The following is a 72,089-nucleotide window of genomic DNA, read 5'->3' as shown; positions in this document are numbered from 1 at the left end:
AATTCTTTGAAATCTAGCGTGCATGCTACACTTACAGCATACCACAGTTTGGATTAGTCATGTTTAGTACAGCTTAGCCACACGTGGCAGGGGCTCGTGTTGGATAGTGTAGGGCAGAGGATGAACAACCGGAAGGTAGCAATCTGTCTCTGCACACACACTGCTTTCTGCAGTGCCTGAAACATAAATGCTGTTCCATAAATGAATGTGGCAGGCAGAATTCTAAGATCACCTCCAAGGATCCTTGTCTTTGTATAATTCATTCCTTTTTAAGGGTGGTGATGGTGAGGAAGACATCTATCGCTTATGTTATATGGCAAAAGGGAAATGATCTTGAGTGGGCCTGCTCTATTCAGGTGAGTCTTTTAGGAACGGAGGGTTTTCTCCGACTGGTAGCAAAGGAAGACATCAGAGAACATCCCTGCTGGCCTGGAAGAAAGCATACAGCGATGTAGTGAACTGCCCCCGGAAGCTGAGACAGATTCCCCAGCCAGCAAGAAAACAGAGACCTCAGGCTTACAACCACACAGAGCTGAATGCTACCAAATACTAGTGAGCTTGTTAGAGAACTCTGAGCCCTGGATGAGCACTGCAGCTGATACCTGAATTTTTGCTTTGTGAGACATCAGCAGAGAGCCCTCTGCAGAGAACCCACCCATGCAGCACCCTGATTTCAACCCTATAGAACTGTGAGCTAAGACACGGGTGGTGTTTTAAGCCACTATGTTTCCTGTAACTTGTTACACAGAAATAGAAAATTAATACCACGAATAACTGTCACAATTCAGCAATCATCATTCAGTTGGGGACAATATGTTTAAACTTTAGGCATAGTCCCTAAGAGGAAATAGTAGCTTGTGAACATTAGATTTGAAAATCAAGCCAGTATCATGACAGCAACATATTTATCTTAATTATGCCAGGGCATCAGCAGTGTGAGGCATTTGAGTTACTATCTCTTTCCCAGTGCCACTTGCATCAGAGGGAGGAGCTAAGCGAGAGGCAAAAAAAAAAGAGGGGGGGCGGTGAGGGGAAGCCTCTGGAAATAAGTCTGATATACTCATCCTGTAAAGGAGTGATTATTGATTAAGCAGAGACTCATATAAAAAAAAAAAAATGAATGACAGTAATAAGCACAGCTCACACTTGCTGGGTTTGTACTCTGCGCCGGGCATGTCAGCCATTGCTTTACTATATCTGCACCAAAGCCCTGGAGGCAGAAACTGTTACTAACTTCATTTTGTGGGTGTGGAAACGGAGCAGTCGAGGTAGGAGGAGATTTAGCTGCATAAGCAGGTAATTAAGGTGATTCGGAAGGAAGCGGATAAAAAGGTAGTCTCGGAGGAAGCACTGTTCAGAGCAGATTAGCCTGACTCCTAGAGGCAGCCCATCTCCAGGATGGCAGCTTTATTTCTTCCCTGCTAACAAACTCTTTTTATGCCCCTTTCTTCTAGCAAGATGCGCTTCCCAAGTGGTCATTGATCTATCCATTCAGTCTTCCTCCTTTCTCCTTTGGAGACATCATTGCATCCTATGCCTCCCAGTAACATCTCTGGTCCTGACTCTGAAAGGCCCGTTTTGAACTCAGCTGTTCTTCTGAGAGCCAGCCCTCTAGTGACTGTACCTGGATGCCTCACTCTCCTCTTAAGTTCAGCTTGTTTAACAAAGTAGAGTTCATCATTATGGCCTGAAGACCAGCTGTCCTCTCCAATACTCTAACCTTACCAACAATTCTATAATTGTTGACAAGTCCACAGGGCTCCACACCCCAGAGACCATTCAACCCTCTCTCATCTCCATTCCCTTTAGTCAATCAGCTGCTAAAAGTATCTTTCCAGAATGTTAACTCAGCCATTTCTTCTTCATTTTTCAACTTCCTGAATGCTTTAGTCCACCGACCTCCCTTCAGTTCAGTTCAGTTCAGTCACTCAGTCGTGTCCAACTCTTTGCGACCCCATGAATTTCAGCACACCAGGCCTCCCTGTCCATCACCAACTCCTGGAGTTCACTCAAACTCACGTCCATCGAGTCAGTGATGCCATCCAGCCATCTCATCCTCTGTCGTCCCCTTCTCCTCCTGCCCCCAATCCCTCCCAGCATCAGAGTCTTTTCCAGTGAGTCAACTCTTCGCATGAGGTGGCCAAAGTACGGGAGTTTCAGCTTTAGCATCATTCCTTCCAAAGAAATCCCAGGGCTGATCTCCTTCAGAATGGACTGGTTGGATCTCCTTGTAGTCCAAGGGACTCTCAAGAGTCTTCTCCAACACCACAGTTCAAAAGCATCAATTCTTCGGCGCTCAGCTTTCTTCACAGTCCAGCTCTCAAATCCATACATGACCACTGGAAACACCATAGCCTTGACTAGACGGACCTTTTACTTCCTTCCTATCCAGCTTTGATTTCGTGCTGCATCAATTCAGTCACTCTTGAAAAGTGAAAAGAAAAAGTAAAAGTGTTAGTCACTCGGTCATGTTCGGCTCTTTGTGAACCCATGACCCCATGGAGCCCTCCAGGCTTCTCTATTCATGGCATTCTCTAGGCAAAAATACTGGAGTGGGTAGCCATTCCCTTCTCCAGGGGATTTTCCCCATCCAGGGATCAAACGCAGGCTTCCTGCATTGCAGCCAGATTCTTTACCATCTGAGCCACCAGGTCAATCACTCTTACCAGAGCCCACAACCCCTTGTCACTCTATTTTTCATCATTTCTATTTGACATAATGTGAACCCAACTATCTTGTTTCTCTTCAACTGGGAGGCCAAGCAGTGCTGAAAAAAATGCACAGAGGGAAGATAAAAGTAAAACAGAACCCTCTGTTCTGGTTTTCACTGAAGCCCCAAGGTTGCCAAATACTATCACATTCCAAAGCAAATTATTTGGTCCGCCTACCCGTGACTTGTGAAGAAGGTGGGTGAAAAACAGATTTTATGAGTTTTATCTTTGACTTACCTTGAGCTGTGAATTCTTCCTGACACTCCCTCCCCACACCCTAGCCATGTGGGAGCTTCACAGGCATCTTTGATAGGTATCTTTTGAAGCTGGAGGAACACAGACAGGCATTAGATTCATGCCTAAGGAAAAAAAGTCTTTAATGAGGGGCTGGCTGAAGTGAACAGTGTCAATATAGCTGAGGGCTGCGTTTAAGAAATTAACCACATTCTGGCAGATTCCAGGCCAAAGCTACATTTTTCCAGGGACCAAATGTGAAACCCACAGAAGGAATGCCAGTCTGGCTTGTTTAAAAAGGAATTCTGACCTAAAGGACTTCCTGTCGTCAAGGAGGTGTCCTCGGCAAAAAGTGGTTGGAGATTCTACTGGGTAGAGAAGCAGAGAGAGATTGTAGGTGGCTGGTTAGAAAAGAGGCACTGCCTGAGACGAAGGAATTCCAAGTGGAAGGGTCCAGCAGGAGGGGGTCTGAGGAGGCCACAGATGCTCAAATGAGAGAATAAATGGCAGCTTAGAACATCAGCCAGGGGGCTTCCCTGGTGGTCCATGGGAAGGTTAAGAATCCACCTTCTAATGCAGGGGGACGTGAGGTCAGTCCCTGGTTGGGGAACTAAGATCCCACATGCCGTGAGGCAACTCAGCCCCTGCACCAGAACCAGAGAGCCCACAGGCTCTGGAGCCCCTGTCCACAGCTAAAAACCCACACGCCACTGTGAAAATCCCCGCTGAAAACACCTTTGGCTGATGCATGCTGATGTTTGACAGAAACAATAAAATTCTGTAAAGCAATTATCCTTTAATTAAAAAATAAATTAATTTTTTTTTTTAAAAAAAAGAGAAGAAGAAAAAAAAGACCATAGTACAGATTGGTTTCAAAAAACCAAAAAAAAAATAAAAAATAAAAACAAACAAACTAACTAAAAACAACATCTACTAGAACCAGAGGGAACTACACCAACTTACATTTGTGTCAGTTGAATAAAGCCTTCCTTCCCCTTACCTTCCTGCTGTCTCTGCTCCCATCCCAGGAGACTCATTGGTAGCCAAGTGGTGGGAGATGAGAGAGGGGTCAGGGGTAGTAGTACTAGTTGCAAAGTAGAGGTGAAATCTGATTCTCCACTTCAGGCTCTTTGTTCTAAAGCATGAAGTTTGGAGTTTTGTTTACAATAGTTCTGGGCATGTTGTTGCTGTTTAGTTACTATTGCTGTTGCTATTGCTCAGTCACTTCAGTCGTGTCTGACTCTGTGCGACCCCATAGACGGCAGCCCACCAGTCTCCCCTGTCCCTGGGATTCTCCAGGCAAGAACATTGCAGTGGGTTGCCATTTCCTTCTCCAATGCATGAAAGCGAAAGGTGAAAGCGAAGTCGCTCAGTCATGTTCGACTTAGCGACCCCACGGACTGCAGCCTACCAGGCTCCTCCGTCCGTGGGATTTTCCAGGCAAGAGTACTGGAGTGGGGTGCCATTGAAGTCATGTCCAACTCTTCTGTGACCTGTGGTCTGTAGCCTGCCAGGCTCCTCTGTCCATGGGATTTCCCAGGCAAGAATACTGGAGTGGATTTCCATGTCCTTCTCCAGGGGATCTTCCCAACCCAGGGATCAAACCCTCATCTCCTGCATTGACTGGCGGATTCTTTATCACTGAGCCACCAGGGAAGCCCCAGTTCTGGGCATATTAATTTATAAACTGAGGCTGTGATTTGGAGATGAAATGACCAGAAGACATTTTATCATCTAACATGATCAGAGAGTTAGAAGACCTTCCTGATATTTCATCTGAAGGGTGAGAAAGAGCTGGCCCAAAAGGGAGGAAAATGGGCAGGTGGCGGAGATGGGGGGTGAAGAAAAAGTTGTTTTCTCTTCGAGCCCAAGGAGTCAGTCTTGTTCAGTGAGATAATTCAGTTACATTACTGAAATAATCTCACTACACAGCTAGGTTGAGACCTTTGAACCACAGCAATATAACACTTTTTTTTTTTTTTTCTGTTGGGACAAAAACACTCCTATTCTCTGCAGTTACCTTAAGCCTCTCTGTGCTTAGTTGCTCAGTTATGTTGGACTCCTTACAACCCATGGACTGCAGTCTGCCAGGCTCCTTTGTCCATGGGGATCTCTAGGCGAGAATACTGGAGTGGCTTGCCATGCCCTCCTCCTAAGCCTCTCTACCTTCCCTGATCCCTGAGCTGCACACTGCCCCCTTCTGTTCAGATGATCTTGCCTCAGTCTTTGCAGAAAGAGCAGGATTCATCAGAAGGGAGGAAACTCTTTTCTTCTGCATCCCCAAATGAAGCTGAGAACCATACTTAGAGTATTGTTAATTAACACATATATCGTAAGTATATAAAGGCGGTTCCACTACTTGACAATCATATATTCTCTCAGGCAGGTAGACTCTTTTCACCATAATTTTATTTTCAGTATTGGTTTGCTTATCATCTCATTTTCATATGTTGCAAAAATAAACTTTTAGCTTAATTTGAAATTTGGAAACTTTTCCTGCTCATACTACAATTTATGAGAATCTAAAGTTAAGTTTTAATTTATATAGATTGCATTCTACAAAATATGTCCACAAGATTACCATTTGTATGACACGTTACAATATTTGAAACAGGGCATTTCAGGCTTTTGCCATTACCCTCAGAGAGCTTTTCTAGTCTCAGTTCTCTTATTCCATATAATTACAATTTCATTTTAAAACTAGTCAGGAGCGTATATACCCTGAGTGTTTAAATATGTTACATTTAATGAATCTAAGGAGTTTCTAATTCCAATATAACTAACAAAATAATTGAAAAACTGAGTTGCTAATGGAAGCATGCTCCTCTATACAAGTCATTTACATTATCTAAAGGAATTTTAAGTTCATTACAGAAAATTTGAAAATCACAATAAAATATAAAGAAGAAAATAAAAATTAGCCATAATCACACCATTATCTCCCCACCCATTCTTGAGATCTTTCAGCCTTTTCTATTTTTCAAACTGGGTATAATAACGCACATGCATTGGCAAGCCCTGCAGCTTTCACAGTGAACGTTCTAGTGAGGGCACCTTTGTTTCTGTGCTATTTAATACTATCCAACAGTCTAATGTTGGTGACCAAATTGTATTCCATCATATTATAATCTGTTTTCATGTCTTATATTATAATGTCTATTACGTACAATTTTGTATTTGTAATATATGAAAGTGAAAGTAAACTCGCTCAGTCGTGTCCACTGATGAACCAGAATGTCAGTTTTTAAATTTACTCAAATGAGCAGTGGAACTGTCATGTGGTCCCAGATGCTCTAATGTAACTAACACACACTCTTACTGATGATAGACCTTCAAGGAAAGCCGAATCATAGACAGAAGTTTGCTTAATAAGAATGAAATCAGAGCAAGGAGTTTGGGATTAGATATGTAGAATGTTTGGTGGCCACAGGCTAAGGCAGTCTTGAAGTGAAGTGAAGTGAAGTGAAGTGAAGTGAAGTGAAGTGAAGTGAAGTGAAGTAGCGCAGGCGTGTCCAACTCTTTGTGACCCTGCGGACTGTAGCCCACCAGGCTCCTCCGTCCATGGGATTCTCCAGGCCAGAATACTAGAGTGGGTAGCCTTTCCCTTCTCCAGGGGTTCTTCCCAACCCAGAGATCGAACCCAGTTCTCTCGCATTGCAGGTGAATTCTTTACCAACTGAACCACAAGGGAAGCCCAAGAATACTGAAGTGGGTAGCCTATCCCTTCTCCAGCATATCTTCCCGACCCAGGAATTGAACCAGGGTCTCCTGCATTGCAGGCAGATTCTTTACCAACTGAGCTATCAGGGAAGCCCTGGGGCAGCCAAATAAATAAATATTTTTGAAAAACATGAAAAGAATGAATGAGAAATAAACCTTTGAGGTATTAAGTCACTGAGATCTTGGGATTGTTTGTTCAGCAGCATAATCTGGCTCTACCCTGACTGAAACAGTGTTCTTTTTTTTAAAACTCATCTCATCCCCTGATGAGCTCGTCCAAGATTATGGCTTTATCTTTATCCTCTAGTTAAATGAGTTCCAAATCCACTGAACTGAACATAGTTGATCAGCTGAGCTCAGGTCCTGGTTTTCTGGTTGCCTGGTTGTACTCATCAGTGTTCACAGGAACTGCAGTCTGAATGTGCCCCAGATACCTCACACTCAGCACCCCCCAAGCAAACCTATCATCTTTCCTTCAGTGGCTGCTTCTCCTCTATTGTGCATTATCTTCCTTGATTTACCCAGATTCTGAATCTTGGAAATGTGCAGATTTCCTCTCCATGAGTGAAGTGGGACTGGTCTTACCTGTGGAAGTTTCAAAAGTCAGTGAGACCAAGTTCAAACACAAAATTTGGGAAGCAGAGGCACAGTGGAGTTGTACCCATTCAAGTTCCTAGAAATCATCTTTATTAAATTCTTCTTAGTAGAAAAGAGAGGGGTTCTCATTTCTCTGTTCAGGCCACGTGGGTTGACTTTCTCCCCCACTGGTTTTACTGAAAGCAGAAGTAATCATCTTTTCCATCAGCTGCCTAAAAGCAATGAGGCTAATTTTTTCTCTTTCTTTTTCCTTTCTTTTTGGTTTTAATTAAAAGAATCTTTGTAACAGGATGATAGTCAGCATCAAGCATATTGGCTGCTGCAGGCTTCAGAAACTACAGTGGACTTTCCGAGCATCACTTTCCTGTCTCCACTGCCTAGTTGATGAGCAGCTGGCATTTAGCCCCTGAACACAGCCAAGAAAGGGAAATCAAGGCTGATGATCGGATGGTGAGGTAATATCAAATCTATGGCCCCTAAATCCGATGTCTCCACCCCAGTTTCATTATGTGTGTCTGCAGCTTTATAGCAATTGCGGATTTGGAAGGCTGCCACTCCAGATGTCACCAGGCCATTTATTTATGCGTCAAACCAAGCCCATGATCCAGTTGTTCCTCCAATCACCAGCAAAACAGGGAAGAGTGATGAAATCAGTCTTTGGCAATGCTGCAGGAATCAGCAATATATTTGGGATTGGCTGCTATTATACCACTTTAGGTTATAATCACCCAAGGAGAACAGGGAGCTGAGAATCAAGTACTGTGCAAAGAATAGAGAGTCCAGGGGAGCACTCCATGCTGGTTCTTCCCTTTGCTGAAGCAGTTCTTCATTATCTCTGTAGGTGGAGAACTGAGGCCATTTCTTTCCAAGAGGGGGCGGGTTGGATATGCTTCACCCAGCACTTACAGAGGCAAACGCTAATATTTTGTGGGAGCCTCTGTATGAAGTCATAGTTGCAGAAACAAGCATGTGGAGTGAGGTGGGGTGGAACTGAAGGTGAGTTAACTGGGATCAGCTGCTGGTGTTGCTGTTAAGAAGACGATCCCATGCTCATCCTTGCACGCATGTTCAGTCACTTCAGTCATGTCTGACTCTCTGTGACTCCATGGACTGTAGCCCACCATGCTCTTGTGTCCATGGGATCCTCCAGGCAAGAATACTGCAGTGGGTTGCCATGCCTTCCTCCAGGGGATCTTCCCCACCCAGGGATTAAACCCATGTCTCTTGCAACTCCAGCACTGCAGGTGGACTCTTTACTGCTGAGCCATGGGGGAAGCCCCATGCTTATCTTTACCTCCTTGTGACTAGTTTTCTCTCCTCTGTCTGCAATTTTTTTTTCTAAGATATTGAGTATAGGACTTCCCTGGTGGTCCCTGGTTAAGAATCCAGCTGCCAATGCAGGGGTCACAGGTTCGATCCCTGGCTCAGAAGATTCCACATGCCACGGGGGACCTAAGTCCATGCCCACAACTAGTGAGCCTGTGCTGTAGAGCCTGCGAGCCACAACTACTTGGCCTGCATGCTGCAACAACTGAAACCCTTGCGCCTAGACCCCATGCTCCACAAGATAAGCCACCACAGTGAGAAACCTGAGCACCGCAGCGAGAGAGCAGCCCCCATTCGCTGCAACTAGAGAAAGTCCGTGTGCAGCAACAAAGTCCCAGTAGTCAAAGAAACAAATACAATAAAAAGATATTGAGTATATCGATAACCTCTGATATGCAGATGACACCACCCTTATGGCAGAAAGTGAAGAGGAAATAAAGAACCTCTTAATGAAAGTGAAAGAGGAGAGTGAAAAAGTTGGCTTAAAGCTCAACATTCAGAAAACAAAGATCATGGCATCCGGTCCCATCACTTCATGGGAAATAGATGGGGAAACAGTGGAAACAGTGTCAGACTTTATTTCTGGGGGCTCCAAAATCACTGCAGATGGTGACTGCAGCTGTGAAATTAAAAGACGCTTACTCCTTGGAAGGAAAGTTATGACCACCTAGACAGCATATTGAAAAGCAGAGACATTACTTTTCCAACAAAGGTCCGTCTAGTCAAGGCTATGGTTTTTCCACTGGTCATGTATGGATGTGAGAGTTGGACCATAAAGAAAGCTGAGCACCGAAGAATTGATGCTTTTGAACTGTGGTGTTGGAGAAGGCTCTTGAGAGTCCCTTGGACTGCAAGGAGATCCAACCAGTCCATCCTAAAGAAGATCAGTCCTGGGTGTTCTTTGGAAGAACTGGCGTTGAAGCTGAAAGTCCAATACTTTGGCCACCTGATGCAAAGAGCTGACTCATTTGAAAAGACCCTGATGCTGGGAAAGATTGAGAACAGGGGGAGAAGGAGACGACAGAGGGTGAGATGGTTGGATGGCATCACCAACTCGATGAACATGGGTTTGGGTGGACTCTGGGAGTTGGTGATGGGAGCCCTGGCATGCTGCGGTTCATGGGGTCGCAAAGAGTCAGACATGACCGAGCAACTGAACTGAACTGAACTGATAGTTCCCTGTGCTGTATAGTAGGTCATTGTTTGGTTTTTGCTGCTGTGGCTGCTAAGTTGCTTCAGTCGTGTCTGACTCTGTGCGACCCCATAGACAGCAGCCCACCAGGCTCCCCCATCCCTGGGATTCTCCAGGCAGGAACACTGGAGTGGGTTGCCATTTCCTTCTCCAGGGCATGAAAGTGAAAAGTGAAAGTGAAGTCGCTCAGTCACGTCCAACTCTTAGTGACCACATGGCCTGCAGCCTACCAGGCTCCTCCGCCCATGGGATTTTCCAGGCAAGAGTACTGGAATGGGCTGCCATTGCCTTCTCCTAGTTCCATTATTTTATTTGACTTGACTTTATTCTGTTCTAGTTTATGCCTTGCCACGTGACTAGCAGGGTCTGAGTTCCCTGACCAGGGATTAAACCTGGGGCACATCAGTGAAAGCCTGAAATCCTAACCCCTAGACCACCAGGGAACTCCCCTCTGGTCTGCAGTTTTAAACTTGAAAGGCAATGTTTCTGAGAACTACCTTGAAGAAGGGAGTGCACTGGAGCATCTGTGTCTCATGGGATTGATCACCCAGTCTCCTCGTTCAACTGTGGCGCCTGCTCTGTGCTCAGCTGTGTCTGGCATCCCAAGTCTGGACACCATTGCACATCATATCTGGAGGGACAGGGCAATGATTGTGGCCACCTGGACACAAAGAGCTGGTGAGCGGACCTGGGGGATCACTCACTCCTTACAAAACTTGCCGTCAGTTGTCCTGTTTTCAGACCCATTCAGCATTTCTTCCTTGGGAGGCACCTGGGTACATCCTCAGTTCCTGAGACTTGCTGGTGGTTCTGAGGCATGCACTGGTTTGTTTCCAGTTGAATCCTCCTCCCACACCTCCTTTCCTTTCTCTCTTCGGTTTCCATTTCCAAATAACTGTGGCTGTCTGTCATCCGCTGTCCTTTTCTCTTTTGTTTTTGTGGGTTCATGTTTTCTTTTTCTTTTAATTTTTACTGTCATCTTCAGTTCAGTTCAGTCGCTCAGTCGTGTCTGACTCTTTGCGACCCCATGAATTGCAGCACGCCAGGCCTCCCTGTCCATCACCAACTCCTGGAGTTCACTCAGACTCACAGCCATCGAGTCTGTGATGCCATCCAGCCATCTCATCCTCTGTCGTCCCCTTCTCTTCCTCCCCCCAATCCCTCCCACCATCAGAGTCTTTTCCAATGAGTCAACTCTTCGCATGAGGTGGCCAAAGTACTGGAGTTTCAGCCTTAGCATCATTCCCTCCAAAGAAATCCCAGGGCTGATCTCCTTCAGGATGGACTGGTTGGATCTCCTTACAGTCCAAGGGACTCTCAAGAGTCTTCTCCAACACCACAGTTCAAAATCATCAATTCTTCGGTGCTCAGCGCTCTTCACAGTCCAACTCTCATATCCATACATGACCACTGGAAAAACCATAGCCTTGACTAGACGGACCTTTGTTGGAAAAGTAATGTCTCTGCTGTTCAATATGCTGTCTAGGTTGGTCATAACTTTTCTTCCAAGGAGTAAGCGTCTTTTAATTTTATGGCTGCAGTGATTTTGGAGCCCCCCAAAATAAAGTCTGACACTATTTCCACTGTTTCCCCATCTATTTCCCATGAAGTGATGGGACCAGATGCCACAATGTTCGTTTTCTGAATGTTGAGCTTTAAGCCAACTTTTTCACTCTCCACTTTTACTTTCATCAAGAGGCTTTTTAGTTCCTCTTCACTTTCTGCCATCAGGGTGGTGTCATCTGTGTATCTGAGGTTATTGATATTTCTCCCGGCAATCTTGATTCCAGCTTGTGCTTCTTCTAGCCAAGCATTTCTCATGATGTACTCTGCATATAAGTTAAATATGCAGGGTGACAATATACAGCCTTGACATACTCCTTTTCCTATCTGGAGCCAGTCTGTTGTTCCATGTCCAGTTCTGACTGTTGCTTCCTGATCTGCATACAAGTTTCTCAAGAGGCAGGTCAGGTGGTCTGGTATTCCCATCTCTTTCAGAATTTTCCACAGTTTATTGTGATCCACACAGTCAAAGTCTTTGGCATAGTCAATAAAGCAGAAATAGATGTTTTTCTGGAACTTTCTTGCTTTTTGGATGATCCAGCAGATGTTGGCAATTTGATCTCTGGTTCCTCTGCCTTTTCTGAAACCAGCTTGAACATCTGGAAGTTCACGGTTCACGTATTGCTGAAGTCTGACTTGGAGAATTTTAAGCATTACTTTACTAGCGTGTGAGATGAGTGCAATTGTGCGGTAGTTTGAGCATTCTTTGGCACTGCCTTTCTTTGGGCAATGTCATCTTAGAGGGGTTTAACTGACTCATTGGAAAAGACACTGATGCTGGGAAAGATTGAAGGCAGGAGGAGAAAGGGATGACAGAGGATGAGATGGTTGGATGGCATCACCAACTCAGTGGACATGAGTTTGAGCAAGCACTGGGAATTAGTGATGGACAGGAAAGCCTGGTGTGCTGCGGTCCATGGGGTCGCAAAGAGTTGGACATGACTGAGTGACTGAACTAGAGGGGTTTGGCAAGGGAAAGGCAAATTTGTATGTATAGTTTCATGTTTAGTCACTATTCTATTCACTTATTCTGTTAGTCACTTCGTCTATTTACTTATTCTTTCTTCTAGTTTTTCTTCTGTCTCTTAGAGCATCACTGAATGTGTCTTGAACCCAATAGGTACTTGATACAAATCAAAGCAGTTATAATATGACAAAGTGGCTTCCAGGGGGCAAAAGGCAGGAATGAAAACTACCCTGTATGAAGATTTCTGAAAATAGCAGGTATGCAATATTTATCCAAATTTCTTGTTTTCCATTCATTCAAAAACTCATGAACATCATGCTCAGCTTTAGGTGTTGGGACATGGATAAAAGGATTAGAAATCTTAGAGCATCTCCTCATGCAGCTTTTGCGTTTCTTCATATGACACATGGTGGTTCAATCACTAGTGTAAGTTGAACTTTTGCTATAGGCTGGAGTGAGAGAGAAGAAACTGTCCTTTTATAGTGAGAAAACAGCTGTGCCATCATTCATTTGCCAGGAAAGAGAGGAAAATTTGTCAGGGGTTCCTGTTTGTTCCTGGCAAAGAACAGTGGGATGCCGGGGCAACACAAATTATTCCAGAGGTGCAGATTCTTCTGTCAGTTTCCCAGAACTGACTTTCCTTTATCCACAAGGATTCTGAAATTTCTCTTCTGATCAGCCAAAGCCTGGCCTTTTACACAGAACATTTCACGATGCCAACAGATAGTTTCCAGAGAGGAATAGGGAATTAAGCGGAGCTCTGGTTGCAGATGATTCTTTTTCATGCCTAGCTACCCAAACAAAGGGAATGAGCCAGAAGCCAGATCTGCAAGTGAACACACACAATGGAATTGGTGCATGGGAATGTCCAGGGCGCTGCCTGATTAAACTGCTGCCAGAGCGCCAGGGGGCAATTTCTGTAAGCCTCCCTGTCTTGTATTTTGGCAGCTCTGTCTTCTCTCCCCCAACCACCCTCCCCAGGTCCTCAGATCCCATTTGCACCATTGTTTGGAAAGCACCCAACACAGATTGGCAGCATTTGATTCACCTGGCCTCTTTTCTCTCTGAATTTGATCTTTCTGTTAATGACAGCTTATTTTCTCCCCCTGTACCATCGGAAAACCAAAAGCAACTCTTGAGAGAGTTGTGGAGTTATATTTGAGTTTTCTGATTGTACATTGTTACGGGAAATAAATTTCACATTTTAAAATATTTTCTCACTTCTGTCCCCTCTTCCTTCCCCCTCATCCAAACAGTCAACATAGATGGGAAACTTTAATGTTGAGAACTGATATTTTTTCCCCCTCAGAAGGTGTTGTGATGACAGTGGCAACATCCTTGAGCGCTGACTTGTCAAAATGTTGACAGTCTCATTTAAGACCTTCAACATTGTCATCCTAATTGGTGCCTCCATTTGCTAGACTTTGCTTATTTATGTGCATTTTCTTTCAAGTGATATTTCTTAGGGTAATATTCACAAGGGTTTGGGGCTCCTGGAGTGAAATGTGTTATATAAACTGAAATGTTTACCCCCTGGCAAAAGGTAATCTCCATTGCACACACCACCTGGTTATAACAGGCCACATTTGCACAGTGCTTTGTAGTTAAGAAAGGATGTTCATGTATATTGTTTCATGTAATCCCCCTGAGAAGAACACAGAAGGGATGGTGTGGTGCCAGGAATCATCCCACCTTGCCCTGCCACCAGGCACGTGTGATTCCAAACCTAGTGGTGTACTGCTTGACTTTTCACAGGTGTTGTCATGAAGCTCTGTAGAAGCTGTGTCCCAGGTGGTTCAGTTTTGGAGAAGGTTGAATTTATAGAGGCACGAATAAGCACAAAATAATTAGAGGATTTTTTTTCCCCATTTTCTGATGTCTCCTAAGGAGAAAACAGGGCAGGTGATTAATTACAGGATCTCTTTGGCAGATTGCATGAGAGGGGAAATCTGTGTGTACTGCAAAATTAATAAAGCTGATTCCATCACAACTGTATAAACATCTCAGTTAAGGATATGTATAGGGACTTCTCCGGTGGTTTGGTTGTTAAGAATCCACCTTCCAATGCAGGGGATGCGGCTTGGATCCCTAGTTGGGGAAGCTAAAATCCCACATGATGAGGGACTGCTAAGACTCTGTGCTACAACTACTGAGCCCATGCGCCACAATGAAGATCCCGCATGCTGCAACTACGACCCAGCACAGCCAAAATAAGTATTTTTAAAAATATAATAATAAAATAAAAAGTACTTTATTGGCTGATCATATAACAGCTGGCCCTTGGTCCAGAATCTGGTTTGTGCAAATGATTGTAGATAGGAATCGGCTTTTCATTTCCCATGCAAGCAAGGAAAATGGATTACAGCTAACATTGTTGTAAATCATTTAAATGTCTTTCACCTACGGATTCTGGAATCATTTTTAAGGAATGTGGGGGCAGTGAGTGCCCTTTCTGGAATCTGAAGTGAGACTCACACTTGTCCTGCATTCTTTTTTCTTTTTTAAATATAAATTTATTTGTATTTATATAATTTATATTTATAAAGTTAATTACTTTATAATATATATATACAATATATATATAATTTATATTTATAAAGTTAATTACTTCACAATATTGTATTGGTTTTGCCATACATCAACATGAATCCACCACAGGTATACACGTGTTCCCCATCCTGAACCCCCCTCTCTCCTCCCTCCTAGGACCATCCCTCTGGGTATCTTTTTTCTTTCCACCGTCTGCACCATGGAACCTGGGAAAGGGACCCGTCTCTGTAGATGTTGACTGGCCATCCTCCTTCTGCACATAAACAGACTCAGAAGGAGGAGCTATCACACATATGAGAGTGAGCTCGTATATTGGTTGAACGCTTCTTGGAAAGCAGAAATCTGAACAAGTCAACTCAGGCAACATAAATTTATTGGCTCAAACGATTTGGAAACTCAGGGATAATGCTGATTTTAGATGCCAGGTTATCAACCCCAGTGAAAAAGAGGTATTCTGATTACTCTGGCAGAGAAGTCTTTGGGAGGCGTACTTAGATTTGCCTTGCTGGACTAGCAAAGAGAATTGCACTATTGCATGTCATATTCTATTATATATTGTAAAAATCATGTGGAAGCTGATGTTACTTCTATTTTATTGTCTCCTTTCATAGTCCTTCCCCTCCTTTTTTGTGGTTTGGGTATTGATTCTTCAGGGGTTCCCTGATGGCTCAGACGGTGGGGAGCCCACCTGCAATGCAGGAGACCTGGGTTTGATCCCTGGGTTGGGAAGATCCCCTGGAGGAGGGCATGGCAGCCCTCTCCAGTACTCTTGCCTGGAGAATCCTATGGACAGAGGAGCCTGGTGGGCTACAGCCCGTGGGGTCACAGAGAGTTGGACATGACTGAGCGACTAAGGACAGCACTAGATCCTTAAATATCCTCAAATATGTTACAGGCTTTCTATTTCACTAATCATGGCGCTGCGTACATCACATGCCCATCTTTGAGCGATTCACCATGCCCAGAGGGATGAGCATATTCATTGGTGAGCCTGGGCCACATGACCACTCTTGAGCTGAGAGCAGAGCGGCATCACCATTCACAGTTGTATCAGGACCACATGACCAGGGGAGGATGCAGGGAGCAAACAATGTGTATCTATTGTACCCATCCTTGTATTGTACCTTTTCTGTTGGGAAATGTAGTTGTTATGACTAAACTGATTCCTTCTGGCTAATTCCTTTCCTCTGGCCAGCTGGTCAGAATCTTCTCAGGTTTATCCTCCAATAAAAGGGAATAGTCAAACCCTTAAATGTTCTTGAGAAGTTACATCATTTCATAGCCTTTACAAATTTAGCAATGAGAAAAACAATCTCCATTTCCATTAAACTCTTTCCAGGCAGAATTTCTAAATCTTTCTGTTATCTTCCTACATCTGATTGACAGTGTTTCATTTCTTTCCTGCCTTTTTCTAAGTTCAGAATTCCAAGTGGAGCTGATGCGAAAGATATAGTGTACGGTACTGGGGAAAAAAATATGAGTTTCTGAGTCAGCTGACTTGTATTCAAATCCCACTTCAACCACTAGACCAGCAGTTGTTATTGTTCAGTCGCTAAGTCATGTCTGACTCTTTGTGACCCCGTGCGCTGTAGCCTGGCAGGCTGCTCTGTCCATGGGCTTCTCCAGGCAAGGATACTGGACTGGGTTGCCATTTCCTTCTCCAGGGGATCTTCCTGGGCCAGGGATTGAATCTGTGTCTCCTTCACTGGCAGGTGGAATCTTTACTACCAGGGGAGCCTGGAACAGGCATGTTTTTATAAAAGCCCGCTACTCTGTGTCTCTCTAGCAGTGGTTAGAAAAATGCAAATATAAATGCTATTCTTTTCATTTGTGTTGGCAAAATTTTAAAATATTGATGTAATATACATCTTTTTTTTCCCCTGCCTTGCATCAGTTTCTTCTGTTTTATAGCAAAAATATCACATACGTTTTGTATCTATTCCTATCTTAATTCAGATATACCCCTGGACTGCTCAGTTAGATGAGCCAAGAAATTCCCTTTTTAATTTAAACCACTTTGGGTCAGTTATCTATTACTTGAAGTGAAGTGAAATTCACAGAATTGATCATTTCTATTTCTCATGAAGATATGGGGAAGGTATCAGTCGGGCAGCTGGTAGCATATTGACTCTAGGGGACCCCTTTCTGCAATGCTCATTGTATCAGTCAGGTTTATAACTTTTTCCAGGAAGCCTCCTGTATTAAGTCTGTAGAGACTGTAGAAAGTCATCACACTGAAGGCTGTCTGATGAATGGGACTTAATGTTGGGCAAGAGTGGATCTGATCGGTGCAAGAGATGTTCTGGATCAGACACTCTGTGTGTGCCACTTCAAATCCTTGTGTTTTCTCAGCCTACTTTTTACTCCAGCCAGTTTTGCAGCAACTAGCTTTGTGCAAACATACTCTAACAGCGTCTCACTTCATCTGCATCATGTCTTCCTGCCCTGGGACTTCTGTAATGCTGCGCCAAGAGATGGCCATGGAAATCCAGTCAGGCACATGGAACCTGAAAGGGCAAGGAAGTTAAAGTCAACGGGCATCTCTTCTAATGGGGGATGCGAGCTGGTGGATAAATAAGGCATATTCCATGTGGCTCCTCGGAGGGGCTAAGTGGGTGAAGCCCTACTAACACAGCAGTGACCAACTTGATAATATACCCTGGAATAGGCGTTCACTCTTGGCCTCACTTTTCTGAATCACTTCCCAAATAAACTGCTTGCATACCAGCCCTTGTCTCAGGTTCTGTTTCTGAAGGAGAATCCAGAATCACCACAATTTGAATGAGAGTCCCAAATTTAATCCAAATTTCCTCCAGTGTTACCTGCATAAATAGGTACAATGGAGCACAACATGGGTAATGACCAAAAATTTTTGGCTCTTGTCCAAAACTACATGAGTCTACAAACGTTGATCTCAAATTCTTTTTCTCCAGCTTACACAATCAATGTCCACCGAAGGAAAATTCCCTCAGTGGTCACATTCTAGTCCTGTCAGTGACGGCAGTGCTTGAAGGACAACAGCTGTGTGCTCTCCAAGCAATACCCAAGGTGCAGAGCCCAGCTCTCTAGCTCCCAGGTAGCTCCGAAGTCCGTTGGCTCTTCTCTCTGTTGGATCCAAACAGCAATGAAGAGAAGATCCTACTTCCTGACTGGATTACACTTAATTCCCAGGTCCAATACCCTGCAAGCAATATTCTCACTTCTCCTTTTGTTTCTGCCTGTGGCCCAGAGACATCAAACCAGACCCATAGTTCATGGTCTGGGCCAGGGAGCCATGCACAAGGCATGTCCCAAATCCTTCATTTCATCTGCATCACTCTCAGACACTTTTCCAAACTTCTCCACTCGCTCCTTCCAAGTAACCTCATAATTCAGGAAGCCCCTTCCTCAGTAGCTCTTCGGTTATGGCCTGTCCCCTTCTTTGATTCATCAGGATGGTCTAAAGCTCAGCAGTGGAAATATCTTAGGTACGAATGGAGTCCTTCCTCTTTCCTGCCACAATATTATCCTCAGAAAATGAACTTCACAGCGAAAACACCAACATTAAAATAGAGTAAAACATGAACGAAATCCTTCTAGCTGTAGACTGTGATTCCACGTGCGACCAAGGATTTCCAAAGCCTACTAGCCTCTGATGACCAACTAAGGTCATATTTCCTTTTATAATTTAAAGGAAAATGACCCTGGACTAACCTGGTGGTACAGTGGATGAGAATCCGCCCGCCATTGCAGGGAACGTGGGTTTGATCCCTAGTTTGGGAAGATTCTACCTACTGTGGAGAAACTAAGCCTGTGCTCCACAACTGCTGAGCCCAAGAGCTGCACTACAGAAGCCCTGATGCTCTCACCTGATGCCCTAGAGCCCATGTTCTGCAAGCAAAGCCCCCGCAATGAGAAACCTGAGCTCCAGGAAAAGGAGCGGCCCCTACTCCCCACAGCTAGAGAAAAGCCTGCACAGCCATGAAAACCCAGGATAATCCATAATAAATAAATAAAAACCTTGTGGAAATAAAGTAAAATGTTCCCAAGTCCTCACTCTTTGAAGACCCTTCTTCTGCAGAGTCTTCCACACCAACTCAATTCTGGGAGTCAAGGGGTCACTCGCATGCTCAACATATTTGTTCTCTGCTTGTGTTCTTCAGCCATTCACCTCTGAGCTGACCTCCAGGATGCCTTGTTCTCCACTTAGGATTGCAAGAGGTGAAGGGGCCTATCAACTGGATTTAATCAATTTGGTAACACAGCTCTTTGTTGTTGCTTTTAATGTATATAAGAGAATAGGTGGTGAGGACAGTTTGCTTCTGCCGTGTACCTCACTGCCATATTACAATGAAAGCAAGTCTCAGATCAGGTTCTGCCACACAGCAGACGGTCACTAACAAGCGGGTGTAAAACAGCTCACACTGTCTGTTCTGGAAGCATGATGAAGCCACAGCCTCTGTCTGGCCTTTTGGATGGTCCGATGAGCACCTTGCCTAAACTTCTGTTCACTGGAGACAAAAGCCGAGACTGCAGAGGCAGGGTTCTGCCAGCCTTTCAGTCAATATCCGACATGGGCAGCCCACATCAGTGGAAGCCCGCTGGAGGTGCGTGTGGAACCTTTAGCGTCCGGTCTGCTGAGGGTGGTGGGCTACTTGGCTCTCTGGATCCTGACACCCTGATTGTGAAAACAGGGTAAAGTTTCTTTTAGCTAGTTCACATATTAAGAACACTTTTTTTTTTCAGCATTCTTAGAAACAACTTTACTCTAAATTTTCTCTTCTTTTACATGTTTAAATTGAACTATATTTGACAAAGTGTCCTTTTAATTTCACTAAAAGGAGCCCATTTCTGAAATTTGTTACACCGATCAACAAGACATCATTTTCCACAGTAAAAAAAAAAACAAACAACTTTCTACATTCCGTGTGCAAATGAGCAAAGCTGTGTATGACTATGGATTGAGATACAGACAACAGAGGCACTGGTAGATGGACTTTATGTAAGAATGCTAGGTAACCACCCCAGCTGCTCATAAAGTTAAAGTTGAAACTAGCTGGCACATATATAAGACCTCACTGTCTATGTGGAAGTGTTTTCAAGTAAAATACTGTCTTCATTATAGATCCCCAAACCTCAAGGTCTAAGACTCCCAATCTTTTGGATTTCACAGATTGACCACTGGCCCCAAGAGTTGCATGATTTTCCAAACTGTAAATTGAGACCCGTTAACAGGTCATAACATGAATTCAGTGGGATATGACCAAGATTAAAAACAATGGCACAAAACCAATACAGTATTGTAAATTAAAATAAAGGAAAAAAATTATTACAAAAAAAATAAATAAATAAAAACAATGGCAAAGACCTTCCCTGGTGGTCCAGTGGTTAAGACTTTGCCTTCCAAAGCAGGGGGTGTGGGCTTGATCCCTGGTTGGGGAGCTAAAATCCCACATGCTTTGTGGCCAAAAAAATCAAAACATAACACAGAAGCAACATTGTAACATGTTCAATAAAGACTTTAAAAATGGTCTGCATCAAAAAGATCTTTAAAAAAAATAACAAACAACAAAGATCTAGCTGATTCATGTCCTTGTACAGCAGAAATTAAGACAACATTGCCAAGCAATTATACTCCAATAAAAAATGAAAACAATGACATTATATAGAAACATCAGCATCATAAGGAAAGGTGTGGCTCTGTGAAACTTGTTTGCTAGATATTTGTGGCACGTGTTCACTGGAATACTATGTAAAATTTAAAATATCTTTTTAAGTGTCTTTTTTTAAAAAAAGGTGAAATTTTATTTCATAAGGTTTGTGTTATTTACTCTTTGAATTCCAGTGGTCTGCTCTAGCTACACATTTAGGCAAAACATTTCTCACCTCTTCAAGGGCAGGGTTCTGGCCGAAGATACCCACTTACATCACTGGGCGGAATACTTGGCACCTTGATCTGCAGCATCAGCTTTCAGACTTATGGTGACTTCACTGCCATGGCCAAGGACAATGAGTGGGTACTTGCTTTATATTTATGTAACTGTAGAGCCAGTCCTGGCAATTTTCCAAAAACAAAAAGGAATCAGTTCCAGAAATTCTGAGAGCTTTCTCAGCCCCACTCCCCCACCCAAACTAAAAGCTGTCAGCAACCTTCCAGTGGCAGTTCCAGCAAAGAAAAAAGAGATTCTGTCTTTACTAGGTACCAGCATCATGAGTCTATTCTGAACACATACCCTTAACCAAATGTTTTCCTTTATATCAAATAAATTGAAAAGAATGATTGAAGTTTTTCTGATGATTGCATTGCCTCCTTCTCTGTTTGCAAACGGTGACCAGTGTTGAGGGGGAAATCTGTCTTCGGCAACCAAGTTCTGTCAAGTGTTTTTAAGAACTTCCTGGTGGAAAGGCAGCCCTACCCCAAGGAGAGAGTTTCGATTTTCGATAGCATTTCTATTAACTAAGTTATCAATGCTCCAAGATCCTGCAGAATTGAAAAATGGGGTTTGCAGGGATGAGTATGTCTACATGAATCTTTGAATGTAAGTTTCTGTGAACTTAGTAATATGACAAAAATTTACAGTATTGACTGCTAACGTGGTTGTTGTTCAGTCGCTAGGTAGTGTTTGACTCTGCAATCGCATGGACTGCAGCAGGTCCGGCTTCCCTGTCCATCACTATCTCCTGGAGTTTGCTTAAACTCGTGTCCGTTGAGTAGATGATGCCATCCAACCATCTCATCCTCTGTCTCCTCCTTCTCCTCCTGCCCTCGATCTTTCCCAGCATCAGGGTCTTTTCCAGTGAGTTGGCTTTTCACATCAGCTGGCCAAAGTATCGGAGCTTCAGCTTCAGCATCAGTCCTTCCAAAGAATAGTCAGGGTTGATTTCCTTTGGGATTGACTGGCTTGATCTCTTTGCAGTCCAGGGGACTCTCAAGAGTCTTCTTTAGCACCACAATTTGAAAGCATCTATTCTTCAGCTCTCAGTCTTCTTTATGGTCCAACTCTTATATCCATACGTGACTACTGGAAAAAGCATAGCTTTGACTAGATGGACCTTTGTCAGCAAAGTGATGTCTCTGCTGTTTTGCATGCTGTCTATGCTTGTCATGGCTTTCCTTCTAAGAGCAAGCATATTTTAATTCAATGGCTGCAGTCACCATCTGCACTGATTTTGGAGCCCAAGAAAATAAAATCTCTCATTGCTTCCACTTTTCCCCCTTCTACTTGCCATGAAGTATTGGCTTCTAATATTAAACTATAAATATATGTATGTATGTGTATTAAAGGTAGTTGGAGAATATGATGTGTTAAAAGGGATGAATGAAAAGCCAGTTTGTTCTACAGTTCAATGGAAGGATATATGGTTTACTGGGAGGAAAACATGCCTAATAATGAGTGGAAAGTGCTCAGAGAAGGAGCTCCCCAAGGAGGGGAAATAGAGATACTAGAGGGGGAAGGAATCTGTGATGCCTGGGGCAGAAGTCTGGGAGCCAAATGATCTATGGGCTATAGACCATTTGACTCTGGGTTGGGGTAGCTTCCCTAGTGGCTCAGAGGGTAGTCTGCCTACAATGCGGGGGACCCGGGTTCGATCCCTGGGTCAGGAAGATCCTCTGGAGAAGGAAATGGCAACCCACTCCAATACTCTTGCCTGGAAAATCCCATGGACAGAGAAGCCTGGTAGGCTACAGTCCATGGGGTCGCAAAGAGTTGGACATGACTGAGCAACTTCACTTTCTGGGGTGTACGCAAAGGCCTTTGTCTGAAAGAACCAGAAATTATAATGTAATTTATGATGAGGGAGCCCTGTGAACCAGCGATACAGGAAGGGACTCAGAAGGTGGCAGGGATGAGTCATGCCAACTTGTGGTTTCAGAAATGAGGAGAGGGCTTCTTTAGAAGCACTTCACGCTTAGAGCAGCCAGCAGATAACTGGAGTCCTCGGTGAGTGCATCGCTGCAGCGTAAGAAATAGCCTATTTTTCAAAAGCCCAGTCTCCTGTTCCAGCAAACAAAATAGTCCAACTCTTCCAAAGTTCTCACTACTAACACCTTTTCCCCACTGCAAAGTCAGAAAAATGTGAGAAATGATTGTCTTGTATAGTTTGGATTTTTTGATATGTGCCCTGGTGGCTCAGACGGTAAAGAATCTGCCTGCAATGAGGGAGACCCCAGTTCGATCCCTGGGTTGAGAAGATCCCCTGGAGAAGGGAATGGCTACCCACTCCAGTATTCTTGCCTGGAGAATCCCATGGGCAGAGGAGCCTGGTGGGCTACAGTCCATAGGGTTTCAAAGAATCGGATGCGACTGAAAAACTAGCACTTTCACACTTTCACAAGAAATGAAAGTGAAGTTCCAAAATTAAGTACATTTTAGTTTCTTCAACATACAGTGTGCAGCAAATAATACAACGTATTGCCAGCCTGTTTAGTTTACCCTTAGACCAATGTGGTCCCCTGCTGTTGTGTTGGCTGCTGAGTGGGTGGGGCAGAGGGCATGGAAATAGTGTCAGAGAACTGTGGGTCTGCAAGAGGCGTGATGATAGAGGTCAGGGGCAGCCCTAGGCACTGGACCATCTGCCTTCACATCCCAGCTCTGCACTTTTATCTGCTGGAAATCTAGGGCAGGCCACCTGGAGTTTAATTATTTAAATCGGCTGGCCTGCACAGCCCCCCAACCCCCATAGGATTTCTCAGATCTCTGCTAGTTTTATCTAAGAGGCATAGAGATGAAGCATATAGGCTCTGGGCCTGGGCATAAATTCTGACTCTACCCCTCACCAGCATGAGATCTTGGGGGCAGTTAAGCAACCTTTCTATGCCTCAATATCTCCAGTTGTGAAACTGGAATAATAACAGTTGCAATAATAAGTTGCTTCAGTTATGTCTTCACTCTTTGCAACCCCATGGACTATAGCCCACCAGGTTCCTCTGTCCGTGGGATTCTCCAGGCAAGAATACTGAAGTGGATGGCCATGCCCTCCTCTAGGGGATCTTCCTGACCCAGGGATTGAACCTGCATCTCCTGTGTCTCCTGTATCAGCAGGTGGATTCTTTACCACTGCCATCTGGGAAACCATTTGGCCCACCCTAGGTATTCATTATGGAGAAGGAAATGACAACCCACTCCAGTACTCTTGCCTGGAAAACCCCATGGACGGAGGAGCCTGGTAGGCTACGGTACATGGGGTTGCAAAGAGTTGGACACGACTGAGCAACTTCACTTTCACTTTTCACTTTCATGCATTGGAGAAGGCAATGACAACCCACTCCAGTGTTCTTGCCTGGAGAATCCCAGGGATGGGGGAGCCTGGTAGGCTGCCGTCTGTGGAGTCACACAGAGTTGGACACGACTGAACTGACTTAGCAGCAGCAGCAGGTATTCATTAAGAGGCTGTGGAGGGACTTCGCTGATGGTCCAATGGTTAAGAATCAGCCTTCTAACGCAGCAGACTTGGGTTAGATCCCACATACTTGGGAGCGACTAAGCCCAAGCACTGCAGCTATTAATAGAAGCCAGCTGTTAACAATGAAGAGCCCAGCTGCTGCAACTAAGACCCGACACATAAATATTAATCAACTAAATATAATTTTTAAAAAGAGGCTATTGAGCACATGCATGAATGAATACCTGTAGTCTAATTCAATGGCTTGCCATAGAGATATTGGATGTCTGTAGCTTTCCAAATTTGCCAAAAGCACTTGTGCTTTTCTGCATCTCACACACCTTAAGATGGGATATAGACATTGTCTCCTACTTCCTCACCTATTCTACCCTGTGGTGCTCACAAACTAAAAGGGCAAGCTTATACAACATGGGACCCTGAGAGCCTCAGGGAGCACCTCTTCACTCCTCCTTCGGTACACTAGGGAGTCATAATATCCCCAAAGTCTGGAAATCCAAGGACACTAATTAATTATAGACACAAGTCAAATCACCCTTCCTCCTTTTCTCCGTGAATATTTCTGGTGGAGAGCAGTCCTCACTGTCATTTGCTGTGGAAGTGGGCAGGCCCCAAAAGCAGGCAGGTTCCCTGTTAACCCAGAGCCCGTCTATCTGCTGCCTGGGTGGCAGTGGCAGTTCCGCCCCGTCATAAACATTAAGACACGAAATAATGGAATGTTTAGTCTGAGTAATACATTAAGGAAATCAATTAGGCCCACATGCAACTTTCTAAGATTTTAATTACAGTACTTAGGGTACCACACTAGAGCAGTTTGTCAGGAACATAATTTGTTAATGAATAACAACTGACACAGTGAATTAGCTGGGATTGTAATTAGCTCTTGCTAGCCATCCATTGGAACCCTGATCAAAAGCCAGCCAGTGAAAGAGGGAGAAATCAGCTGTAAATGATAACCCCGACAGCTCTATCGGGGCTGTCTCCCTGACGCTGGTGCACCCAGAGGGGCCTGGCTAAGTCCACGTGCAGAGTTTAACTCAAGTGAGGTCAAGGAGCAGCCTCTGCCCAACCTGGGAGCCTGTTAGAAATGCAGATTCTCGGGCCCCCACCCCAGACCTGTCCAATTTTAAGAATCTGCATTTTAAGATGCCCAGGTGATTTCTGAACATATTGAAATTTAAGAAGCACTGTCAGAATAAAAAGAGCAGAGGTTCAAAGTCAAACAATCTTACTGTAACTCTTGACACGTTCACCTGCTCACTAGAGATATATCTTTGGGCAATTGCTAAGTCACTTTGAGCCTCTGCGTCCTTATCAGAAAGTTGCACCTACTAATACCTATCCTGGGGGGTCCTTGTACTGACTAGCAATCGCATATGCATGTGCCTAGCACATAGCAGGTGGACAGTTAATGAGGGCGTAGGAGAAACTCAGGGAGGCTTCCTGAGACCTGGGCCTGACTCCACATGGTGCCACGTGGTCCTCCGTCCCGGGGTCACTTATGTGGGTCACGCCTTCATCCCTCCAGTCTTCCATTCCACAATGGGGGAGGACTAGGAGAGAAGAGATGAAATATTACAAGTAAGTTAAATGAGTAGCGACAATATTTTTAAGGATAAAATAATGAAAATAGAGAAATTAGTCAAAGAATATGGTAAAGTTAGATTACATTGATTTTGTTTTTTTAAGTGGCCAAATGACCAAATAGGAAAACACTGGTTGGTAATGTGAAACACTTGGGAGGGTGCAGGGCCCAGAGTGTTCTCTGTCTTCCTATGGGAGGGAGAATCCTGAGGAACAAAGCAGTGGTGAGCATTCCTCCCAAGGTGGGGTTCATGCTGTACTCTGGAGATGTGCAATCCATAGTTAAGGAGCAGTGTTTTAGGAAACACCTCTGACTCACCGTGCACAATGGATATGTTCTTGATAGAGCATGCAAGCTTAAAAATATGTACATCATCTGTCAATGGACATCTTGCTTGCTTCCATGTCCTGGTTATTGTAAATAGTGCTGCAATGAGCATTGGGGTACATGTGTCTTTTAGAATTATGGTTTTCTTAGGGTATGTGCTGTGAGTGGATAAAGAAGATGTGGTATATATATGCTGTGGAATATTACTCAGTCATGAAAAAAATGAATTTGAGTTAGTTCTAGTGAGGTGGATGAACCTAGAGCCTTGTGATATGGAGAGAAGAAGTCAGAAAGAAAAACAAACATACTCTCTCTACATACGAAATCTAGAAAAATGGTATTGATGAACCTATTTGCAGGGAAGGAATGGAGACGTAGATGTAGAGATGGGACTTGTGGACGCAGTGGAGGAAAGAGTGAGAGGGATAAATGGAGAAAGTAGCATCAACATATATACACTATCAGGTGTAAAATGGACAGTGGGTGGGAAGTTGCTGTATAACACAGGGAGCCCAGCCTGGCCCTCTGTGATGACCTAGAGGGGTGGGAGAGGGGAGGGAAGGGAGGCTCAAGAGGGGGGATGTATGTATAATTACCGCTGATTCATGTTATTGTATGGCAGAAAGCAACACAATATTGTAAAAATTAAAAAACAAAAAATAGGTACATCAAAGCAATTTCCTCATTAGAGAATTTCCCTCTAAGTTTCCTCAGGAAACTCAAGAGTGTTAGAAGGAACTCTTATGTCAGCTGATTATTAGACCATGTGCTCAAACACAAGGATTACCACTGTGTCAAGGCTTATGCAGAAAATGGAAATATCCTTACAGCACATTGTGGGTAGACTAAAGGGGTTCTGAGGTCACCTGTGTGGGATAAGGTGGAAGAATAATTTTTTTACATCATGTAATTACAAGAAAAATTAAAAATTGAGAAAGATTTTTGACATACAGTTTGTGATGGCACCCCACTCCGGTACTCTTGCCTGGAAAATCCCATGGACGGAGGAGCCTAGTAGGCTGCAGTGCACGGGGTCGTGAAGAGTTGGACACGAGTGACTTCTCTTTCCCCTTCCCTTTGCATGAAACATCCAAACAGAGTATGGTCAATTTTCAAAATGAGAAAATAAATGAGTTTTCTTCCGGAAATGTTAACTTTTTAGCATCAAATTTGATGCTTGTCTATACTCAATTCCTGATCAAAACTTTTAATAACGATCTTTTCAAATTTTGGATATTCACCATCAATGAGAAATTTTGTTTGCGTGAGGAGGTCATACAAATTTATTTAAATCATTGTTTCACAGCTATTTCAAAATTTGTAGTAACTGAAATTTTACTTAGGGACTATAGCTGCTGCTGCTAAGTCACTTCAGTTGTGTCCGACTCTGTACGACCCCCTAGACGGCAGCCCACTAGGCTCCCCTGTCCCTGGAATTCTCCAGGCAAGAACACTGGAGTGGGTTGCCATTTCCTTCTCCAATGCACGAAAGTGAAAAGTCAAAGTGAAGTCGCTCAGTCGTGTCCGACCCTCAGCGACCCCATGGACTGCAGCCTACCAGGCTTCTCCATCCATGGGATTTTCCAGGCAAGAGTACTGGAGTGGGGAGGGACTATAGCAGTCCATCCTTTTCTTGAAAAACCTCATGTTGAAATTTCTTGTGATAATGCAAATGATTTTTGAATCTAATTGAACTTTTTCATGTCTAGAACTTCAGAATATTAATGTAGCTCTAATTTGCTTCCACACATCATTTGAGTAGTCATCACTGACAGGACACATCAGTTGCAAATGGGCAGAAATCTCAAATATATGGGAAGGCCACCACCAGAAGCTCAACCTTCCTGCTTCCCCTTCTCTCATCTCAGACATGTGGCACCCTGGGCTCTGCACTGTGCTCCTTGAGCACCAGGAACACGAACACTCCCAGAAGCTCCATGGGCCTCTTGTCCATGAGGGGCAACCTGGGCTCCATGCTTAGCTGCTGGCATGGCTGTGGGCATGGAAGGGCTCCTGGTTAGTCCTGCTCAGAATGCTGGGGCTGACCTATTTGTGCTCAGTGGTGCTGAGTACACTTCTGCTTGTAGGGACTGTGGGAGGTACAGACAGGTTTGGCTTATCTGGGACCACCCTCTGTAGAGCCCCAAATAAGGCTGCTCATGGCCAGAGGTTACCAGTCTGGGGTTTGGGGCAGCCCCAAAGGCTTGAGGTTGAAGTTTCTGTTGTGGTACATGTGGAACCTACTCATGGCATGCAACTGGGCCCATCGGGAATCTCCAGATTACTCATATGCAGGAACCAAGTCATCCTCTTTCTCTTCTACTTCTTGAATCTGTACATGGTAGGCTCTCTTGCCCCCTTCCTCTTTTACTTCCCACTCCAAGGATTGGTTGAATGATTGGGGTCTTTCTCCACTGTGTTGGAGGAGACTTGGCCAACTCCAGCTGGACTTCATTTCTTCCCAGGGACACTCTGACTTTGTCTATCCTTCTCATCCTACAGGAAGATGCCTGGAATACGCAGCACTAGGGTTGGATCAAATGTGGTCCTTTTAGTGCTTTGACTGGCTCCACTGCCACTGGTAGTTGTGGTTCTCTGTGCTCTTTTTTTTTTTTTTTGGCTGCTCTGGGTCTTAGTTGCAGCATGTGGGATCTAGCTCCCTGACCAGGGATTGAACCTGGGCCCCCTGCACTGGGAGCTCAGAGTCTTAGCCGCTGGACCACCAGTGCTAAGTCTTTACATGACAACAATAACGTCCCGTTCTTAGGTTTGAGGAATAGAAGAGGAGGCAGAGTAGGAAGCCTCATCTGCCTTCTTTATTCTCTTACAAAGGCTTTCCTTTGGAGCATCAGGCACTTATGTAGCTTTTAATAAATTCTGTAATTTCTTACCCATTTGGTCACTAAAAATTAAGTAGGATGAGAGATTTCAATTGATGTAATACCATACGTTCTAAAAGTATGACTAGATCATGTGCAGAAATTACAGAAAAGTTAAGTTGAAAACCACAGCTCACCAAGCCCACAGTCATATCAAGGATATAATGAGAGGAAGAGAATGGAAAGTTAGGGAAAATGGATGAAAGTTTCTTTGGAGAGAGTTGTGGCTTGGAAGAAAAGTTATGACCAACCTATATAGCATATTCAAAAGCAGAGATATTACTTTGCTGACTAAGGTCCGTCTAGTCAAGGCTATGGTTTTTCCAGTGGTCATGTATGGATGTGAGAGTTGGACTGTGAAAAAGGCTGAGCGCCAAAGAATTGATGCTTTTGAACTGTGGTGTTGGAGAAGACTCTTGCGAGTCCCTTGGACTGCAAGGAGATCCAACCAGTCCATCCCGAAGGAGATCAGCCCTGGGATTTCTTTGGAAGGAATGATGCTAAAGCTGAAACTCCAGTACTTTGGCCACCTCATGCGAAGAGTTGACTCATTGGAAAAGACTCTGATGCTGGGAGGGATTGGGGGCAGGAGGAGAAGGGGATGACAGAGGATGAGATGGTTGGATGGCATCACGGACTCCATGGCCGTGAGTCTGAGTGAACTCCAGGAGATGGTGATGGACAGGGAGGCCTGGCGTGCTGCGGTTCATGGGGTCGCAAAGAGTCGGACACGACTGAGCGACTGCACCGAGCTGTGGCTGTGCTGTGAGTCCTCCTTCCCCACCCAAGGAGGCAGGTTAAAGGAGCTTCCTTCCTCATCGTGTCAAGCTAGAGGAGTTTCAATGGGACAAGAGAGCATTTAGGGAAACACACAGGCCTGTTGTCTGATCCCACACCCTTGTTCTCACCCAAAATGGCAGAGGGTGAAGCCTGGGCTATTAGCTGATGTAGCAGAGGAGAACCGCTCCTTCTTGGGGATTGGTCCTCATTCCTAGAGTGAGTGCAAAGACAGGGTCGTTTTTCTGGCAACTCTGGGTAAGGTCATCTTATATCCTGTCCAATGGAGCCATCCAGGTGGGAAAAGTACCCTTAATAGAGGCTGAGCTGAAGTTGCGCTTCTAGATTTCTACGGGCAGAGGAGAGAGGGAGCAGTGCTAGATCAGCAGATTTGCTTGGGTCAAGGGCATGGCCTGTGAGAACACATCAGTGAACTCCCCCATAAAACAACTATAATATCATCCCATCTGCAGGGCTCAACCTGTTAATGATAGTCAGATACAAGCGTTCCTGCCACTCTTCCCTCACGTTCCTTTCCCCGATCCCCACCTGAGCTGTGCTTAATCGCTCAGGCATGTCTGACTCTTTGGGACCCCATGGACTGTAGCCTGCCAGGCTCCTGTGTCCGTGTGGTTCTTCAGGCAAGAATACCCATTCAGTTCAGTTCAGTCACTCAGTCGTGTCCAACTCTTTGTGACCCCATGAACCGCAGCACGCCAGGCCTCCCTGTCCATCACCATCTCCTGGAGTTCACTCAGACTCGCGTCCATTGAGTCAGTGATGCCATCCAACCATCTCATCCTCTGTCATCCCCTTCTCCTCCTGCCCCCCAATCCCTCCCAGTATCAGAGTCTTTTCCAATGAGTCAACTCTTCGCATGAGGTGGCCAAAGTACTGGAGTTTCAGCTTTAGCATCATTCCCTCCAAAGAAATCCCAGGGCTGATCTCCTTCAGAATGGACTGGTTGGATCTCCTTGCAGTCCAAGGGACTCTCAAGAGTCTTCTCCAACACCACAGTTCAAAAGCATCAATTCTTTGGCGCTCAGCCTTTTTCACAGTCCAACTCTCACATCCATACCTGACCACTAGAAAAACCATAGCCTTGACTAGACGGACCTTCGTCGGCAAAGTAATATCTCTGCTTTTGAATATGCTATCTAGGTTGGTTATAACTTTTCTTCCAAGGAGTAAGTGTCTTTTAATTTCATGGCTGCAGTCACCATCTGCAGTGATTTTGGAACCCCCCAAAATAAAGTCTGACACTGTTTCCACTGTTTCCCCATCTATTTCCCATGGAGTGATGGGACCGGATGCCATGATCTTCGTTTTCTGAATGTTGAGCTTTAAGTCAACTTTTTCACTCTCTTCTTTCACTTTCATCAAGAGGCTTTTTAGTTCTTCTTCACTTTCTGCCATAAGGGTGGTGTCATCTGCGTATCTGAGGTTATTGATATTTCTCCCAGCAATCTTGATTCCAGCTTGTGTTTCTTCCAGTCCAGCGTTTCACATGATGTACTCTGCATATAAGTTAAATAAGCAGGGTGACAATATACAGCCTTGATGTACTCCTTTTCCTATTTGGAACCAGTCTGTTGTTCCATGTCCAGTTCTAACTGTTGCTTCCTGACCTGCATACAGATTTCTCAAGAGGCAGGTCAGGTGGTCTGGTATTCCCATCTCTTTCAGAATTTTCCACAGTTTATTGTGATCCACACAGTCAAAGGCTTTGGCATAGTCAACAAAGCAGAAATAGATGTTTTTCTGGAACTCTCTTGCTTTTTCCATGATCCAGCGGATGTTGGCAATTTGATCTCTGGTTCCTCTGCTTTTTCTAAAACCAGCTTGAATATCAGGAAGTTCACGGTTCACGTATTGCTGAAGCCTGGCTTGGAGAATTTTGAGCATTACTTTACTAGCATGTGAGATGAATGCAATTGTGAGGTTGTTTGAGCATTCTTTGGCATTGCCTTTCTTTGGGATTAGAATGAAAACTGGCCTTTTCCAGTCCTGTGGCCACTGCTGAGTTTTCCAAATTTGCTGGCATATTGAGTGCAGCACTTTCATAGCATCATCTTTCAGGATTTGAAATAGCTCAACTGGAATTCCATCACCTCCACAAGCTTTGTTCGTAGTGATGCTTTCTAAGGCCCACTTGACTTCACATTCCAGGATGAATGATCACACCAGTGTGATTATCTGGGTTGTGAAGATCCTTTTTGTACAGTTCTTCTGTGCATTCTTGGCACCTCTTCTTAATATCTTCTGCTTCTGTTAGGTCCATACAATTTTTGTCCTTTATCGAGCCCATCTTTGCATGAAATGTTCCCTTGGTATCTATAATTTTCTTGAAGAAATCTCTAGTCTTTCCCGTTCTGTTGTTTTCCTCTATTTCTTTGCATTGATCACTGAGGAAGGCTTTCTTATCTCTTCTTGCTATTCTTTGGAACTCTGCATTCAGATGCTTATATCTTTCTTTTTCTCCTTTGCTTTTCGCTTCTCTTCTTTTCACAGCTATTTGTAAGGCCTCCCCAGACAACCATTTTGCTTTTTTGCATTTCTTTTCCATGGGGATGGTCTTGATCCCTGTCTCCTGTACAATGTCACGAACCTCATTCCATAGTTCATCAGGTACTCTATCTATCAGATCTAGGCCCTTAAATCTATTTCTCATTTCTACTGTATAATCATAAGGGATTTGATTTAAGTCATACCTGAATGGTCTAGTGGTTTTCCCCACTTTCTTCAATTTCAGTCTGAATTTGGTAATAAGGAGTTCATGATCTGAGCCACAGTTAGCTCCTGGTCTTGTTTTTGTTGACTGGATAGAGCTTCTCCATCTTTGGCTGCAAAGAATAGAATCAATCTGATTTTGCTGTTGACCATCTGGTGATGTCCATGTGTAGAGTCTTCTCTTGTGTTGTTGGAAGAAGGTGTTTGCTATGACTAGTGCATTTTCTTGGCAAAACTCTATTAGTCTTTGCCCTGCTTCATTCCGCATTCCAAGGCCAAATTTGCCTGTTACCCCAGGTGTTTCTTGACTTCCTACTTTTGCATTCCAGTCCCCTAGAATGAAAAGGACATCTTTTTTGGGTGTTAGTTCTGAAAGGTCGTGTAGGTCTTCATAGAACTGTTCAACTTCAGCTTCTTCAGCGTTACTGGTTGGGGCATAGACTTGGATTACCGTGATATTGAATGGTTTGCCTTGGAAATGAACAGAGATCATTATGTCGTTTTTGAGATTGCATCCAAGTACTGCATTTTGGACTCTTTTGTTGACCATGATGGCTACTCCATTTCTTCTGAGGGATTCCTGCCCGCAGTTGTAGATATAATGATCATCTGAGTTAAATTCACCCATTCTGGTCCATTTTAGTTCGCTGATTCCTAGAATGTCGACATTCACTCTTGCCATCTCTTGTTTGACCACTTTCAATTTGCCTTGATTCATGGAGTTGACATTCCAGGTTCCTATGCAATATTGCTCTTTACAGCATCGGATCTTGCTTGTATTACCAGTCCCATCCACAGCTGGGTACTGTTTTTGCTTTGGCTCCATCCCTTCATTGTTTCTGGAGTTATTTCTCCACTGATCTCCAGTAGCATATTGGGCACCTCCTGACCTGGGGAGTTCCTCTTTCAGTATCCTATCATTTTGCCTTTTCATACTGTTCATGGGGTTCTCAAGGCAAGAATACTGAAGTGGCTTGCCATTCCCTTCTCCAGTGGACCACATTCTGTCAGACCTCTCCACCATGACCCACCTGTCTTGGGTTGCCCCACAGGCATGGCTTAGTTTCATTGAGTTAGACAAGGCTGTGGTCCTAGTGTGATTAGACTGACTAGTTTTCAGTGTGTCTGCCCTCTGATGCCCTCTTGTAACACCTACCATCTTACTTGGGTTTCTCTTACCTTGGGCGTGGTATTAATTTATATATAAATGGTATGTTTACTCAGGTCGCAGAAATTTTCTGGGTCCCCAAACCTCTGTGGCCTCACATGGAACAGGGACTTTTCTACATATACTCTAAGGGCAGGGTTCATCTTATTCACTGTTAAATCCACACACTAAGATCAGTATTTGAAATGAAATGGGTACCACTAGGTTAGTTCCCTTCCCCATCACTGCCTAATCTGTAGCTGCCCCTGGCCTCACTTCTAGGTGTTCCCATTCGTCTTACCAGAACTCTCGCCCATCAAACAGACCGGTTATGCTTTCTTTGCTTCAAGCTTGATTCCCAGGTTTGTCTGTCCAATTCTAAAAACACTTTGATTTTTTTAAATTATACTGAAAAGAGGAAGAAAATTATTTTCTAAGGTCAGGTAGTTGGGCCCTGGGACAACTGGGAAAGAAACAGATGAGTTCTGAGAGATCATCTGAAACTCTGTCCATAAAAAAAAGCAAACCACTCTATTTCTGATATTTCTGCCTCATTCAATGGCATTTTCTTTGGAAAAATTGAATATTTATTATTCATTTTATGGGCAGAGGAGTGAAATGGCCTGGGTCTAGAGATGAGGGGCAATTAACCGCTGGTCAGTGACTGCCCTCGCCATCTAATAAAAACAGGTTTATGTGAAAGCATTGTAGGCCCACTGCTGCCTCTGTTTCAAAAGAGAATTACTTATTTTGAGTCACATTGTTTCCTCTCTCCAATACCGGTTTTGAAAAATGATTTGTACTTTTATCTCACTGTGTGCTTCTCCTGTTTCTCTGGCCCAGCCTCTGCCTTAGGAGATAAACTGCATATTAGGTTATTTAATAGCCTCCCACCTGTTCTCTTGACCCTGGGTTTTCCCTCCATCCTTGCAATTCAGGCCTCAGCCCACATAGTTCCCAAGTTTGGCCCTGGCCTGCAGGTCAAGAGCACCCTCGGCTCACTGAGCAAGGACCAAAGGCTCGAGCACGCCCTTGAAGGCCCTCTGCCTTCTGCTCCTTCCTGCCGTGTTCTTTCTGCGCCAGTTTCACCAGCAGCTGCTTTGGGGGTGTGCCCCCTTTTCTAGAGCACCCTGTGTCCTCCCTTTGAACGTGTTGTCTCTCCAGTTCTACCTGCTCTGGACTGCTCATCCTCCAAAGCTCAGAACCGACCTTACCTTTTCCTTGAAGATATCCCTCATCCCTCCTGCTGGACAAGTGGATGTCCCTCTTCACCAGGTTGTTGAAAGGACTGAACAAGAGTATGTGTAGAAGTAGAATGGTGGTTGCCACGGGCTGAGGGAAGTTGTTGTTCAGTGGGTAAAAAGTTTCAGTTATGCAGAATGAGTAAGTCGTAGACATCTGCTGTACACCGTTGTGCCCATAGCAATACCGTATGGTGGGACCTCCCTGGTGGTCCAGTGACTAATACTCTGCACTCCCAAGGCAGGGGTTTGATGCCTGGTCAGCGAACTAGACCCCACATGCCACAACTAAGGTTTCACATGCTGCGACTGAAATATCCCACATGCTGCAATTAAGACCTAGTGCCGCCAAATAAATAAATATAATAATAAAAACCAAAACAATACTGTACTGTACATCCAAAAGTTTGTTAAGAGGGTAGATCTCATTCTGAGTTGTTACCACAATAAAATGAACAGATTATCCACATGGATATGTAAAGTGAGATGCCTAGCAAACACTAAAAACACAAGTTTTGTTTTTTACTTTCTACATGGTTTACTTCTTTGAACTCCAAGAGTATTTATTTCTCCTAGGGCAGCAAAGTCATTCTTCTTAACCTTGTGTCATAGTTACTTCGGTGCGTATCTCAATTGTTATGTATCACAGTAAGAAAGAAAAAGGGACCAATTTTGATGTCTGACAGTTGGTTTGGGGAGCTGTCTCCAAAACTCAGTAATTGTGTGGTCTTGAGTAAGTTGTTCAATTTCTTTATGACTCATGGACGTGAGTCTGAGCAAACTTCAGAAGATGGTGAAGAAGAGGGAAGCCTGGTATGCTGCAGTCCATGGGGGTCACAAAGAGTCGGACATGACTTAGCAAATGAACAACAACAACAATTTTATTATCTGTTTGAAAAAGGGAGAAAAAAAAAAAAAGAAAAATAACGATTATCTCTCTGGTCCTAGTTCAGTTCAGTCACTCAGTCCTGTCCGCCTCTTTGCAACCCTATGAATCGCAGCATGCCAGGCCTCCCTGTCCATCACCAACTCCCAGAGTTCACTCAGACTCACGGCCATCAGCCATCAGTGATACCATCCAGCCAGTTCATCCTCTGTCGTCCCCTTCTCCTCCTGCCCCCAATCCCTCCCAGCATCAGAGTCTTTTCCAATGAGTCAACTCTTTGCATGAGATGGCCAAAGTACTGGAGCTTCAGCTTTAGCATCATTCCCTCCAAAGAAATCCCAGGGCTGATCTCCTTTAGAATGGACTGGTTGGATCTCCTTACAGTCCAAGGGACTCTCAAGAGTCTTCTCCAACACCCCAGTTCAAAAGCATCAATTCTTCGGTGCTCAGCTTTCTTCACAGTCCAACTCTCATATCCATATATGACCACTGGAAAAACCATAGCCTTGACTAGATGGACCTTTGTTGGCAAAGTAATGTCTCTGCTTTTCAACATGCTATCTAGGGTGGTCATAACTTTTCTTCCAAGGAGTAAGGGTCTTTTAATTTCACGGCTGCAGTCACCATCTGCAGTGATTTTGGAGCCCAAACAAATAAAGTCTGACACTGTTTCCACTGTTTCCCCATCTATTTCCCATGAAGTGATGGGACCAGATGCCATGATCTTTGTTTTCTGAATGTTGAGCTTTAAGCCAGCTTTTTCACTCTCCTCTTTCACTTTCAAGGATGGCTTAAACATGCCAGTACACGTAACAATGGTGGCAGATACATGGCAGCCACTTGGGGTCCTGCTGTGGTTTTTTTTCTTCTTTGAAGGCAGTGACTACAATGTCTGCATGTTTATAACCCTAAAGCACACAGCATGAAGCCTTGTGCATAGTCACAGCTCAGCAAATGCTTGCTGAATGAATGAATGAAAAAGTGAGTGAAAGGAAGATTGGAAAGAAGGGAGGTGGGAAAGGAAAAGACAAAGAAGGTCAGCTTACTTATGTCTTCTTTGTAATGCAAAGTTGTGATGGTTTCGACTCAAAGACAAGTCTCTCCAATGAGAATAGGGATATTTCCTTGTCATCCTAACCCTGTGCAACACTTTTAGTCAAAGCAGCATCCTTTATACTTGGAAAGAGAGGTGTTTAAAGTTCGCCAACTTTTGGAAGCCAAAAGTTGATATACCAGCAATGTCACCTCTGTTAAACAAAAAAAATTATTCTGACACTTGTTAAAACGGTAAGGAAGACTTTATTCAAGGCTAGTACAATAAGGGTGAACTCTGCTGCAGTACTGGAGAAAGATAAATCTCAGCTTTGAATACAACAAAGACAAATGGGGATTTGTAGCCAAGGAGCAGAATTAAGTGGTGAGTGAATAAAAAATTACTAAGAAGAGACATCATGGGTAGGGAAATTCTTGCTAAATTGACCTAATAGGATTCTTGCTGAAGGCAGGTCAAGCACTTAGACATCCAAGGTGGGGAATGGGGAACTTAATCAGATACCAAGAGTGATCAAATATCAAGGGTGCTGGGATTCTTGGTAAACTGACTTAGCAAGATTCTTGCTAAGAGTGGGTAGGCAGACTGAAGGCAGGATGGGGGCTGGGACTGAGGTCTAGTTGAGAACAGGGCTCTGAGGAACCCGGATAAGGTTTAGTTAAGGAGGCCTGGGGAAAGCTGTCTGCCCCACTCCCACTGGGGAGAGCTGGAGTGGACAGGGTTGCTGCCCCAGAGGTCATGAGATTTTGGCAAGCATTATAAGTATTCTTATCTCTGGGTTTTCATTTATGAGAGAGACATGATGTCACTTTTGATCCCAGCTATCTCAGTGGGTGTATTAGTTTCCTGTAACTGCTGTCACAAATGGCCACAAACGTGGTGATTAGCTGAGAGTAACACAAGTAAGTACTCTCGCACAGGTCTGCGGGTTTCCCTGGTGGCTCGAATGGTAAGGAATCTGCCTCCAGTGCAGCAGAGGTGGGTTCCATCCCTGGGTCAGGAAGATCCTCTGGAGGAGGGAATGGCTACCCACTCCAGTGTTCTTTCCTGGAGAATCCCATGAACAGAGGAGCCTGGTGGGCTACAGTCCGTGGGGTTGCAAAGAGTTGAACACGGCTGAGTAACTAAGTACTCACACACACTCTTTCACAGGTCTCTGGTCTGAAGCCTGAAATCTGTGTCACTGGGTCAAAATCAAAGCCAGAAGGGCTGATCTCCTTCTGAAGGCCCCAGGGGAGAATCTGTTCCCTGCCTCTTCCACCATCTGCTGCCTGCTGGCTTTCCTGGGCTTGTGGCCACATCATTCCAGACTCTGCCTCCGTCTTCACATGGCCTTCTCTTCTTCAGGCTGTTTCTAACCTTTCTCTGCTTTCCATTTATATGAATACATACTGTGATAGTCTGCTCGGGTTGCCATACAAAATATCATAGACGGGTGGCTTAAACAACAGAAATGTATGTCTCATAGTTCTGGATGCTGGAAAATGCAAAATTCAGGTGCTGGTCTATTTTGTGCCTGGTTAGAGTTCTCTTCCCGGCTTGCAGACAGCCGCCTTCTCTCTGTGTCATCACACTGTGTGTGGGGGTGGGAGGAGAGAGTGAGAAAGCTCCGCATCTTTTATAAGGCCACCAGTCTTCTCAGATTAGGACCCCACCCTTGTGACCTCATTTAACCTTAATTACCTCTTAAAAGTCCTGTCTCCAAATCTAGTCACTTTGGAGGTTATGGCATCAACATATGGATTTGGGGGGTATACAATTCAGTCCATAGTGCATGAAACTGCATTTAGGATTCACCTGGATAATCCAAGATCATTTACCCATCTAAAGATAGTTAACCTAATCACACCTGTAGAAACCCTTTTTCCTAAGGGTTAAGGTAATAAGGGAAGGTAATAGGTAATATTTTTCCTAATAAGGTAATATTCACAGGTGCCAGGATTAGGACCTCATATCTTTGTTCTTCTTTATTTTTATTTGGTGGCTGCACTGTAAGGCATGCAGGGTCTTAACTCCTCTACCAGGGATTGAACCTGCAATGGAAGCACAGAGTCTTAACCACTGGACCACCTGGGAAGTCCCAGGAGCTCATATCTTTGAAGCCACTGTTGAGCCTACTACCAGCCTGCCAAATGAATCATAAGAGCCTGGGTTTATAAAAGGCTTGGAGGTCCTTCATGGTCTTAATTGAATCCAGAGCATTATAGATTGATTCACAAAAAAATAATCCTCAAGATGATTTCAAAGTTTGATTATTCTAGAGTTTTGTTGCGTTGAACTGTGTGGTGTGCATGGTGACTGGAAACCTTCCCTTGACCTTTAGTCCTTTCCATGTGGACGTTTAATAAGTAATAAAATTTAACAGAATATTGTTTTCCTCCTGCCAGACTTATTCATTGCCTATTCCTCCACACGTCAGCCAACAGCCATGCATCCATCCAACAGCTCAAGCCAGAAGCCTAGAAGTGCTTCATTCCTCTCTTTAGCCTGTATTTTAAATCCAGTTGTGATCTTTAGCAAACAGGGTGGCATGGGAACCACCAATCAGAACAGAATCAGGCGGTAGAGCAGTCTAAGGGGTGCCACTATCATGCCAGGCATTATTATAGTTTTGATTCTAGGGGAAGTCTGGTGGCATTAGGGTATTGGGGTGGGTCACCACATGGGACTTCTGGCAGTGACTGTTCACCAACTATTATAGAAACATTTCAGCATGGTCGCTGGGAGGGCTCTCTCGGGACTTAGCAGCAGGCAGGGACATAGTGCCCTGCCTGAATCCAACTTATCAAGTCCTGCTGCCTCTACATCCAAATCGTGCCTTAAGTCCAGACACTTCTGCCCACCTCAGCGGCGACTACTCTATAACTGAGCACCATCTTCTCCCGCAGACCTGTAGGGCTTCCTGCTCCCAGGTGTGCGCTCCCAGAGTCCCTTCTCCAAGCAATAGCCAGAGGGATCTTTTAAGACTATAAATTATATCATGCCATTCTGCTGAAAGCAGATTCCCTTGTACATAGCACACTATGCGGCCTTCTTATCCTGACCTGTTTGACCTCTGCCCCTCTGCTGTGGCCTCATCTTCTCTGCTTTCACTCTCCCCAGCAGCTTTCTTCCCATATCTTGTTTCCTTCCCTCACGACCTTGGCACTGGCAACTCTCTCTTGAATGCTATTCCTGCCTAGATCTTTGCATGGTTGTCTCCTGCTTCAGGGTTCAAGTCAAGAGTCAACTGTCACCCTTCTCCATTTGTTATAATAAAAGTAGCTTTGTGCAATATCTTTTGTTTATTCACTCAAACTTTTATTGAGTTTTATTACTATGACCTTGGCACTCTACTGGGTACAAGGATACACAAATGAATAAGACCAAGTTGTTTTCCTCAAGGGCCTCAGCTGAGTGAGAGAGCCAGAAAAATAATTTCAAAGACCTCGAGATATTTATGGTACAATGCAAAAATGAGCTGTAATTGAAGTCTTGTGGGAGCCCAGAGAAGGACGTAACTATTAATAACTGTGCCTGGGGGAATCAAGGAAGGTTTCAGAGAGTCACTGACTTTACCTGGATAATTACAGTGGAGAATTCTTATTTTAGAATGAATGAAATGGAACTAAATTATACTGTTCAATTTAAGACAGAAGATTAATCTGTGTTTGGTAAATATTTAAACAGGAGGTAGTCCTGATTCTCATACACAATTTTAACAGGCACTAAATAAAGCAGAGTAGATTTCTTCACTTTTTTTGTCCCGAAGGGGGAAAAGTTTGGCTTACTTTATCGTAAAGACTGATAGCAAGTAACATCAGAAGTGGAGACCTTTGAGTTGATGGATTTTTCAGTTGCAGTGAGGTGAGTGGAAAGTCATGGTCACACGGCTGACCTGTTTTTTATCTCTGATATAAGGCTTGATTAAGTTTGTTTGTATTTTCCAGGAAGGTGGATGTCCCTTCCTTTTTATCCAGCTTTATTGAGGTATAATTGACATGTAACACCATGTAAGGTATACAATCTGATGATCACTTATATATTGAACAACCTATATATTGCAATTTATATATTATGAACACTTATATATTGCAAAATGGTTACTACATTTAGGTTACCTAACACAGCTACGCTGCTGCTGCTGCTGCTAAGTCACTTCAGTTGTGTCTGACTCTGTGTGACCCCATAGACGGCAGCCCACTAGGCTCCTCTGTCTCTGGGATTCTCCAGGCAAGAATACTGGAGTGGGGTGCCATTGCCTTCTCCAATGCATGAAAGTGAAAAGCGAAAGTGAAGTCACTCAGTCGTGCCGACTCTTAGCGACCCCATGGACTGTAGCCTACCAGGCTCCTCTGTCCATGGGACTTTCCAGGCAAGCGTACTGGAGTGGGGTGCCATAAGCTCATATAATTAGATGTATTTGTGTATGTGTGGTAAGAACATTTAAGATCTGCTCTTAGCAACTTTGGATATATAATTCAGTATTGTTAACTATAGTCCCCATGCTATGTATCACATTCACAGAACTTACTCATCTTTTAGCTGGAAGCTTCTGTGTTAAGTGATAAGTTGCTTCAGTGTGTCTGACTCTTAGAGACTCTATGGACTGTAGCCTGCCAGGCTCCTCTGCCAGTGTGATTATATATTAATTTCTGAATGTTTTGTTCAACATCTGTGTCTCTGCTATATTGAAAGCTCAACAAAGGTGGAGATGTCTATGGCCCACTGCTGGATCTTCATACTGTGACCCTGGATCTACGCACTGAGCATATAGTTGGTGCTCAAAAGACATTTATTCAAAAAATGAATAAATGAATAATCCTGATAGTTTGAGTAAAAGCCAAAAAGAAGATAATTGGAGGATTCACACAAATTAAAGGATAATTGGGGTCAAAGGGACACCTCCTCGAGGGCAAATCAACCTGTGGTGGTTCATAGAGATACTTCAACTGGGTGTGAATTCCAGGTCCCCAACCGTTCTGATATTTTCTGCCAAAGGGATAATTTAAATTAGACTCATGGGGCAGGAGGTGCTCAAAATGTTAGATAATGAAAATGGTTTTTATTTCCTCACTGAGCCGTTATTCTTTCCTTCTAGAAGGAGAGAAGTACTAGTCATTCTTATATCTAACAGGAAACATTAATATTTATTGAATACACTCAGGAAGAATATTCTTTAGAGTTAACTTAAATAAATGGGTTAAGTTGGTATAGTTTGGGAATATATCATTTAATAAGAAGTTAAAATTTGGTGAATAGATCACTGAACAGAGAAGCTTCTTTTTACTCCCCTGGGGATCAAACTCTACCTGCCTTTGGTGAAAGAGGCTACAATGTCAGTACCACTGAAAAAGGGGAATGATCCACCTAAACTGTTTGGAGGTGGCTCAGTAAAGTTTCCTCGCAAGTCTGACCCATAGTCTCCCCCCCTCGTGGTGTTATGAACTGTCTTGATGTACTCTAATCATGTGCAACTCTTTAGGCTTCTTTTGGTGCAAAATGAGAACTGAAAAGTGTTGGTGCCTTTTAACCGAAGGTCACCAGGAACACACTTGTAGTCAAAGTTACTTTCTTGGTGTGGTAGGTAGATGCTAAGATTTCTGCCCCCTGGTGGATAAGCCCTATGTCATTCCCTCCACCCAACTCTTAAGTGTATGCTCAGTCGTGTTTGACTCTTTGAGACCCCATGGACTGTAACCCACCAATCTCCTCTGTCCATGGAATTTCCCAGGCAAGAATACTGGAGTGGGTTGCCATTCCTTCTCCAGGGGATCTTCCCAACCCAGGGATGAACCCACATCTCCTGCATTGACAGGCAGGTTCTTTACCACTGAACCACCTGGGAAGCCCAATACATATGCATAATATATGCCTAATATAATATCCCTAAGATTAAAGGATATAGGCCTCACTGGATTCTCCTACCCTACTCAGGCAAAGGTAGAAAGTGTATCTAAAATATTATTAATTGATACATAGATATCTTATAACTGTAATTTCACCAGTGACAGCCCATTTGTAATACTCACCATGCTGTTTCATAAAACTCATTTTTGATGTCCAATATTCTAATTTACAAAGCATTCATTTTTGATTGAGACAGGATACTCTTGAAAAATAAGTATCTGGATTAGAATGACCACCTCAGAACTTTGCACATTTCAATATAGTATCCTTTCTGGGCTGGAACTTAATCCAGTGGTTCTCGTCCTTGCCCATCTATCTATTGGCGAGCCCTGGGGGAACTTTTAAAACCAATGATGCTGGTGCCGCACCTTCAGACCAGGTATATCAGGCCATCTGGAGGCAGCATCCAGGCTTTGGTGTTTTTTAAAGCTCCCAGGGGACTTCAGCATGCAACCCAGGTCAAGAACTACTGGCTTACTCCAAAAATGTGATTAACACCATGCTGTCTGTGCTGAGGTATCTTAAAGTAAATTATGGATATCTTTAGAATATGGTTGCCTATTAGAATTGCCTGGGGAACATTAAAAAAAACTAAACAAAAAAGATGCTTGGACCTAACCCCAGATCAATTAAATAAGAATGTGTGAGGGAGGGCCCTGAGCACTGCTGTCTTAAATATTTCAAAGTGACTCTAATATGCAGCTGGGTGCAGGTCCGCTGTGATGGACGATGAGTGACAACTGCAGACGGCAGGAACCTGTAGAAGCCTCACGAGGAAGCGGCTCCTGAGGCCCCTCCACTTGGTGCGAGGGGCACTGCCCGTGGTTCCCAGAGGCTCTGAAACTCCTGGATTCTGGGCACCAGAGGAAGCCAGCAATCTCCCAATGCCAACTCTGCTGATCTCCCTAAGCCTCCCAATCCCAGTTCCCATCCTCTCGTCCCAGACCTCCTTTAAAGTCATGGGCCCGTGTCTGCCCCTCCTCACCCCCACCCAGGCTGCCTGAAGTCCTCGGTGTCCTTGTGGGCAGGGAATGAGGTCACCTGGACTTACCTGTGCTGACTGTGGCATCGACTCTGCCCATGTCTCCACTTGACCTGGAACATGGGAGGCGGGTATAAAGCTCACTCTCCCCAGCTGTTGTCCTTTTACATGCTGGGCACCAATGCCCTTCAGATGGGCCCCAGCTGTCTGTGCCATCTACAGAGGATGGCCAAAGGGGGCCTCCTGGACATTGATGCCCCCTCCAGAACTGTCCTGGCCTCCTCTGGTTTGCTCATTTCCCCTTTTGTCGATTCCTCTCAGGTTTGCTTTTTGTTCCATCTCACCCTTTTTTATCCCTCAAATTGGCTCTGGCTTCCACCTACCCTTTTGAATGGATGACAGGAGGAAACCTGATGTGGTGGTTAAGAAAGATGGATTTTGGAATTACATCCTCCTGGGTTTGGATTCACCACTTACTTCCTTGGCCAGCTGTTTGACCTCCCTGAGCCCAAATTTCATCTGTTTAAAAAAAGGTCAGAGGTACCTTATTGTACAGATTAACTAGAGGATGCCTAAGGAGGCCTAGGGCAGAATCAGACATAATGAATAGCATCTATTTTATCATTATTATTATTGCTGTTATTATTCACCTTGGAACTTCCAAGCTGGATATAGCTCGACTCTAGAAGCATAATTTTCAACCTTGGCTTTACTTTGGAATTTCCTAAGGAATGCTAAAATCTTGGGGCCTGGGCCCCACCCCTGAGATTCTGACACAATCATCCAGGGGAGGGGGCCAGATCTTGATTAGTTTAAAAGCTCCCAGCTGGTGGGTCTGATGTGCCGCCAAGGCTGAGGACCAGAGCAGTGGTTCTCAAAGTGTCGTCCCAGCAGCAGGAGCATCAGCAGCACCGGGAGCTCGCTAGAAATGCAGATGCTCGGCCCTCCTGAGGCGTAGCTCGGGGTGTGGAGCCCAGCGACCTGTGTTTTAAGGAGCCTGCCTGTGGATTTAAATACCCTATTGGGTTTGAGATTTGCTGTGGCAGGGGATATGCCCTCATTCACATAAGCCTCCGCTGGCTGGCTTTGGTGGTGAGGGGGAAGACCTCTCTTCGTAGGGGATCTTACCTACCAGGAGTGGCTTTGCTTCTGAGTTCCAGCCTGCTTGATTGAAGATGGAATTTAAAGGTGGTCCATCAGTTGAACATGGAGAAGGAAATGGCAGTCCACTCCGGTATTCTTGCCTGGAGCCTGGTGGGCTTCAGTCCATGGGGTTGCAAAGAGCCGGACACTACCGAGCACGCAGTACATCAGTTGAACTAAAGGGGCACCTGTATAACTGCGTTTCCTAGGGAGAATGCACATATGCTCAGTTTCATGTTCATCTGGCATGCTTTTCAGTGAACAGTAGCATCAGACAATTTTGCCTTATGCATTGTTTTAAATAAAATAGAGGAACTCACCAGCTTTATTTTCATTGCATGCCATTTTCCTTGGTATTTAAGAGCACTAAAAGGGATGTATGTGTATGCATGCTCAGTTATGTCCGACTCTTTGGAATCCCATGGACTGTAGCCCACCAGGCTCTTCTGTCCATGGAACTTTCCAGGTAAGAATACTGAAGTGGGCTTTCATTTCATTCTTCAGATCTTCCCGATCCAGGGATCGAACTCGAGTCTCTTAAATCTCCTGCATTGGCAGGCAGATTCTTTACCACTGCGCCACCTGGGAAGCCCACTAAAAGTGATACTAACATGATATAGCAAACTTTAAATTCACCCATTGTTGTGACCTGACCTTGGCTCATTTGTCTGTCCACCACGAGCAGCTTCTTTTCTGCTGAAGTTTCATGGTTTTCAGTGACTAGAGGTCAGTGAAGGCAATAGGTCTCCTCTAAACCTCTCTTCTGGGTGATGTGCTACAAAGCAGGCAAGGTTGGACCAAATTTAACCACATGTAACAACAAAAAAATAGTAAAGAAACAAACAAAATTCCCAATACAGTAATGGAAAGCAGACAGACTGCTCCAATCTATTTTAGTGTGGACTCTCCATTCTTGAGGTTCTCCAACCTAGATGGTTCACCTTGAGGCAAAAATGCCACAAGGTTCTGCTCATTGGCTAAGCTTCTCCAGCATCCCTGGCATTGTGGGTGTTGGACTTTCCCAGGCACTATAGGATATTTAGCAAACCTGGACCCAGGTACTGAATCCTTACTTGCCATTCTCCTCCATCCACTACCTACCCCTTAATCGCTGTGATAGCCCCCAGATGCACCCCATTTCCTAACCTCTGATAAATGAAGGAATGATGGGATCAAATGGATCTCTTGACCTAGAGTATTACTCTGAAGGTATAAAGTGTTACTCCCAAGGTTGCTGGGTTTTGATACCTGATTTTTCAAAGTATCTATTAATGCAAGGCAGAATGATTCTTGAATAGCTTGTGTTTCACTGATGAAACATTATTTCTAATATTCCTTACGCTAATTAACAGGCTCTATCTGCAGCTTCAGATAGTGGTATTTAAAGCAAGCACTTGTCACAGTGCTTGTAGCAGGCACTGGAGCTGGAGTACAGCCTCCTGATTAGGGCCTTTCAAATGCTAACCAGCCACCTCTGGAATATGGATTCATGATTAGGGTACTTCACATATTAATTAACCATTTCTAGGGTGTAGACTACTTTTAATTTACACCTCATATTTCTCCTATCTGTGTTGAAGCATGCTAATGTAAATTACAGATAAGGTTCTATATCTCAGAAGGGAAACCTCTTATGAGGTTGATGGGGAAGTTAGCACGTGTCTGGCGGGTGATCCAGCAGTACACGTCAGAAGGCCTTGGAAAACACATCACTGTTGACCCAGGGATATAGTGACCAGTTGTCCTGATTGGCCAGAACTCCAGGGTTTCCCTGGATGTGATGCTCTCGGTGCAAAAACAGGGCAGTCCATGGCAAGCTGAGCCAGTCTGTCACCCTACCAGCACCTCTGCCTGGAGAAACTTCTCCTAAGGGAAAGAGACTGGAAAGATCACTTATGTAATATGTGTCACTTGTGAGAAGGGCAAATTTGGAAGTGATTTACAGGAATAGCATAAGGAAATTTGTTGAATACATTTTTGTATATCCATCAGCGGAGAAGGCAATGGCGCCCCACTCCAGTACTCTTGCCTGGAAAATCCCATGGACGGAGGAGCCTGGAAGACCGCAGTCCATGGGGTCGCTGAGGGTCAGATACAACTGAGCGACTTCACTTTCACTTTTCGCTTTCATGCATTGGAGAAGGAAATGGCAACCCACTCCAGTGTTCTTGCCTGGAGAATCCCAGGGACGGGGGAGCCTGGTGGGCTGCCATCTATGGGGTCGCACAGAGTCGGACACGACTGAAGTGACTTAGCAGCATATCCATCAGAAAGAGTAACACAGTTCTGAAAAACCCATTCTCTCTGTGTTAGTCAGAGAACTAACTCAGCTCAGTCAGCTCAGGCTGCCACAGCAAAATACGAAGGACTGTGTGGCTTAAGGGGCTTCACAGGTGGTGCTAGCGGTAAAGGAGCCGTCTGCCAACGCACGAGACATAAGACACTTGGGTTCGATCCTTGGGTTGAGAAGATCCCCTGCAGGAGGTCGTGGCAACCCACTCCAGTATTCTTACCCGGAGATCCCATGGACAGAGCAGCCTGACAAGCTACACACCTAGGGTTGCGAAGAGTCGGACCCGACTGAAGCGACTTAGCAGGCACACACGCACTTGGCTTAAGCAACAGAAGTTTATTTTCTCACAGTCCTGGAGGCTGGAAGTCCCAGACCAAGGTCTAGCAGGGTGGATTTCTTGTGAGGGCTCTCTCCCTGGATTGCTAATGGCTGCCTTCCTGCTGTGTCTTCACAAGGCAGAGGGAGAGAGAAAGCCAGCTCTCTGATGTCTTTTTTTTTTTAAGATTAAAAAAAAAAATGTGGACCATTTTTAAGTCTTTATCAAATTTGTTACAATATTGATTCTGTTTTATGTTTTGGTTTCTTGGCCCTGAGGCATGTGGGATCCTAGCTCCCCAACCAGGGATTGAACCCTCATTCCCCGCATGGGAAGCCACTGGATCGCCAGGGAAATCTCTTGTGTCTCTTCTATAAAGGCACTGACCACATTGGATTTGGGTCGCAGTTTAGAACCTCCTTTAACCTTAACGTCTTCCTTACTCCAAATATAGACTCATTGAGGGTTAGGGCATCAACATACGAATGTTGCAAGGACAGAATTTAGTCCATAGCATTCTCACAGATCGACTGTGAGGAGATGTTTACAATATTCAGTGTTTATTGAAGCCACAAAACTGTATGGTATGATTCAGATACTGTATAAAAAACAAATCAGAAGAACATATGTTTCTATAGGAAGACTGGAAGTCTTTATAGCATGTTTAAAAAGGAAATTAAGTTGCTTTAAAGTTGTATTTTTTAACTGTCTATAGTTTTCCAGCTATTTTTGGCTTTTGTTTTATATTCCAAAATTTCAAAAGATAAACATGCAATGCTTTTTACAAAGAAAACGGTAGTTTGAAAATACAGTCTCCGGTTAGGTTACTGTCAAACCAGAGGAGACTGGATGTGATGCCAATCAGGGAGGAAGATCGGGCCTAGACTGGGGCAGCTGGAAAAGAACAGATGAGAGGGAATCTGTAATGCTGATGTCCACCTGAGTTGAATATTCCTTGGTTAGTTTGGCAAATTGAACCTTGCTGACTATGAGAAGAGGTAGTGGTTAAACACCCAGAATCAGGAACAGATCATCATGGCTGGAATCCCAGCCCTTGGGCTTGCTGGCCAGCTGTCCTTGAGCAGATTTCTCTGTTTTGGTTGCATGTGAGACGGGAATCATGGTAATGCCTGGCCCATTGGCTTGTGAGATTAGAATGAGTTATTACACGAAAGGCCTTGGGAAAGTGCCTGCCAAGTAGAAAGGTGCCTAGTAAATCAGCTATTGTTGGTATTCTTATCTTGCTTCTAAGAAAGCCTGGCTTTGCATCTTAAGCAATGCTTAGAAATTAATTTCGTATTATGGCTTTGGACAACAATTCCCCCTGTTTCTTTGGAGGAGTTTGTTAAATGATGTTAGGTTTGTTAGACAAACAAAAATGCAGGACACTCAGGTAAATCTGAATTTCAGATAAACAACAAATAATTTTTTTGAGTCTAAGTATGTTCAGATATTGCTTAAGGCATACTTATGCTAGAAAATGATTCATTGTTATCTGAAATTCAGATTTAACAGGATGGTGTGTATTTTATCTGGCAGTCCTAATTATTATAGATATAACAACAACATTGAAAAGACACACAACAATGACACTTTCTTATTCAGTCCCCTTTCAGCCAAGCCCATCCCTGCTGAGCTCCTGGTGCTAGCTGGCAAGGCCTTTACAGTGAGGAACTTGTGAAACAACCTCTGTGTTGGCCCTCACTTGGCCTATAGCAAATGGCTTTGTTCAGGCTCTCCGTCGTGTCTGACTCTTTGCGGCGCCGTGGACTGCAGCACGCCAGGCCTCCCTGTCCTTCACTGTCTCCCAGAGTTTGCTCAGACTCATGCCCATGGAGCTGGTGATGCCATCCAGCCATAGTACGTGCCCAATAAATCAGGCTGGAGAGCCGGCCCTGGGCTAGCCTGAGACTTTGGGGAAATCACACACTCTCTTTAAGTGCAAAATGGGGCTGGGAATAAGAAGATCCGCTTCTTTGTGAGAATTTAGTAAAACGAGATAATTCTCAGCCCACAGGAGGCATGGCCTCTGAGGGTGAATGTGAGAGGGGATTTCAGAGCACAGTGTCAAGGTGCTCAGTGGATCCCAGTCCCGCAGTGGAGACGTGGGAGGTGCATTCTCAGTCTCGCCACAGTCCTGTATCCCCATGACCTTTCTTGCCTGGAGAAACAGTTAGGATAGAAGGCAAATGGTCTCCGCGTGACTTCTCCCACACAGATCTGGCATGAGCACATTTAATTGGTAGGATCTAAATTGTACAGCAAACCCTAGCTGCAAGCGAGCCCTGCCAGACATTACAGGGAGCTGTAATGTCTATTTCCAGCCTGCTCTGAATGGGAATGTGCTCCAGGAGTGGGAATGGACGCTGAGGGCATTGGATGCTGCTCAGCCCAACACAGTATCATGAAGTGCAGGCTGCTCTAAAGGTAGTTGTCTGGATCGAGAGCAGTTATCCAACTTCTGTTCTCAAGGACTCAGCATCGTCTCTCTTGCCACCAGGGTACTCTTTGTATTTGAGACCAGCCTTATTTTCTCTCTTCCTCCCTCTTCTACCTTCTTCCTCCCTAGGGGCCAGTCTTGATCCTGACCCCTGTTCTCGAGTACAAGCCTTGATTATTGGCCATCAGACTTCTTGGGTTGCCTTCCTGAATTTCTAAGTAGCTCCTCTCCTGAACCCCTTGGCTTTGTGCTCTGCTAATCTTCTACTCTTTGAAGTCTGCTCTCACAGATTGTACTTTCTTATCACCGCGAGCCCATCTGTGCTGAGCTCTCCAGTCTTTGACATCCCAGGTGAGCCTGGTTCCATATGCCACCCCCATGATTTTCCCCATCTTGCTGTGGTTAAGGGTTACAAGAGAGAAAAAGTCCTCATGGACCAAATCCAAGCCATGGGGCTTGAAAGCCACACAAAGCATGAGCCTGTTACAGCCTGTGAGTTCCCGGGTACCAAGAGCACCAATAGCATCTAGCTCCCGGGTCCACACTGGCAGCCAACCCTCTGCATATTAAACTGCTCCTGAATTCTTCAGGACCTGCGGCTGCACCATTTGTTAAAATCACAATGCCCCCCTTCTGCTGCCAAAGCTAGAACTATAATTCCCCCCTCTTCCCCAAATACATACTTGGCGTGGTTCTAAAGATTTTTAGCAATTAGCTTGTATCATCACTTCTAATTAGCCACTGGCAAATATGATTGAGATAATAAAGCTTAGTGAGGAAGAAGCATGAATAAGCACCAGATTCTGAATCTATTGGGGAAGTGACCCTGATGAATCATTTAATAGTCACTGTAATGTGATTTTGCAGGTTTGTTGTACACACACCACAGAGAACATATTAAGTGGGTCTGAGCCATAAGAGAGTCTTAATGATTAATTTGCCATATGCTCCTGAAAAATCTCATTTTTCTGACAAACAATACACATTTACTCTTTTTCTTATTAATAAAACTATCAAGAAACTCCACTTTTCTTTTCGTCTCACTAATGACTCCCTCTGACTCACATGGATATCCAGGGATTGGTCTTTTTTTAAAATTATATTTAAATTCCCATGGAAGTTAGTCAAACACAGCTATTTACTTTCTTATTATGTATTTGATTTTAATTGCTGGCAATTGCTTTTTTTTTTCAGTTGCTTTTTAATCATTTTTATTGGCTAGCCCACAATGACATTATAGGGGGAAATTATTGTTATTCCTTTTTATTTACAGAGTAAATGTTGCTGCTGGGTTAAGTGACATGCCCTGAGACCTCTACAAGGTGGAGGTGGGGATCGAGATTAGAGCCCGGCCTTCAGAGTCTCAGCATGTCTCCTACAGAAAGACTGGAAGCAAAACATCACTACTGTGAATGCAAAACCAGACTAGGAGCAGGGAGTAGGGAGCCCTGCCTCTGAGCAAGACTATCACATCTCTGAAACTCAGTTTCCAAATCTGTAAAATGGGCTTGTCATGGGACATTGTTGTGAGCATCTAATAAAATAGTGGATATAGAAAGTCTTTTGGGTTCAACACACCTAAGGGATTGCAGCATCACCAGAAGGGGATGCTTTTTCTTTCTGTCCACTTCTGCAGGCTGGGTGACCGACTAGTCTCTGGCACTCTGAGTTGGGGGGTCATTACCTGTGGGTATCTGCTGCTGGACATACAGTTGGCCACAATGAGCATGTCACTGCTTTTCTCCATCTGGCTCGGATGCCACAGCAGTCAGCCTTCTTCAAAGCAAAGGCACGTATTGGGTCTCACTGAACATTCCAGCATATCTTTACTGCAGGGGGCTCTGGTGATTACTTCAGCGTCCTACTGAGTGTGGGAGAGGAGTAGGTGCGTTTGGGGAGGTCTCAGCCTGGCTATGTTGCCCCTCTCCTATCATGTGTTTCCCCATCTATTTGCCTTGAAGTGATGGGACCGGATGCTATGATCTTCATTTTCTGAATGTTGAGCTTTAAGCCAACTTTTTCACTCTCCTCTTTCACTTTCATCAAGAGGCTCTTTAGTTCTTCTTCACTTTCTGCCATAAGGGTGGTGTCATCTGCATATCTGAGGTTATTGATATTTCTCCCAGCAATCTTGATTCCAGCTTGTGCTCATCCAGTCCAGCGTTTCTCCTGATGTACTCTGCATATAAGTTAAATAAGCAGGGTGACAATATACAGCCTTGACATACTCCTTTTCCTATTTGGAACAATCTGTTGTTCCATGTCCAGTTCTAACTGTTGTTTTCTGACCTGCATACAGATTTCTCAAGAGGCGTGTCAGGTGCTCTGGAATTCCCATCTCTTGAAGAATTTTCCACAGTTTGTTGTGATCCACACAGTCAAAGGCTTTGGCATAGTCAATAAAGCAGAAATAGATGTTTTTCTGGAACTCTCTTGCTTTTTTGATGATCTGACAGATGTTGGCAATTTGGTCTCTGGTTCCTCTGCCTTTTCTAAAACCAGCTTGAACATCTGGAAGTTCACGGTTCATGTATTACTGAAGCCTGGCTTGGAGAATTTTGAGCATTACTTTACTAGTGTGTGAGATGAGTGCAATTGTGCAGTGGTTTGAGCATCCTTTGTCATTGCCTTTCTTTGGGATTGGAATGAAAACTGACCTTTTCCAGTCCTGTGGCCACTGCTGAGTTTTCCAAATTTGCTGGCATACTGAGTGCAGCACTTTCACAGCATCATCTTTTAGGATTTGAAAGAGCTCTACTGGAATTCCATCACCTCCACTAGCTTTGTTCGTAGTGATGCTTCCTAAGGACCACTTGACTTCACATTCCAGGATATCTGGCTCTAGGTGAGTGATCACACCATCATGATTATCTGGGTCGTGAAGATCTTTTTTGTGTAGTTCTTCTGTGTATTCTTGCCACCTCTTCTTAATATCTTCTGCTTCTGTTAGGTCCAGACCATTTCTGTCCTTTATCGAGCCCATCTTTGCATGAAATGTTCCCTTTGTATCTCTAATTTTCTTGAAGAGATCTCTAGTCTTTCTCATTCTATTGTTTTCCTCTATTTCTTTGCACTGATCAGCAAGGAAGGCTTTCTTATTTCTCCTTGCTATTCTTTGGAACTCTGCATCCAAATGGATGTATCTTTCCTTTTATCCTTTGCTTTTTGATTCTCTTCTTTTCAGTTATTTGTAAGGCCTCCTGGGACAGCCATTTTGCTTGTTTGTATTTCTTTTTCTTGGGAACGGTCTTGATCCCTGTCTCCTGTACAATGTCGTGAACCTCCTTCCACAGTTTATCAGGCACTCTGTCTATCAGATCTAGTCCCTTAAATCTATTTCTCACTTCCACTGTAAAATCGTAAGGGATTTGATTTAGGTCATACCTGAATCGTCTAGTGGTTTTCCCTACTTTCTTCAATTTAAGGCTGAATTTGGCAATAAGGAGTTCATGATCTGAGCCACAGTCACCTCCCAGTCTTGTTTTTGCTGACTGTATAGAGCTTCTCCATCTTGGCTGCAAAGAATATAATCAATCTGATTTTGGCATTGACCATCTAGTGATGTCCATGTGTAGAGTCTTCTCTTGTCTACTTGGCCACTGACAAACACAGTTGAGTTAATGAATGTCAATTGCCCAGGTTCTCCTCTGGCCCAGGTTCTCTACTAGCCCAGGTAACACTTTTGTTCATATCAGAAAAAGGAGTCCACTTTGAGCAGGCATATTTTTGGGGATGTAGGCAGTCCTTTTCCCCAGAAGGAAAAGAGTGCCTCTTTCCCTCAGTGGGTGTCATATGGTATGGCCTGCAGAGAGTAGGCTGTACTTCAGTGCCTCCCTAGCCAGGGGCTTTTGTGCAGTGCACAAATTGGAGAACTGTACATGGAGGCCCTATCAATGGCTTTCATGCTGTTATGTAGCTGGGGCTGAGAGAGGGTGGGCTCTGTGTCAGAGCTGGGGGGTTCTCCTTGCTCCTCACAACACACAGGAGGGGGAAATGTTCTTGGATTGTATTAATAGAGATGTAGTGGGTTGAATCATGACTCCCAAAAAGATTTTTCCAAATCCTGATTCCTGGAACCTATGAATGTGGCCTTATTTGGGGGGGAAAGAAATCTTTCAGATGTAATTATAACTTAAGGATCTAGAGATGAGATCATCCTGGGTTGCCCGGGGGCGGTGGAGGCTTAATCCAATGACAGTCTTATAAGAGTATTGGAGAGGGAGATTAAACAGAAGAGGAAGACCTGTGGAGAAACATGGGAAGAAGGCCAAGTGAGGAGGGAGCCAGAGACTGGAGTTACGCAGCTGCCAGTCAGGGAACCCAAAATGCCACCAGGAGCTGGAAGAGGCAAGGAACACACCCTGACCCCCATCCCCACGCCGACCCCTGGAAGCGCCAGGAGGAGTACAGCTCTGCCAGTGCAGTGATTTTGAATTTGCAGCTCCAGAACTGCGAGAGAGTGGACTGCTTCTGTTGTTCGAGGACAGCTAGATTCTCGTCATTTGTTGGCAGCTCCAGGAAACGGATGGGGCTTCCCTGGCGGCTCAGCTGGTAAAGAATCCGCCTGCAGTGCAGGAGACCTGTGTCCAATCTCTGGGTTGGGAAGATTCCCTGGAGAAGGGAAAGGCTACCCACTCCAGTATTCTGGCCTGGAGAACTCCATGGACTGTATAGTCCATGGGCTCGCAAAGAGTCAGACGCGACTAAGCGACTTTCACTTTCCCTAGGAGACTGATGCAGGGGTAAGAGTAGGGATTGAAGGAGAGACTTGACAAGGGTTTTCCTTTCCAAGCTGCGCCTGGTTCTCTCCTATCTTATCTAAAACCGAGCACATTGTACCCTGCATGGACTCTTTCCCTTCCTTCTGACCCTGGCTGTCCACAGCTTTATAAGAGAAATGATTTCTCATTGTAATGCAGCTCTCTTGAAAACTCACACTGCTGTTATTGTGTTAAACAACAGGATAAGCTTAACTCCAGCCCATCTTAACTTTATACAAGAAATATTTCTCCTGGTAACATACTTTCTTATGGACTCAACCTTATTTTGCTAAAACAAACAAACAGTTTCCTATCCCTGTTGTTCCTGTTGTTGTTCAGTTGCTCAGTCATGTCTGACTCTTTGCAACCCCATGGCTTCCCTGTCTTTCCCCCTCTCCCGGAGTTTGCTCAAACTCATGTCCATTGAGTCGGTGATGCCATCCAACCATCTCTTTCTCCATTGCCCCCTCTTCTCCTGCCCTCAATCTTTCCCAGCATCAGGGCCTTTTCTATCCCTGACCTAAGTTATATCCAAACCACCTTCCTTTAAATTCTCCTTGGCAGTGGGAAAGAGGAATCTCAAACCACTCTCTGCCAGTTTTTAAGTCCTTAATTCCCATTATTTTCCCTCCAGGCTGTGGCGTGTTCAAAAGCTTGCTCTGAGTATTACTAAGCTCCATGCCATCTGACACAGTATGTGGTGTTAACTAGGGTGACTAACCAGTTTTCCCAGCACAGAAGGGTTTCTTGGGGCGTTATGCTTTCAGTGTTCAAACCAGAACAATTCTGGGCAGACCAGGGTGACTGTTAACTGAACAAGTAAATGAACTGACCAGAACCCATTGTTCTGGGGACATCAAGACTTGGGCAAGTTGCCCCATATAAGATTACTTGGTGCTTAGTCCCAACCTCCTTCCTGGGTCTCCATGCCACCCACTCAGGGGCCTTCCTTCCTGGGGCTCCCCTTCCTCAGGCTAGGACCCCCACTCAGGCACATGTTTCAGCGAGGTCCCAGGGACCCTCTGCTAATGTTCCCATGTGTAGTTCCAGTTCCCCTGCCACTTGACTATTTTGTTCTCTGAATTCTTTCCTAACTATTTTTCCTCCTCTTGCTTCTTAAATGTTGATGCTTCCAGGATTCTGTCCTTGGTTTATTCCCAGAGAGTTTATGGATGACCCCAAGAACTAAAATTAAAATAAAACCAGAAAACCAAACAGATCACCTTGGATGTCATTACCACCTCCTTATTTTTCCACATCCAGCATTCCATCTATCAACAAGTTCTACCAATTCCTTCTTCCGAATAAACGTTAAATCACTTCTTTTCTCTCCATGCCTATGGTTGCTGCTATATGCCAGAGCCTTAACGTTTCTTGTCGTTTGGAATTCCCATTTCCAATTTTAACTTTTCCAGTGGATCCTTTCCACCGCTCCACAGTGGTTGTTCTAACATGCAAATATGACTACATTCTTCCTTTGACTAAAAGATGCTAGCGGTTCCCAGAGTCCCATAGGATTAATTCCCAGCTCTCTTAGACTAGCACATGGGGACATTCCTGACCTGCCTTCATCCAACAGTTTGACTTCATCTGTCTCTCTCGCCCATCTCAGATCCCACATTCCTATCTCAATAAACCAGTCCTGCTCATTTGATGACCAGACCCTTGGATGAACGTGCCCTTCCTTCTGTCTGCTGCCCTCCCATCCTCCTCTACCAGGTGCCTCCTGCAAGACCTTCCCAAGTCAGCCCACAAGTTGCCACCATGACCCTTAAGCTGGGGGAAACACGTCCTTCATGCTGCACCAGGAACATGTGCTTACCATTCTCAGGGAGTTCACACAACTGCTGGTCTCCATGGCTGGAGGGTGAGCAATCCAAGTGCAGGGTACATTTATTCACCTACATCTTTCTGTAAGCACTTGGCACAGTACAGGGGCTTGTACTGGGTTGAATAGTGTCCCCTCAAATTCATGTCCAACTGGGACCTCAGAATGTGACTTTATTTGAAAATAAAGTCTTTGCAGATATAAATTAGTTGAGGTCATACTGCATTAGAGTGGGTTCCTAATTCTTACAACTAGTGCGCTTGTAAGAATAAGAAAGGACACCCGGAGAAGCAGAGAAAATGGCAGAGGAAAAGGTCAGAGTCATGGGGCACGAGTTAAGGAACACCAAGGATGTTAAGGAGCATCCGCCAGCTGCTAGGAGAGAGGCAAGGAAGGACCCTTCCCTCGAACTTTCACAGGGACCGTGGCCCCTGCTGATATCTTGGTTTTGGACTTCTGGCCTCCCGAACTGTTGGTGGTACTTTGTTTTAGCAGCTACTGCTGCTAAGCCACTTCGGTCATGTCTGACTCTGTGCGACCCCGTGGACTGCAGCCTACCAAGTTCCTCCGTCCATGGGATTTTCCAGGCAAGAGTACTGGAGTGGGCTGCCATTGCCTTCGCCTTTGTTTTAGCAGCCCTGGGAAACAAATGCAGCACCCAGCAATATTTGGTTGGCTTGGTGAATAATCTAACCCTCCTCCCTTCCTCACAGCTATTGGGAAAGATCTCTGGGTGGAAAGGTTCTGGTCGCCTTCTGATCAGTGCATTAGCTAAATGGAACAGTGCCGTGAGCTTAGGACTCCAAATGGATTCTGTGTTTGTTAGGCTGACTATCAGAGATTATTTTTTTCTCATGATCCGACTGCAAAGTTAGCTGGATCCTGGTGCTAAAAAATGTCGCTTCTGCCCTGAGCAAGGCTTTCATGCAAGGCTCTGCTGGAACACCTGAAACGACCATGGTTCAGGATATTATTGAGTTCACAGAGTAAGCCACATGTGGCTTTTGCACCTGCTTGCTAATAAATGAGGGTCTGAATGGCAGAATTCTACCCAACACTGCTTTCATTATAACACACAGAAACCTGTGGCCCGGAGACCTTGTGCACGTACGTGATGAATGACAATCATTCAGGTCAGTTCTAACCAAGAAGGTCGTAGAAAGAACTCCAGTTTCGAAACAAGACAAATTTGGACTAAAATCCCCGCTCCACTCTGATTGCCCATATCACCTATGATGTGGCTTCAGATGGTGGTAACAACAGCTGAGCCGCCTCACTGGGTTATCGCTATAATTAAGTGAGATCAAGTGTGTGAAAGGTTTCGGGTGTCACAAATGTTCCCCGTGATCCAGCAACGTGTGTGCAGTTGCACAGCTAAAGGGTGAGGTGCCGTCTGGGGTCTCGGCCCTGGGGACAAGCTCTTTCCCCTGAAATAGAGACAGCGGCCTCTAATGAGGGCCTGGAGCATTAATTAGGGATCTGGGATGGACCACCTTATGCACTCTCATATACATGTTCCACTTTTATCCCCACAAAAGCCTTTTCTTTAAAAAACCCTTATCCTCATTAAAAATATAGGTTAGTTTTGGAAATGAGGCTCAAAGAAGTGATACAGCACCCTGCAGCAGTCAAGAGCAACAGTCCTCAACCTTGGCTGCTTGGGAGAGCTTTGAATACTCCCTATGCCCTGGCCACCACGCAGACCTGTGAAACCAGGATGTCTTATATTGGAGACCAGGAATCAGGACTTTGTAACTCCTTGAGTACGTGCTCTGTCATGTCCGACTCTTCAAGACCCTGTGAACTGCAGCCCCCCAGGCTCCTCTGTCCAAGGGACTTTTCCCCGGCAAGAATACTAGAGTGGGTTGCCATTTCCTTCTTCAGGGGGATCTTGCTGACCCAGAGATCAAACCCACATCTCCGGAGTCTCCTGCATGGTAGGTGAATTCTTTACCACTGAGCCTCTGGGGAAGCCCTATAAAACTACTTGGGTGGCTCTCAAACGCAGTGATGTTTGAAGATCTATGCTCTTGAGTTTACAGATCACTTTCCTTCAAGTGAAGAGCTTTGAACTTTTACTTCCCTGCTCTGCGAGGACAGCAGAGCAGATTTCACTGTCCCCACTAGGAAGGTGGGAAAACCAAGGCTCAGAAAGTTCTAGGAGGACTTGGACTATAAACCAGATATCCTGAGTCTGCTCCTGTATAGTGTCCCGGTGGTGAGGGAGAGGTTGAGCCATGTCGCAGACCTCATTTACTCCATTTCAGGGCAAATCTGGGCCTGAGAAGAGAAGGCTGACTTGGGTCTGTGAAATAGTTTCCTGCTAACGAGCCAGAGGGGCTTCCTGGGCGGCTCAGTGGGTAAAGAATCCACCTGCCAATGCAGGAAACACAGGTTCAAGCCCAGGTCTGGAAGATCCCCTGGAGAAGGAAATGGCAACCCACTCCCAGTATTTTGCTGGGAAATCCCATGGACAGAGGAGTCTGGGGGGCTACCGTCCATGGGGTCGCAAAGAGTCGGACACAACTTAGCAACTAAACAACAACACAGGCCAGAGGCGGGGTCCTGGGAGCCCTGGTCTCCCCCAGAGTTCCCGGATTCCCTGTAGCACAGAGCAGACACCCAGGGGTTTTCACTGGGCCTGTCAGATCCATTTCACTCCCGCCTCATCCCAGGGTGTATGGGGTGGGCTTGTCTCTGCCAAATGCTTCCAAGGCCCTGGGCTGAAGAGAGCGCGGGAGCTGAGTGTTCACACCTTGGGAAAGCTGTTTTTTTTTCTCAGATCAGCTCTCTGGACACCCCCAGGTTCCCATGGCCTACAGGTTCCCAAGGGCCATCAGCAATTAACACACAGTTCTGGAAACCTGAAGGCTCTGACAGTCCCGCAAATCAGGCTTTGGGCCCTCCCTGCCCGTCACCTCCTCCCCCAGTTCCTCAGAGGACAATGCTATCAAGTCATCTTGAGCAGTGGAGCCAGAAAACCCCAGCGCAGTGAAAGAACACCGAGGGCTCTCTTCCTGGCTGCGGGTGAGGTTTCAATAGACAGCCTTTCTCGACCAGGGAGCAGCAGTTCTTCTGTGTGTCCGTCACAAAAGGCTGCCCTCTTCCTTGGTGGCGATTTAGGCCCCAAATCAAGCTGGGGTTATTTCCTCGTCCTTGCCATAGTCATAGCAACAGCTTTGATTAATGAGGTGGCCTGTTAGAGGGATAATGTCAGCCTTAATCAGAAACGCCTCAAGTGCCTCTCTTTGCATTTTGGTAAATGGCGTAATCACATTACGACGGTTCCATGTGTCTGGGAGTTGATTGCTGTCGTGAAAAATCTGCCTGATTTTCCAGGTTAAGGGGTGTCGGGGGGCCCAAGACACAGCTGATCACCGTGCATTGTTGGGAGTGTTTGGACGCCACAGAGGCCGCCTGGTGTGTATGGTCCTTCCTTCAGGGTTGACAGGAGTGCTCCGAGCTGGTGGTCTGCTTGCCGGGGGAGCCTCCCTGAAGGAGGTGGGCTGAGAGTCAGAGACTGTTGGACTTAAGCGTAAAGAAAGCAGAGACATGGCTACAAAGACAGGCAGGCGACTGAGCTGGGCTGGGCCGATCTTGCCCCTGGTCCATCGAGCTTGTGATGGACACTCAGCCTCGGGCCGTGCCACAGGGCTGGAAAACTGGCAGGAAAGCCCCACTCTGGCCCGAAGATAGGAAACGGCAGGGGTGACGTGTGGTGCAAAGGCACATAATGAGTGTGGACTTGCCTTGTCATAATAGCACTTGGCTGCTGGCAGGTCCCGCTTTGCTGAAGAATCTGTAGAAGCTTCCCATTCAAGGGTAGATTCTCGCTGCACCCTGGGGAGATGGAGACTTCCCTCTCCTTTTGCTAGCAGGGAAACCAAGGCAAGAAGAGGTGACATCTCTCATCCACGGATGTATGCAGTGGATCAATGCTCGGTTCTACTCAAGGGAGCCTCCTGACACTGCCTCTCCGCCTTCCTGCCTCCCTGCTTTTGTCTCTGCAAGTCTGTGGATGACAGTAACAGTAAATCGTCACCACCAATACTGAAAGATCAAGAGGAAGACTTGAGGAAATAGGCATCCAGCCCCCAGAGGCTAGTTTTAGGTGCTCTGGGGAGGTTTAAAATAAAACGACTCACGCAGTTAACCATTTATGACTTCTCGAATGCTGAGGAGGAATAGAAGGCAGCACTTAGCTTCTCCAGGACCAGGAAGTGAAATCCTCTCAGGAGCCTGAAAGCACTTCGGGGCCGTTACACGTACAGTCTCTCGGATGACATTTACTATCTCGCGTGACATTTTCATCTTTGGCCATGACACTAGTTTTTCTTCTCAGCTTTGGAAATTATTGCTAGAGTAACCGAGGAAATTGAGTCAGGGAGTGAGAACGATCTCACAGTCCTGGTGGAAGCAAATCTCTGGCTGGTTGGCCTGAAGTTCACTTCAGAGGGTCCAGCTAAATGTCCCCGGGCAGACTTGTGGTGTGGAGAGTTCCTCAGGGCATCCCAACCCAACAAAGGAACAAGGCATCATGGCGCCATGAATCTACCAAGCTCTTTCTTCCATCTTTCTATGCTCCAAACCCACTTTCCACCTGGGTGAGTCAAGAGTCTTCCCAAGGCAAGATTAGATTAGATATCTTAAAGGTCACAGGCTCAGGGGATGAGTATGTGTGTGTGTGTGTGTGTATGTGTGTGTGTGTGTGTGTGTGTTTGTGTGTGTGTGTGTGTGTGTGTTTGACTGAGTCTTGTGTGTGTGTGTGTGTGTGTTTGACTGAGTCTTGTCTGACTCTCTGTGACATCATGGACTGTAGCCCATGTGTATGTGTGTGTGTGTTTGTGTGTATGTGTGTGTATGTGTGTGTGTGTGTGTATGTGTATGTGTATGTATGTATGTGTATGTGTGTGTGTATGTGTGTGTGTATGTGTATGTGTGTGTATGTGTGTGTGTATGTGTGTATGTGTATGTGTGTATGTGTATGTATGTGTATGTGTGTGTATGTGTGTGTGTGTTTGACTGAGTCTTGTCTGACTCTCTGTGACATCATGGACTGTAGCCCACCAGGCTCCTCTCTCCATGGAATTCTCCAGGCAAGAATAATAGAGTGGGTTGCCCTTCCCTTCTCCAGGGGATCTTCATGATCCAAGGATGGAACCAGTGTCTCTCACCTTGTAGGCAGATTCTTTACCGTCTGAGCTACCAAGGAAGCCCACAGGCTCACTACCTGCCCTAAAACCTCACAGACGGATGTTGCATTTCAGAATGAGTTTCCCAGGCTGGGCGGTATCTCTGCTCTGGGGAAGCTGGTAGCGTTCTTCCCCACTGCTCTCTAGAGCCCTATGATGTCTTCCCAGCAGCCGACACCTTGATCATCTCTTCCTTTAAACTCAGTGGATCAGGAACTGAGAAATTTGAACAAATGAAGGATGCAGAGCTTTGGCCCCACACACAGCCAATAGCTTTAAACTAAACCCACAAGAGACCGACATTTGTCTGAACAGAAACCCACAGAGGAGTGAACTTGCATTACGGTCAGAGTTTCCATCTGGCCCCAGCTGGCACGCTCACCACAGAAGCCGACTGTGCTGCCTGCCTACCTCCCTGCTGGCTCAGCCTCGCGCCAGTCCCTGGACCAATCCTGACGCCGGCAAGATGCGTATTCCTAATCTCGCTCCCTTGACCCTGTCTGTAGGGCCTCCCTGGCCTGGGACTCGGTGGTCCAGCCTCTGTTACTGTCCCCCTCTCCCTTTCTTCCGCTTCTGGTGGCAACCACATCCAGCTCTTGGCATTTCAGAGGGGATTTCCCCATAGCTGGGCAGGTGCAATGGACCATATTGATCTGGTACTCAATGCCCACTCTCACCTAACTCTTCAGCTTTGGCAGTGCCACCGTTTTACAGTTCCTGGCAGTTACTCTGGGATTCCCCAGTGGCGCTAGTGGTCAAGAACCCACCTGCCAATCCAGGAGATGTAAGAGACGTGGGTTCGATCCCTGGGTCAGGAAGATCCCCTAGAGGAGGAAATGGCAAGCCACTTCAGTATTCTTGCCCGGAGAATCCCATGGAGAGAGGAGCCTGGTGGGCTACAGTCCATAGGGTCACAAATAGTTGGACATGGCTGAAGTGACTTTGCACGCACGTGTGCAGAGGCTACTCTGGCACTGACCACGCTTGGAATTCGGCTCCCTCAGACACTGCTCTCACTCCAGGACCAGTGGCTCTCATCAACTCTGTTTCCACTGATAGCTGCCTCCTCCCGCCCTGGCTCCTCCTCCCTGACCACACGTGCAGCATCCTGGTTACCCCCTTCCACGCCACTTGCATATGAGCTTGTCTTTCTCCACCAGGCTGTGAGCTCCAGGAGAGCAGAAATCTCATTTGCTTTTTCTTTTCCTTGCATCCCCAGGGCTAGCACAGCACCTAGCACAACACAACAATATTTAATACATATTTGATGAATAAAAGCATCAATGTAAAAATTCTATCCCATTGCAGGCGTCCCCAACCTCTGGGATCTAACTAATGCCTGATGACCTGAGGTGGAGCTGATGTACCAGTCATAGAAATGAAGCACACAGTAGATCCCCCCACCTCATCCCCCCAGTCCGAGGAAGAACTGTCTTCCATGAAACCGGTCCCTGGTGCCAAAAATGTTGAGGACCCCTGCAGTGTAGAGAGAAGTGATAGCTTGATTTTGCTGATGGACATCCATCTCTGTTCCTTTAAACTGAAAGAACAAGCTCAGAATTCAACCCTAGCAGAATTTTGCCGCTTCTGAAAAGACAGTCTTTTTCATAAGACCGTGCTCATTACAAAAGAGGTATCATAATAGACATTTGTCTCCTTTGTTTGCTTTATAATTACAGTGACCCTGGAACAACATGGGGTCAGGAGCACTGACCCTCTGCACAGCTGAAAATCCACATACAGCTTTTGACTCCTCGAAACTTAACTACTGTTAACCTACTACTGACTGATAACATATACAGTTGCCTATATTGTATGTTATACGTGTTATATACTGCATTCTTGCAATAAAATAAGCTGGAGACGAGAAAATGTTAATAAGCACATCATAAAGTAGAGAAAATACATTTATAGCACTGTAGCATGTTTAGCAATACCATAAGTTTATGTCATCTCTTTACAAATCAACTGTCAGTACGTACGTCAATATTGTCTTACATGATACAAAATGCTGTAGATCTTACCTGTGTGACTAACACTTGACATACAAGGTGAAAAGATAATGTGAAAAAGAAATTGATGTTTATTTACAGATAAAATGATTCAGGAACTGAAAACAAAGAAACAACAGTATGATTGCTTTAGTCTAGCCTATACAGTAATAAATGAATCATTATCAAGTTTTATGCCATACAGTACTGTACTCATATTCAGAATGCAGTATTGGAAACACTGTTACATTTTTTAAAAAATCACTTACCTGTAATAATAGGCTGATATGCAGTTTCTCCAATTACAAGAGAGGCATACTGTACAGTAATGTAACTATTTGAAAGCAAAGTTACAAGACAGAAAGCTAACACGTTAAACACGTTATTAATTTTGTAGTAAATATCACTCACTTTATGCCTATGTAAGGATAGATTCATATCTACGTATACTTTATATATTCATGACATACCTAAATTTTTCTTAATTTTTTCAGTATTCCTAAGCCACATGGTTTGTCTGTGAGTGTTTTCAAATGGTTGCAGACCTCCAAAATGTTTTCTAATGTATTTATTGAAAACAAATCCGCATGTTTAAGTGGGAGTGTGCAGTTTGAACCTGTGTTGTTCGAGAGTCAACTGTATACTTAATTGTTCACTGTTCTGGGACTTCCCTGGTGGTCCAGTGGTTAAGACTCTGCTTTTCCAACGCAGGGAATTCTGGTTCAATTCCTGGTCAGGGAATTAAGATCCCACATGCCATGAGCCGAAGTTAGAAACAAAATAAAATTGTTCCCAATTCTATCAGTTAAGCAAATCTTTAGTTGCCTGAAATAAATAAATAATTATTTTTTAGTGTTGAGTTGGGGAGGAAATGGCACTTGATGATGAAGTGGCTCAGGTCACTTATTGCCTATATATCTTTGAGTGAGTCACAGAGTATCTCTAAGCTTTAGCTTGCTCATCTGGAAATTGTGATGGTTGAACTCAGCAATCACTAATTTTCCTCCCATGTTTATTGTTCTATTAGCCCATAATTCTGTTTTACTAATGTAATTCCCAAAGCCTGCCCTTTCTGTCTTGTTGTTGTTCTTGTTCAGTCGCTCAGTCGTGTCCAACTCTTCGACCCCATGGACTGCAGCACACCTGGCTTCCCTGTCCTTCACCATCTCCCGGAGTTTGCTCAAACTCATGTCCGTTGAGTCGGTGATGCCATCCAACAATCTCATTCTCTGTTGCCCACTTCTGCCCTCAATCTTTCCTAGCATCAGGGTCTTTTCCAGTGAGTTGGCTCTTTGCTTCAGGTGGCCAAAGTACTGGAGCTTCAGTTTCAGCATCAGTCCTTTCAATGAAAATTCATTGTTGATTTCCTTTGGGATTGACTGGTTTGATCTCCTTGCTGTACAAGGGATTTCTCCAGAGTCTTCTGTTGTGTGTTTTGGCCAAATCAGAACTTCAAGGTTAAAACCTTTGCACAATTTTCAACTTGCACAAGTGTTGCCACCAGGTGGCAGGAGCGTGCCACAGTCTTGTCCCAAGCACAAAGCATGTGAGCATCTTACCAGAGGCGGAATTAACATAGTGGCTTGAAACTAGGAGGCCAGCCTCTCTGAGTTCTTGAAACAGCAAAGCAATCTCTTTATGAAAACATTTAGTCTTATGCAAGGCAACAGTATCAGGGTTAGCAATTGCCGTATCTAGGAATGCCCAAGGACTCAGATTTCTCTGGTTCGGAGTTTTGAGGACTTTGGCTCCGAGTGGTCTCTCCACCCCTCCTTTCCTCTGAGTGAGCCAATGGGAGCCCAGCAGCTCAGCAATAACCACAGTATTCAGTGTCCCAGGAGGAGAGTCATGTGCTGAACCAGAATTGATGGAGTCTATCCTGTTACTGAGCTTTCCTGTCTCCTTCCAGGAAGAATAAGGCCTGAGCAGGCAAAGTTGGGACAACTCCCAAAGTCCTTAAAATTTTTTTTTTTGCCTAATTACAATAAAATTTTACCCAAATACAAAGCCAGCCTGAGAAATTCCATTTCCCCTCCAGCCTCCCCACCTCCACTTTTCCCACAGTTATGTGTCAACCTGACTGGGACAGGAAGCACCCTAGATATTTGATCAAACATTATTTTGGGTGTACCTGCAAGGATGGTTTTGGATGAGATTTACATTTAAATCCATAGACTTGAGTAAAGCAGATCATTCTCCCCCTCATCCAATCAATCAGTTGAAGCCTTGAATAGAACAAAGACTGACCCTTCCTTGAATATGAGAGAATTCTTCTTGGTTAACTGCTTTCAAACTGTGACATTGGTTTTCTTCCTGCCTTTGGGCTTGAACTGAAACAATGGCTCTTCCTAGATTTTGAGCCTGCCGGACTTCATACTGGAACTAAACCATCACTCTCTGAGGTCTCCAGGCCCTGCAGATCTTGGGACTGGTCAGCCTACACTAGCATGTGAACTGATTACTTGTACCGTTTACATATTCAGGGCTTTCCTGGTGGCTTAGATGGTAAAGAATCCACCTGCAATGCAGGAGACGCAAGAGATGCAGGTTCGATCCCTGGGTCAGGAAGATTCCCTGGAGAGAGGAATGACAACCCACTCCAGCATTCTTGCCTAGAGAATTCCATGCACAGAGGAGGCTGGCAGGCTGTAGGCCATGGGGTCACAAAGAGTAACACTTTCACTTACATATATTCATAAATGCATAGTCTAGTATGCGCATATGTTATATTCCTATGTGTATATACGTGCATCTATCTTTCCTATTGGTTCTGTTTTTCTGGAGAACTGTGATGGACACACCGCATAGCTGGCCATTCATCATTTGGGTGTGCACACGTGTATACTGAGCAGTTATTTCATGCCAGATCCTATATTAGGCCTCAGGAATAGGGAGGTGAACAAGTCAAGCCTATTTCCTGCCCTCAGGCTGCTTTCAATCTGCTGAGGGAGGTAAACAGTCAAAGGCTCACGCAAGTGTAAACACAGCTCTAGCAAGGGCACTGAGAGGTAGGAGCTGTTGATAGAGTCTGGGAGGAGTGGGGAAGAAAGATGTGAGTTGCTCAAAGGAGCTGAGGCCCAAGCCACAGTGTGATGGGCAAGGCAATGGCAGCAGCAGACTTGGTGCCACTTGGCATGTCTCTGGCCCTGTCTGCAACCTGCTTCTTGCCTTGCTCACCTGCTCCGCCCCTCCCCTGGCCCCGTGCTGAACTCAGAAGGCACTCTGTGAACTCGGAGTGCTCCTTTTGTCTGTTTGCTTTTGCGGTTATTCATCTTGGGATGTTATTCAAGGAACCCCTGATCCTTCTTTATTGTTCCAGTTAGTGCTCTAACGGTAGCAATATGAGCCAACTTACCAAAAGGGGCATCAGTGGAAAAGAGAGGCTCAGGAGAATCCAAGACAGGAGCCCAGGTTCCTCCAGGCATTGGAATGGGAATAGTGTTGCACAGAAAGGCTTTCTCTCTCTTGATGGCTTCACAACCTCGCCTAAGAGAGCTCGGGTACCCTCTGCGTGTGACCTCTGGTTTCCTGCTCATCAGTCTCTTCCCGCCGTCACAAGCAGATGGTCCATAATGGTCACCCAATTACTTCTATTATGACATGACTCTCGATAAACCTTCTGACTGCTTGTCAGTTGAGGTTGGCCTATGTGAATTTTATTAACAGCTCAACATCCTGAAATAGGAATTGTTGTTGTCGTTTTTCAGTTGCTAAGTCATGTCCAGCTCTTTGCGATCCCATGGACTGCAGCATGCCAGGCTTCCCTGTTCTTCACCATGTCCCAGAGTTTGCACAAACTCATGTCCATTGAGTTGGTGATGCCATCCAACCATCTCATCCTCTGTCACCCTCTTCTCCTCCTGCCTTCAATCTTTCCCAGCATCAGAGTCTTTTCCAGTGAGTTGGTCTTTTGCACCAGGTAGCCAAAGTATTGGAGCTTCAGCTTCAGCATCAGACCTTCCAATGAATATTCAGGGTTGATTTTCTTTAGGACTGACTGGTTTGATCTCCTTGCTATCCATGGGACTCTCAAGAGTCTTCTCTAGCACTACAATTTGAAAGCATCAATTTTTCTGTGCTCAGCCTTCTTTATGGTCCAACTCTCACATCCATACATGACTAAGGAATGTAATTTGCCTAACGTATCTTCTTTGAGCAAGGCCACATAAGTCACGAGCTCCTGGACTAGGACAGGTCCCACTGGGGGACTGGTATTCACCCTTATGCTGTTCCACTTGGTACAGAGCCTCTGGAATTGATCCAGGTTTCTCTCTTCTCCCATCTGTAATCAGCTCTACTTTCCTCCATCACTAAGTACCTAGCACTTAACACATAAGTGGTGCTCAATAAATATTTGTTATATCGAAGTACACAAGTCCGAGACCCCCACGAACAAATGCATAGTTAAAAAAAATATAAGTTTATTCAGCTTGCTGCCATGAGGAAGAGCTCTTGGTGCCTTGGGAAGAGAGCATTTGGAGGGGTTTGTTGAAAGATGTGGGTGATTCTAAGGAATGACTAGAGAAACGGGAACTTGCTTTGTATTGGATGCTATTGTAAAGAGGAGGAATTCAGCAAATTGATGATTCAGAAATCCTTGCTCAGGAATTAGAAAGAGGGCTGAAGATGTCACCAGTAAGAAAGCAACAATCTCTCAGAAGTCATTTTTTCAGCTCCAGTGTGGCCTTGCCGCTGTTTGGTAAGAAACACTATTCATCACAGTCTAACTGGTGGTAGGGTTGATTTCCACTTTTTCAGTTAAAAAAAACAAAAAACAAAAACCCAATGAACATTTAACTTTCCCCGAATTCAGAAGCAATGGCTGTGGGTTACAGGAAAGATTGAGATGTCATTGTTATACCAACCAGAGTGGCCCTCCGTGTTACCTGTATTCAGGTGCCTGCATTTTACTGACTTTGAACAAAATTGGCCTTTGGTGTAACCATGTGACATAGACTCACCTGAGGTTCCGTCTACTGTTTGGAAATAAATGGTGATGTCTGCTTTCCATTACTGGTATTCTCACTCCTCTTTATTTTGATTGCTCATTCAAGAATACTCTACAGTTGGCCGTTGTTCCTCTTCAGGTGTAGTCCCGCACATTCCAAATATCTGCTTGGCACTAAGAACAATGGGTCTGTTACCTCCTGAGTTTGTAACACCAAATTCACATTGACTCAGTTTTTTTCAGCAGTCACCTTACCCCATCTGTTCACATGAGTTGTTTTTAAGTAAGAGCACCCTGGTCTGGCACATAGGCAGTTGGTTTTTGCAATCTGAATAGAAAAGTCATTTTTTCCTTACAACATCTTACTCGTTTTCACTCAGCATTCTAGATGGTTAGCAAAAATACCCATCGTGTTGGCTATCCCTCAGACTTTTTGGTCATTTGCAGTTTGTTTAACATTTCTTCTCTGTAATGCACTCACAAGACTGATCAAAAGTTGATAAAGAGACTTGAAAGAGTAGAGTTTCTCCAGTTTCAGGAAGTCATCAACAACACTTTTTTGATATTGTTGTTGTTTCAATATGATTAACCAGTCTACGTTTCACCCTGTACATGCATGGGTAGAATGGGAGCTTTTGGCAATTGTGCATTTTTAGAAGGTGACTGTAACAAATGGAGGTTTAGAGACGGGGGCAAGAGGTGGGGAGAGGGAGTGGCAAGACCAGTGGGGATTGTAAGAAATAATCCAAACTTGAGGTCATCAGTTCCTTAACTAGGGTGGGATGCTTTTGGAAATGGATCAGGAAGTAGTGTTGCTGGAAACATTGAGAAAGGAAAATCCAACAGATCTCTATGAGTCTCTATGAATGAATGAATATAGGAAGAAATGAGGTAAAGAAGAGTTGAGAGCCTGAGTGATTTGGATAGTGTTGTCCTTGCTGGAAACATAGAAGCCTTGGGGAGAAGCTGTTTGGGCAGCAGTTGGATGATGGAGGGAGCTCTTGGCTGTTGTGTGTGGATCTCTAGTTGCAGCATGTGAGATCTAGTCCCCTGACCAGGGATCGAACCTGAGCCCCCTGCATTGGGAGCACGCAGTCTTAGCCACTGGACAACCAGGGAAGTCCTGGAGGGAATTCTTATTGCAACGCGATGAAGAAAAGTAGTGACCAGCTTTGCATTCCTTTTATGGGCCAGGCTCTGGGCAAGTTTTTAATTGGTTTCTTGTTTATTCATTTTATAAAGCATTTCTCATTTAATCCTCACAGGAGTCATTTGGGGTGGGTAATATTAACTCCCTTTTACAAAAGGGCACTTGAGGCTGAGAGGGACTAACCTCTTTGAGCATACACCTTGTAGAAAGTGCTCAGCCCTAGGGGTATAGAAGTAACAGACAGTTGCCAGTTCTATAAGAAAAATCAGTCTTTGCAGACAAATGTAATTGCTAATCAACTTCAGCTCTGAGAAGACAGAGGAGGGCATTTAATTTAGTCTCCTGGGGGTGGGGAGAGAAGGAGATGGCTTCTAAGAGGATGAGGTGGATCAAGAACGGAAGGCCAAGTCCAAGGGAGAAGGATAAGCCAGACAGAGAGAACAACATGCAATTGAGGTGTCGTTAGGAGATGGCAGAAGATTTTATTTCTGTTGGAGAGAAGGTGATATGAGGATCAGCAGGAGAAGGGGCTGGAAGAGTAGGCAGGGTCTAGATGGTGGAGATTTCTTTAGGTCAGGTTGAGTTTGGACCTGATCTTGAATGGAATGAGGTGCTAGTGAAGATTTCAAATTGGAGGGTGGCAGGATTGCATTTGCACAGAAGAAAGGTAATTCTGGTGTTGAGGTGAAGACTTGATTAAAAGTGAGAGGTGGGAAGCCCTTGGGAAATCCAAAGATGATATTAGTCTGAACCAGGCAGAGGTGAGGGTAATGGGGCAGAGAAGACCAATTCAAGACTTGGAAGGAGAACCCAGAAGACCTGGGGACCACTTAGATGTGGGAATTTGGGAGGAGGAAGAGTTGAGGAGGACTCTAGGGTAGTGGCTTGACTCACTGGATATATAGGATTGGAAAAGAGTTAGGGAAACCTGGAAGGTAAACAGGTTAGGTGGGGAGAGAACGGGATAAAGATGCTGAGCCCAGTTTTGGACCTGCTTATTATTAAATGGTTTTGTGGCAATGAAGAACTTTCCAAGAGACAACTGAATATTTGTGTTTACTTAAAACAGCCCTCACCCTTATGAAATTATCTTATTTGCTCATCTGTTGTGGGGTTTTTTTTGCATTCTTATCTGCTCACCCAACTGTGAGCTCCATGAGAGCTGGGACCTCTGTGTGTTTTGTTTGTGGATATATTTCCAGGACCAGGTACACCTTTCTTGAACAAATGAACAGCACACAGAAAGTGTGGTGAGAGATTAAGGGACAATATCTTATTCCTCTTCGCACTTGGATGCCTAGTAGGGAGTGGGTGCTCAATGTGAAAATGAAGAATTATCGTATTTCCAGGTATGTGCCTGAGAGAACTGAAACGAGGTGTTCAAAGAGTTGTACGACAATGTCCATAGGAGCATTGTTCATAACAGATAAAAGGTAGAAAATAGGCAAAAGGAAACAATCCAAATGTCCATTAACTAAAGGACAAATTAAAATGGTATATCCATCCAATGGAATATTATTTAGTGATAAAAGGAGTGAAGTACTGATACCTGTCACAACATGGTTGAACTCTCAGAACTTTAGGCAAAGTGGAAGAAGACAGACACAAAAAGCCACTTAATGTATGATGCCATTTATATAAGATGTCCCTTTATATAAATGCATTTATATAAAATGATAGCTTAAACCCATAGAGACAGAAAGCATGTTAGTGATTGCTGGAGGCTGAAGGAAGAAGGGAGTAGGGATTGCTTAATGGGTACAGATTTCTTTGCGGGGTGATAAAAAATGTTCTGAAATTATATAGTGGCGGTGATTGTTCAGGGTCATGAGTGTGATGGAAAGCACTAAATTGTATACTTTAAAATCATTACAAGGATGAATTTTATGTTATATTTCAATGGATTTTACTTCGATAAAAGAAATAAAATAGAATGGGTCTGCAGGTAGAGGATAACTGAACTCTAAAACCTATAGGATTGCTACTTCTAACTCACCTACAGATGAACTTGAGAACCACAGAAAGCAATACTGGGCCCTGAATCCACTGAACAGATATAATTGTTCAGAGTTATCAAATCACTGCTCATAGGATTCCTTGAAGGATTCTTGAAGGATTCCTTCAGACTGAGCACTCATCTCTATTGCATGAAAAATGACTCTATTCCTATGTAGATCTTTGGGGAAATGTTTATTGCAGGAAGCAGGAAAGAGACCTGCTTAATGTAACTGCAAAGCTACCATTGAAGGTAGCAATGTTTCTTTAGTGACCAAAAACTACCTCCTCATCTGTC

The sequence above is a fragment of the Budorcas taxicolor genome, chromosome 8 (assembly GCF_023091745.1).
Source record: "Budorcas taxicolor isolate Tak-1 chromosome 8, Takin1.1, whole genome shotgun sequence".
Lineage (NCBI taxonomy): Eukaryota > Metazoa > Chordata > Mammalia > Artiodactyla > Bovidae > Budorcas > Budorcas taxicolor.
Note: the sequence above shows the minus strand (reverse complement) of the source record.